The sequence below is a fragment of the Mytilus galloprovincialis genome, chromosome 2 (assembly GCF_965363235.1).
Source record: "Mytilus galloprovincialis chromosome 2, xbMytGall1.hap1.1, whole genome shotgun sequence".
NCBI classification, from domain to species: Eukaryota; Metazoa; Mollusca; class Bivalvia; order Mytilida; family Mytilidae; genus Mytilus; species Mytilus galloprovincialis.
Genome location: NC_134839.1, coordinates 21,266,992 through 21,339,080, shown reverse-complemented (window position 1 = coordinate 21,339,080; position 72,089 = coordinate 21,266,992). Strand labels below are relative to the sequence as shown.

Genomic DNA, 72,089 nt, shown 5'->3' with positions numbered 1-72,089 from the left:
TTTTTTGCTAGGAAATCGGTGAAAGTATGAATGTAATAAAACAGATCACATTTGTGTAAATTACATAAAGGGATAGTTGCTGTTTTCAAACTCATGTTTGGATGATTATACATGATTTTGAATCTTTAATTGGCATCTTTTTTTCATGATAAAAACAATCCTTTATTTTTTAATTGTTTTGGAAGGAAATTCTAATATGCAATGCGTAAGACAAAGACGCTATTATCTTACAACGTTACCAATTGCTTTTTGGGTCTTCAATATACCACTACTACGTCCATGACGGAAGTTTGCGATATTTCGCTTGACTGGAATATCTCTAAATCTTATCTCTATCGCGCACTCTGACCAGGTCATAATGCTTTGTTCTTTTTATCTCTTGAACCGCTGGTGCTTTAAGATTGATTTAAGATATTAACGTGATCTATAATATGTTAACAGTAGTATACCGCTGTTCGAAACCCATAAATCGATAGAGAGTAAAACAAATCCGGGTTACAAACTAAAACTGAGGGAAACGCATCAAATATAAGAGGAGAACAACAACACAACAGAAACACAACATTAAAATTTAACACACACAGAAACGAACTATAATATAACAATGGCCATTTTCCTGATTTGGTACAGAACGAGATATATAAGCATTTTCCAGTTCAATGTCAAGTTCAGATTCTACATTCTTTTCATCAGAACTACTGATTTGGGCTCCTTAAAATGTCATGTTTGACATAGACAATACACAAAATCATGAATATAGACAGTATTTAATTCGAAAAAATCCTCAAACACATTTAAATAAACATATGTAATGACGTGATCAAATATTAAGAATAAAACACACAGACTTTTGTATAATCATCTTCTGATTTGTGTGTTGTTTTTTTTTGTTTTTTTGTTTGGCCTCTAGTCTTCTGTTTTACTAAACAGATATCTTTTGAACGAATTACAACATGCTTCTCTCATTTCATTAGGTTTGAGGATGTTGTTATTCCGTTTTATAGTCGACCACACGGTTGTGTTGATGCACAGAATTGCTAACATCCAATCAATTTGAACTTCGGTAGATAGTTCTTACAAATGCAATCATCACATCTGTGTATTTTTACATTGTCAGGTTTAGGAATTTTTGTCAGATATTAGAATTCTTAGGTTGTTTACGTACGATGCAGGGTACACTTTTTTGCCCAATAACTCCCACTTTTCTTTTCATAGAAGATTTCAATAGTTCTTATGAGGTCATCACAAAATAAAAGCACATTCTTCTCTAGAGATTTGAGTCCATAATAATGTCAATGCTAAATATGAAGTAATTTAAGGAAATAACAAAAGTACGATTCATCCTTTTTCCTCGTCATAAAACAAATCAAGTAAGTCAAATCAGAGTATCATTGTTTTAGCTACTTTTATTTCTTAAAGCCTTGGTCACACCTTACCGGGTAGCACAAATGGACGCTTAATGGATGAAAAAACAAACTTGTCCGTTTATAAAATTGTTATTAGTTTGGACTCCGATGATGTACTGACCATATAAAACGGACGCGTAACGAATGCATAACGGACACACACCGGATATACAACGTAGGAAAAACGGAAACGTACCGGACAGAACGTATGTCGAACGTACATCCAACGGACGAGTATCGCATAAAACGGACACCTAACGGAAGCGTACCGGCTAAAACGGACGAACAAGATATATCGAAAAATTAAAGGCGACAATAATAATACATGTAAATCGCATAAATACTCAAAATGTTTCTGTGTAACTGGTTTTGGTTTGTTCTTCAAAATGCCACCAAAGGGCAGTGTCTGGCCTGAATAAGAGCTACATGATAATGAAGACATGCCATTACTCTAAGTTCGAGTATGAATAACAAGAATTCATGAACCTAAAGAAATCTGACATATAAATATTTGGTATTCCTGACGCGAAATTTTCAATTGGCATTTATCCGTTACAGATCCGTTCATCATCCGTTTTATCCGTTATACGTCCGGTAGAATGTCGTTGATGAAACTGTTTACCAGACTTCCAACGGATGTATAACGGACAAGTAACGGATACAAAACGGAAACGAAACGGATGAGTACCGTATAAAACGGACGCCTAGTGGACGTTCAACAGACACTTCATCCGTTAGACGTTCGTTCAAAGTTTTGAACATGCTCAAATTTTTCAACCGGACAGAAAGGACGGCGACGGATAACACGTAGGCCAAACGGACATGAAACGGATAAGTACGGACGTCTAACGGATAAGAACGGACGTCTTACGGACACGAACTGATTGGAAAAAAGTTATCCGTTAGTCATCCGTTCGAGCTATTCGTAATTTAAGGTGTGACCGAGGCTTAAATGCTCTTTTGATATTTAGTATTAATTTCAAATTTAAGATGCTTACTTTATCTGGCTTCATCCTTAAAGAGTGAAATTTACATCTTGTTTGATAATCTTTCATCTTTCAAAATAACCCAGATACAAAGCACACCATCATTTTAGAACTATTGATTTATTTTTACATTCATACTACGTCATTTACAGTTGAATTATTAAATTTCACAGTTCAAATTACATGTTTATTATATATATTCACCAGTTTATTTACTGTATGGACGATACACAAAGTACACAACGAGACACCCATAGGTATCAGATCTTATGAAAATGTTTCTTATACAGTTGAATACAACCTCGATGATCTTGAATCCGTATTATGTGTTTACTTTGTCTACGAGGAATTGAAATTTAGCGGATGGGAAGCAGACGATTGCAAAAACAAAGATGTGGAGCATCATGTATTGTCGAATGATGCAGTAAATATGATCATAGATAGAGGTAATAGTAATCTATTCCAAAAGCCTTTTTAACATATAGTTATATCCCCTTGACCGGCCTGTCTTGCACATTTGCTTATCAAAAATTCAATATATCCCTGACCTGAGTTTATTGAAATACCGGATTCTTTTAAAGTAGCATGAATTTGTTATACCGATTTTTTAAATACATCAATGCCTGTTGTAAGGTTTTGTCTACGAAACATATTTTTTCAATCCATGTCCACTCTTAAATGAGTAAAACAATGTGTGCATTGCAATACCGCCGAGAAAGAGAAATGACAGTCGGAATCAAACCTTAAGAATATAATTTCAATCCTGGTTTCTATGATGAGTGTATTAACAAACAGGAATATGTGAACCTTCTATTGATAGACAATTTAACGTCAGAAAATACTTCTACCGTCCTTAAAACAAAAATTCAGATGATTGAGAGGTGTTGTTAATGATAAACCATGACCAATTTGAAAGGTTGTCACAACGCCACATCAATATCAATACCATTTGATAACACAACATCATTTCGTATCTTCCCTCGTTGTGATTCGTACTCATGCTATTGGGATATCGTTACAACACCGCCTGCACTATGTCCATCAAAATTATTAGTTTAGGTGGCCTTGTCTTCTAGAGCACTGGACACAGTGCAGGCGCTGTTATCTCGATATCCCAATAGCATGCGTTTGAATCCCGGTGAGTGAAGGAAAAAATTTGCATCCACAAATTTTCAGATAGAACATTGTTGTGCTGATATACATGTAGGGTAGTTATATTCATATGAATCATTTCTGTTTTATTTTTAACAATAACAGTATACAGAGTGACCTTATGTATAACATTGGAACATAGAATTAAAACATACAAAACTCTATTTAAACACAACATCATGACGGTTGTTACAAAGCAACTTGATGAAATCAATTTTATTTTGAACCAGTAGTCCAAAACTTCCACAATTAAGTACGTTATCCTTTGATGGTTACTGACTGTGTTCTTAAACTATTACAATGTCATTACATTGTATCCGACTACAATCTCATGCCAATATGTATTCATAAAGGACAGTTGATTGGATATAAGTGATGGATTGCCACGCCTATATTAAACTGAAGTAATATTAACTTAGCCGCCTGGCGTCCTGACCCAATTCAATACTTCGTGTACTGTCGAGCAGTGGGTTAGGGATCCAAGACATATTTCAGATACATTTAGATATTTATTTAGGAACATCTCGATATATATATATATATATTGATATCTCTAATTGTTTCAGTATCAAAAGTTTGAGTAACGAACATGAATTGTAGATTAATTTTGGGAGTCGTACAAACGCCCTTGATTGGTATTCAGTTCACTGAAATAACAGAATATCTGCAGGTTTTGGGATTTTTAAAATTTTTAAGAATCGCAATTTTTTAACAAATTCAAATTCTCATACAGAATGAGTTTCCTTTTTTTCTCAACATTGCCAGCTGAAGACAGTGAGAAAGGGGTATAAGGGGTGTCAATCCCCCCCAAAAAGCAGAACACCGAAATCCCGAAGATGGAAAAAAGCATGTTCTCGAGTCCCAATACTAAAAAATAAAAAATCACTCCACCCCTAGTCCAATAATATAAAACTCCGTAAATATTTATTGAATTCAACTTATAAATATCATTTAAAAATGTCGATGGTACATACTATTGATCATCGTACGACCTTCATCAATAAGCAAAACTCATACCAAAAATAGGCAAGCCAAAAAAGGCCTAGACATAACGAAACGTAAAGCATGAATGATGCATTAGACAACACACGAGTGACTAATGATACACAGCAATGAACGACAACCACTAATTTACAATCTCCTGATTTGGGACAGGCACAGATTTAATACAAGTCCAACATATTTTTGTGCGTTGTAAGAACAATCTCCTGATTTGGGAGAGGCACAGATATAATGCAAGTGCAACATATTTGTGTGCGTTGTAAATTACAGTACAGACTATCTTTAGTCAAAGTATAAGTTCGAAAGTAGATAGTTATTACCAATTCACCATAATAAAGAAGGTTAATAGAGTAATGTCGTTTGAATTCAAACTTATTAAATATTAATAGCGATGCAAAATTTCAGGTATTAAGCTTGTAAGTTAAAAGCAAATACAGATGAAATTATCGGCCCCTTTTTGCATCTAAAAATATCGGACAAAAAACCGTAACGTTTTTTTTATCACATTTTTTGTTCACAAAAGACATTTATGTAGTGAGTTTTTGTATAAATTGACATTTAAAACTAGTGTGTGAAATGCATTGCCTATTTTACAAAAGCATATTTTAGCCTAAGTCACACCTTACCGGATAGCACGAACGGACGCTAAACGGATGAAAATAAAAGTTGTCCGTTGACAAAATTGTTATCCGTTGGGAGTCCGTCGATTTACTGACCAAATAAAACAGACGCGTAACGAATGCATAAAGGCACACATCGGATAAGCAACGTACGAGAAACGGAAACATACCGGACAGAACGGATGCCTAACGTACAGCCAACGGACGAGTACCGCATATAACAGACACCTAACGAAAGCGTACCGGATAAAACGGATGGACAAGATATACGGAAAAATTAAAAGCGACAATAATTATGTATGTAAATCACAAAAAAATCAAAATATTTCTGTGTAACTGGTTTTAGTTTGTTCTGCAAAATGCCACCAAAGGGCAGTGTCAGGCCTGAATAAGTGCTGCTTGATAGTGAAGACGTGCCTTTACTCAAAGATCGATTATGAATAATAAGAATGTTGGAAACTCAAGAAATCTGACATACCAACAATTGGCATTCTTGATGCGAAATTTTCAATTGACATGTTTCCGTTTCAGATCCGTTCATCATCCGTTTTGTCCGTTATACGTCCGGGAGAAGTCCGTTTCACATTCGTTCAACATCCTTTTTATCCGTTTAACGTCCGGTAGAAGTCTGTTGGTTAATTTGTCTACCAGACCTCCAACGGATGTATAACGGACAAGTAACGGATACAAAACGGAAACGAAACGGACGAGTACCGTACAAAACGCACGCCTACAGGACGTTCAACGGACACTTCATCCGTTGAACGTCCGTTCAAAGTTTTGAACATGCTCAAAAATCCGTACAAAAGGATGTCGAGGGATAAAACGTACACTAAACGGACATGAACGGATATGAACGGACGTCTAACGAATAAGAACGGACATGAACAGATTGAAAAAAAGTTATCCGTTAGGCAGTCGTTCGAGCTATCCGTTAAAGTGTGACCGATGCTCACGCACGTAGCAAAACTGTATCAATTTCAATTGACAAGGAGAGGCACGCTTTTACTGACTGTTATTGTAAATTAGAACTTTTCCTTTATACGCAATATTTTCAAGCAAGTACAGTACAATCTTACATTCGTATACAGTCCTCTGTTTTCATATTTAAATGAAATCAATGGATCTCATAATATTTACGACTTCAGAATATCCTTCACAGTTGATTAGTTTTTGGAACATCGGTACTTAATATATCATGCTGAAATTTTCTTTCTTATGCACCGATTTATATTCCTTTTATGGAAGAGAAAGCATTTAAAAATAAAAATAAAATGATTGACTTAATGTTTTGAAAAATACACAATTTGCTTGTTTTGAAAAGGAATGGAAAAAGTAGTTTCTTTTGATTTTCTACTGATAATTATAGTACATTTAATTGATTCATTTTGAATCCATATAGAGTGTACCGATATATGACGTTCAAAATACGGTTGTCAATGAATTTAAGAAAGCGGGTCAAACGTTTATTGGTATTAATTTCACAAAGTGGTGAAGAGCTGTTATGCTCAAACACATCGAATGACGTGTCATGAATAAATGAAAATGTTGTATAAACAACAAAAATGGGCGACTACATAATCAGATTGTTTCATTTTTATTAGAAATAAAGTTGAAATTGTCCAGCAGGTTTGTAACCGCTGTCAGGGTGTTAAACACAACATAAAAAATATTCAGTGGTATTATTTAATAAAAATGATAAGAGGAAATTAGATTATTGAACAATGTTTAAACTATCGCAAATATTTAATTAAAAAATGTAATGTTTTCTTTAATTATAATGCAATTTGAAACAATAACGGAAGAATACAAGAATGTATACTTGCCATCATTAATTCCTTCATGAAAAACATATAATCTTCTAGGAGTTAATCTTTTTTGCGAAACACATAACACTGATTACTTTTTGTTCCATTATTGAAGCTTTTACGGCGCTGACTTTTTATGACGAAAATGTAGTTTGGACAGAAGTGGGTGTGATCTCATGTGCTCCGTAAGGGTACTCAAATCGTTTTCCACATAAGACATATGTTGTGTACGCATGTATTTGACAATTCGGTGATACGTCTCAATTTGTGATTTTACTTTCGCGAAAACTACCGGGATTGTGGTGACTTCAACAACGTAAAAACAAGAGAAATTAACTAACTATATGATTTCCGATCAAACTCACAAACTATCAATGTCAACCACGAAATGCTTTCGTTTTCTTAGAGTTTAAGCTAACATAATTTTTGCCCGATCTTTATCATTTCAAACTTTATTATTTTTGATATTACGACATGTTTGAGTTTTCTTGATGTTTTACACATGAAAATCGAAAGTTTCTGAACTCGCAAATGAACCCAGTTGCGTTCTTCGATTCTATCCGGTTTTGCTTGCTGCCTTATATGTATCTTCTATATCGATTAAAGAAATTTGCTAATATTTTTTTTCAACACGTCACGTTTAAATATGTGTCATACAGGATATAAGAAAATTTAAAGGGTCTGTTATGAAGTAAATTACGCTAAAAGAAGGTCATTAATACCCAAATCACACTAGGACCACGATCCCGCTTCACCCTCAGAAATTATGCTTACATTTGAAATTCGTAATAAAATTGTAGTGATCGTTGTAATGTCGTTGTAAGGACGTGGCAAGTCTCCATTATGTACCGTGGAGATCCACGACCAACTTTGAACAATCTGAAACCATTGTAGTGCAGTCGTTGCCAAAACTTATCGTGTCTTAGCAGACGCGTAGGAAAGTCGTAGGCAGAACGTATTAAGATTGGGGGGATGGTCGTCGAAGCATCGTATTGGAAATGTATTGAAATCGGAGAAGCCATTGGAAAATATATTGCTTCGACCTTACTGCGACTTTGCTGCAATAATTCCAATTTCACTCTGTTTTTATTACGCTTTTCCTAAAATATTGTTACAATAAAACTCCTCATAGATACCAGGATATAAAAAATATTTACTAATAATACTACGACGAAAAAGATGAGTATACGCTTATTGTATGAACTTGTCATCCTCAATATGAAGGCACTATAATGATACTACGTTTTAGCCACGATTATTGCACGTCCCCGTTCCGATGATATCTTTTGCGGCATGTTTTCTCAAGGAAATTAGTATGTAGAATGGGAAAGTCCGGATAAATATAGGAACGAATAGAGCAGTGACAATATCGTGGAAAAGTAGTCATTTAGTGGTTCGATTGTAGTAGACTCGAATTGAAATCGATATGTGACAGAGAAGGTATCGGTAGAAACGTATAGAGATCGTGGAAGTCGTGGTATAAACGTGAAAATTATGAAATATTTGAATATTCAGGCCGACCATTTTACGATCATATCGCGATTGCTTTTTTTATGGATCATGGTCTTGGTTAAGTTTGATTGAGGCTTCAGGTGTAACGTGATCATCTCAATAATGTTTCAGTAAATACAAATTGTTATCGACACCATCTCATTTCAATGATTTATATCTGAAATATTCTAGTTATATAATGTATAAAAAGTAAAACAACAAAAATATCCGAACTTCAAGGAAATTTCAAAACGGCAAGTACGTAACCAAATGACAAAATCAAAACCTCAAACACACCAAATAAATTATTAACAGATGTCAAACTGTGGATTTATTTATTTTCGTGGGTACCTCGCGGATTAAGGAAAACGTACATGATAGTAGAAATTTAATTTCGTGGTTTTGCTGAAATCTGCATACAAACCTATAGAAAATTTGCTATTCGTTTAACATTTAATTTCGTGGTTTACCTATATTCCCACGAAATCCATGAAAATTGATATCCAACGAATAGTAATGAATACATAGTATTCGTATGTTATTTATATCCAGATACATAGTAAACCCAGAAAAGTGCTTCTGAGTCAAGTTTTTTAGAACGTTCTATTTTCTATATTTTAATTATCATTTTTACAGCTTGATCTCGTATTGGAGTGAACCACTATTCGAACGTAACTGATCATATGGTATTTAATGACTCACTGTGTTAATTTGGCGTTGGAGATCTAATGTCGCATGAATTTGACATTGAACTTGAAACAATATATTCAGATGTATTTGACTGTGCCAATCCTATCCATGCCATTATGTGTGAAAAACGAACAGGTAACTATTTGATTTACAGACAATCTCTTTATTAATTGGTGTATTTTAAATGGCGAAGGAGGTGATCATGGTTGTTCATTGTCAAGGTTTAAATATGTCCCCAAATAGATGTAGGATTGAAGATGTTGTATGAGTAACAATGAGACAACTCTCCATCCAAGTTACAATTTATAAAAGTTAACCATTATAGGTCAAGGTAAGGTCTTCAACACGGAGCCTTGGCTCACACCGAACAGCAAGCTATAAAGGGCCCAAAAACTACAAGTGTAAAACAATTCAAACGGGAAAACCAACGGTTTAATCTATATAAAAAATGTAAAACGAGAAACACTACAGTGTATTTAATTGATATAATTTCAAATAAGCAATCACTTTGAATTGAATTTTGACAAAGTTTTCTTTTACTTTTTAGTGCACTGTGATTCACTGTCTATTTGATCCTGATTCAGGATTTAGCAAAAAGTCATTCCATTTTGTCCCACCATATCAATAGATAAGTCAACGTCTTCTTATATAAAAAGGAAATGAAAATGGCATTCCTTCAAAACGGAAAAGCTATTGAGGGTCTACCTATGAAAATGTAAAACAGTTCAAAGTATATAGCAAATATAAAAAACAAATAAAACAAATATTACAGACAGCAACAATCGAAAACAAGTGGTAACAGGCACAATGCTGTAAGTTAAACTGTTTGGGATCAATAAACTCTACCCTTTTATTTGACAGAACAGCACATGCGTAACTTAAAATTCACACAAAATAAAACCTCCCCTTTCTAGGTATCTCCAAATATTGATATCGATCTGTAGTCATTTAACATATTTTATGTATATCTAGAGATGAATCTCTTTGATGAAATGCAGAATTTTATGATTGTAAAGGAAGTATCACTCAAAAACATCTCAGCAAGCAGTACAGACAAATGTGCAGAACAATATATTATCTTAACAAAGTATGGCATATACTGTGTTGGATTCAACTACAATTGGACACTTCACGGGTGTTCACTTATTGCAAATCTTGAGGAGTGTACATGTTATAATTTTGTACTTTCAAAGACTGCTGGAATGTCAGCTTTCTTATTGAAAGAGTACACAGGTATGTAAGATGTATATGACATGGTTAAATTATTATTTCAATCAGCACCTTTGTTGTATGAAACTCTCCTGAGAGATGGAACATTCATTAATCTAAATATGTTATTCTAGAGGTGGCGTGAATTAGATGTGGATACTTAAAAATTCCAAAGATCTTTTAGAGTACATACAATCTAACTCTCTTTCATCTTGTAGTAGTATTATACATTTGACTGTTCTACTCTTTACACAAGTATTCCACATTCCAAACTAAAAGACAAATTGAAAAAGTTGGTATTGCTTTGCTTCATAAAAAAGAATGGCCAACGTAGATACAAGTATCTTGTCTCAGGGAGGGATACATCCTACTTTGTAAAGGATCACTCTGATTTAAACAAAAAATTCTCTGAAACTGATATTATCAAGATGCTTGATTTCTTGATTGACAACATATTTGTTACGTTCGGAGGACGTGTTTTTCAACAGACTGTCGGCATTCCAATGGGGACAAATTGTGCCCCTCTACTTGCTGACTTGTTTCTTTATTATCATGAGGCTGATTTCATGCAGGAACTTATTAGGAAGAAAGATAACAAGTTAGCGATATCCTTTAACTCTACTTTCCGCTATATAGATGATGTTCTTTCACTAAATAATTCAAAATTTGGTGACTATGTGGAACGCATCTATCCCATCGAACTAGAGATAAAGGATACTACAGATACAGTTAAGTCGGCATCATATCTTGACTTACATCTAGAAATTGACAATGAGGGTCGGTTGAAAACAAAACTTTACGACAAAAGAGATGATTTCAGCTTTCCAATTGTGAACTTTCCATTTCTAAGTAGCAACATTCCAGCAGAACCTGCATACGGGGTATATATCTCCCAAATGATACGATATTCCCGTGCTTGCATTTCCTATCATGATTTTCTTGATAGAGGGTTGCTGCTCACAAGGAAGCTATTAAACCAAGAGTTCAAAATGGTGAAGTTGAAATCATCCCTTCGTAAATTTTACGGACGCCATCACGGGTTGGTTGACTGTTATGGAATAACCGTTTCACAAATGATATCGGATATGTTCCTTACGTCGTAACCTTAACCCCCTTCCCTTTCATGAATGTGACCTACCGAATTAGACTATTTACCGGATTTGTTATCACATAAGCAACACGACGGGTGCCACACGTGGAGCAGGATCTGCTTACCCTTCCGGAGCACCTGAGATCATTCCTAGTTTTTGGTGGGGTTCGTGTTGTTTATTCTTTAGCTTTCTATGTTGTGTCATGTGTACTATTGTTTGTCTGTTTGTCTTTTTCATTTTTAGCCATGGCGTTGTCAGTTTATTTTCGATTTATGAGTTTGAAATCCATCGAAAGTCAACTTTGAAACACTTAAAAATCACTTGATCAGAAATCAAACTAATTTAACAAATTACTTCGCATCAAATAGGACGATTATTGACGATTACCATGGTGTTGGTCAGCGCAGTTTCATGTGTTATCATGATTTACAAAGCCGCATCAATATTTCAACAAGTTATAAATATGGAATTATCACCTGCTGATGTAAGTAAATATATACATGCATAGATATAAGATATGATAATATACTATGGTCGATGATTGACATATTATAGGCTATCATAGTCAGTCTGGCAACACACACTTGTAGGTAGTACACTAATTCAAGTGTTCCTTATGCAAAAAGTACGAGTTTTCCGAAATGTTTAATCCTTTTATTCCCATTTCACCTTAACTACTGCATTTCATTATGATTTTAGTCATTCTGATTTGGCCATCCTAACTTTTTTTGGATTCGAGTCTTTTGTAGACGAAATGCGCGTCTGGCGTAAATACAAAATTTAATCCTTGGTATCTATGATGAGTTTATTCAGAACCACTGGATCAATGCCACTGCTGGTGGAGTTTTAATTCCTCGATGGTATCACCAGCCCACTAGTCAGCACATCTGTGCTGACATGAATTATCATTGATATGTTATTATTTACAAATTAACTGTTTAAAAAACTTTTGAATATTTGAAATACTAAGGCGTTTCTACTTCAGGAATAGAATACCTTAGCTGTATTTGGCAAAACTGTTAGGAATTTTGGTCCTCAATACTCTTAAACCTCGTACTTTATTTGGCCTTTTGAACTTTTTTAGATTCGAGCGTCACTGGTGAGTCTTTTGTAGACAAAACGCGCGTCTGGCGTATACTTAATTTAATCATGTTATCTATGATGAGTTTATTTGAAGCCAGCCTCTTTGGAAAATACTTTATAAGGCAGCTCGGAAAATCTTTTACACAAATTAAAACGTTTGATGTCATATAACCAGTTATATGGGGATTCGGCTGTATTTAAGTTCATTTAATCATTAAGAAAATACTAACATAATCTCTAATATTGTACAAACGACTCCTTTACAATTTTGACGATCTTGATAAAATAGTGGAACCACATTCGTTGGTCTTAAGAGAATCGGAGGCGTTAAGAAACTACAGCGTCAATCAAATTTGAACGTCCGAAGAGAACTAACACAATTTCACTAAATTTTATAGACAAATAAAATAAATAAGAGTATACGTAAGTTACAAAAGACAGCAATACAATAACCAATCAGTATTTAACATTTCAAATACAACACACAATCTTCAGCAATAGGCAAGTAACAATAAAATATTTCAAGCGTCACAGTGAACAAACCACTACACAGAAATAAACGAAACTAACATTGAGAAACAAATTGGAATATAAGCAGTCTTTTTATGAAAGGTAAAGTTTTTTGGCAAAATAGTTGGCAAAATTACTTGAAATAATACATTTTCAAAGATAATAAAATAACTTTTGTAAATAGTTGATACCACAATGTATGTGTCAAGAGAAACGCGAAAAGTTTAATTTGAAGATACAAGAATTGATTTAACAAAAAAATATTAGACTTCATAACAAACAAACTAAAATAGTTTTAATAAGAATTAGCAGAGGATATGCACCCTTATTAATCTGGTTATTATAAAAAAGAAGATGTGGTATGTTACTAATTAGAATTCTTTTCACAAGAGACCTAATGACACAGAAATTAACAACTATTTGTAACAGTACGACATTCAACAATTAGCAACGCCCTAATGTATGTACAAAAAATGAACGGAAACCCATTATGTTACAAACGACTACGACTGAAGTACATGCTCCTGACTTGGGACAGGCACATACATACAGAATATGGCGGGGCTAAACATGTTAGAGTGGTCCTACCCTCACTAACCTTGGACAGTAGTTTATCAGTATAACATAAGAACGAATTTTTAAAAATCAGTTGAAAAAGGCTTAACTCATCAGACGGATACAAATGGAAATACATCTAATAAAAACACAGAGTGGATGTGGCCGGAAACTTGTATATCCCAACACCAAAAAGACACTAAGAGCTGATCTGAGAGTACTCGAAGATACTGGCAACTAGTTTAAAGGCACTGACAACTTATAAAAACAAATCATGAATCTAAGACGAAATTATCAATCAGTACGCATCCAACATCCAATGGATTTAGTGTGAAAACGTCACACACAGTCAGAGAAAACATGACCTTGTGAAATGCCAAGATAACATGTAGATTGTAGATCCAGGAATGTGTTTATGTATATATCAATAATATTTAGTTTGCCATCAATTTAGTCATAACCAAATCGTATGTCTTTTTGAAACAATAAATTTGATAAAAGAAAAAATGATAATCTTGAAACACGTCTTGAATTTAAAGCAATCATAAAATCCAGTAAAATCATTTTGTAATGACTTCAACTACGCTATATGACTTATATATATAACCATCATCAGCGGTCTATGTATTCAATTGATATGAAATTGAATGAATAATATATTTGCTACGACGTATTCCATCATTCATCATTGTTGTCTTTTTTAGACACCATGAAATTATCGTTTAAATTCTTTTGGTTTAGACTATAAAAATCTTTATCCTTTTCTAATTTACCGACAAAAACACTATGTTAGAGTATTATCATGTGAGGAGACGAGATGCAGTTATGTGGAACCATATGTCACATGATGTCAAGTATACAAATACATTCAAGTAAAGCTGATATATTTTTTTCATTTTGATTATTAACTTCTCTGGTCTTAGTAATGGAACTGAACAATTGAGTTTTGTTTCTACTTGGGATCGTTTATCAATTTTACAGGAATGACATGTAAGGTTCACATTACATCTTTTAAAAAAAAAATATAAATTAATTATTTTACAGGTAAAAGTTACACGACAGAAGCAGATATATGATGCATTTACAATTGAAATGTCAGAAGAAGATGGTGAAAAAATACTCACTGAAGGAGTAAGCGCTTCAAACAATTCACCGACTTGCCACATGGATATTATTTCAATAACTGAAAAGCATGGTATTTGACCAGATGTAGTGGTTTTTGTGTCGATGCAGTTATTTATTGTTTATTGACTAAATTACAAAAATCACAAATGTCATTTCAACACGAAAGAAGATACGATGGGGCAATTGAAAACTATTACTGAACGTGACCATTATTTTATTGAAAAACAATTTTTGATAAAGAATGCATGATATTCGTGCAAAAAGATCTGATATCTTGTCCAAGTTTTATATTAGTTGTTGTCGTTTTGTGTTTGATCAGCTCCTTCACATATGTTTTTGTTTGGCCATAGACTTAGACGTCATATGTTATGTTATGTGTTATAATTCGCATATATTGTACAAAATCGTCATCATTGGTAAAACGTGTAAATTAAATTGCACCTGATACACATTTAAAGACATTTTAAACGAACTAACAATAGGTGAAACTGAAAAGGCATATCTATGTAGATACGACACACTATAGAATACAATGCTGTTTGTTAAAAAAAATATACAAAATTTTCCAATGGCAATCAGATTTAGATTTTGCATGAAGTGCCACCTGTTAAAATGGGATAGTGACTTGCTTTCATTTTGTACAAATTTTCAAATACACGGCATCAAATTCATGCTATTCATATTTAGTACATAAAGGTACATGCAATATAATTTCACGTGAAATAAATTTAAATACGATAAAGCTATTAATTTATTTTTTGGCATTGTACAAGTTCATGCGTCTACAAACCTGTTAGTGACTTTGTTACGCTAAATCTGTTAGATGTGCAATGATTGATAATTTAGGCTGGAAGAATATATGTATCCACCCAATGTATAATACTTGTGATAAATGGTAAGTTTTTATATTGTTTCTGTTTTATTTGGGTTTGTTTTCATGCTATTGATTGGAACTAAACAGTTATTAATACGAAAGTTAAAAAGATACCAAGGAGATATTCGCAAAGTAAAATTAAAACTGCAATCTATCTGATCCAAAATAAGCATACAAAATTTTAATGAGCAAATCTGACTGAAGAACAAACATACCATTCATGGATAGCATGCGTTAATTCTTAGTTGGTATAGTATCTTTGACGATTCGTTCTTGTTTATCATTTATAAATCCTTAATAATAGTATTATAGAACTTTACGCTTATACGAATATCAACTGTTCTCAATTAAAAAATCTTACATGTCAGATAATTGGTAGAAGAACATATTATATTTAATGTGTTACCAATGTCTTTTACGTTTCACGAAATGGTAACGTAAAAACAACATTATCATAAAGTTATGTTCACGTTGTGTTTCTGCTTGGTAGCACATTGAACCTATTGAATTTGAAATAAACTCTCAACTTACTCTCCTTACTTGTATTTGGTAATATCATTTCTTTCTGTAAATCAATAGTCTTCTGTCCAAAGATTATGAATTGCTATATGTATTTATACTGAGTTTATTAGTCTATTATTGTTTTATCTGTTGGAAGTGGTTTTACTCTGTTATTTTTTATTTTTGTTTTTATTGCTTCCTTTGTACTTTCATACTTTCAAAAATAAATGCCCTATTCTCAGTAAAACCAGAACTCAATTATAACGTAAAATTGTTTAATAGTCAATCTGTACTTGCTTTGTACATGAAAAAGGGAGGCGAGAGAAACAAAAAGGATATTCAAACTACTAAGTGTATAATTAATTGACAACACCACGGGAAAATTAGAAAAAGCCCACAAACAAACAATAGAACATATGACACAACATAGAAACCTAAGCAACACAATCCCCACGTGAAACCCGAGGGTGGTATCAGGTGCTACGAAAGGGTAAGAAGATCTTGCTCTACATTTGGCACCCGTCGTGTTGCTCATGTTAGTACAAAGGTGTACATATTTTAGAGAAATAAATCAGTATAGATTTTGATATTTTCCGACTCCACTTTTCATTTGCATTTACCGTTTCAATACACATTAATTTCGTACCTTATTTAACTGTTTAACCTTTTTTGTGTCTTTTGTAGACAAAACTCGCATCTGTTGTACGGAACAGAAAGCCTGGTATATTTTATGAGACCACGTTGGATTTAACTTTTTTTTTTATAGCTATCGATAAATTGAATATCTATTTGGCGTTTGTTTTATGTTGCAGCTCAGTTGTTTCGTTGTTTTCCTCTTATAGTTGATGTGTTTTCTTCGGTTTATTTTTTTAACCCAGTTTTGTTTTCTGTTTATCGATTTTTGATTTGGACAGCGATATACTACTGTTGCTTTCGGTTACAACTTTTACCATAGTGAGTCTGCACCAATTGATGAAAATACATTAAAACTGCAAAAAATACACCTTTTTTTCTTTCTTTGCAATTTATACAATTTATAGTACGACTAAAATTGGGATCTGCTATGCAGCATCCTTCTAAAGGACTTAATAATTGCTTTACTACTGAATACAATTGTTTTTATTGGACCTCTATTACCCAAAAGTTAAGTACATATCATCTTACATATATGATCTAATTACTTTTTGGAACTTTTGGATTATATAGCTCTACATCTTTTATATAAGCTTTGGATTTTACATATTTTGGCCACGAGCATCACTGAAGAGACATTATTTGTCGAAATGCGCATCTGGTGCAGAAAAATTGGTACCGTTAATGTTATTACGGGCACCAGAATGTACATAGAAAGCCGCATAAGACACTTACCGAATAATCCTTTACCCTAAGACTTTACAGTATAATTTATATGGTTGATCTAATTATAAAATGTGCCTCAACATAGAACTATGCTAATCACTACATGGTTAAGGGTAAAGTTATATTATACATGTTATACGTAACGTATATAGGTTATGAAAATAGTAAAATTACAAAAACATCGACTCCAAGGAAATATCAAAAAGGAAATTCCGTAAATCAAATGGCAAAATCAAAAGCTCAAACACATCAAACGAATGGATAATTAAAACTGTCATATGAGGTAGGGATATTGCTCATGGTAAAGCAGGTATAAGTTAAGTATGTAGTGGTGTTTGTTTACATAAAGGCTGAATAACAAAAGGTAAATGAACGTTTTAGTATTCTTACATCCTGTTTTCCATAGACTTCACATATTTTGTACACTGTCTAATAATGTTTCGTTGAACTTAAAAGTTTGAACATATAAACATATATATTTTTTGCGATAATTAAAACTTGTTTTCTCAAATGATTTATTATATATTTTTCACGCCGCTGCCTTTTATAGCCTACAATATGGTAAGGATTTTTCTCACTTGGGAAAGCCATACGGTTGCCTATAATTGCTCGGATTTATTTTATTTGAACTTTGGAAAATAGTTGTTGCATTGGCAACTATACTACATCTTCTGATGCTTATAAGTCATCCATTACAAATCAAAAATCGTTCTACAAGGTTTGAAGAACTTTAAACTGCTTCAATATTACAATCCAACGTGCAAGACATATGTTTTTTTTTATACCTTTCTGGACAGGAATCTCTCCATGATTCTTTCTTTAAATCCATTGCGCTTGATTTGTAAGTGATAGAATTACGAATATTACGAAAAAGGTCATTTATGCAAGATTATACAATGCATATACCAAGGATGTGTTTGGACATGGATTCCCAACTTGCACTATCATGTTATATGTATACTGGACAGTGAAATTGTGGTGAAAGCTCTAATTTGATATGTTCATATTTATAAATTAAAAGTTAACAAATCTTTGAATTTTTGAAAAACTAAGGCTTATCTACCTCAGGAATAGATTACCTTAGCTGTATTTGGCAAAACCTTTAGGAATTTTTAGTCCTCAATGCTCTTCAACTTCGTACTCTATTTGGCCTTTTAAACATTTTTTGATTCGAGCGTTACTGATGAGTCTTTTATAGACGAAACGCGCGTCTGTCGTAAATAATGAATTTTAATCATGGTATCTATGATGAGTTTATTTATTGACATTAAAGTCGTTTCGCAAAAAAAAAATATTTTGATATTATGTTACCCTAGATGAATCAGCATATTCCCAAAAACAATATTTGTTTAGATAAGTGAATTAAACGATTTTTTAAAGCGACTATCAATTATGTGCAAGTCGCCATCTTGAAAGCTAGTTATTACCACAAAGTCCTACATTGATTTCAACTTCCCAATTATCAATTTCCCATTTCTCAGCAGTAACATACCATCTGCCCCTTCGTATGGTGTTTACATATCACAATTGATACGTTATTCACGTGCTTGTTCACACTATACGGACTTCATATACAGGAGTGTGCTCCTTACGCAGAAACTTCTCCAACAAAGTTATGAGGAGGACAGATTAAAATTGACACTCCGTAAAGGAGTAGGTTCAGTAAGACCCCTTTTTGGCCTCAAAATATAGCAGTTTTAGAAAATTGTGAAAATGTAACCGTTAAGATATTTATTGCAAAGAAGAATGCTTCTGCTACATAAATATGGGCTGTTTTTGACAAAACAATGCACATTTATCGGGTACTAGCATCATTAAGTCATGCTAAATCACTGAAATCTTCACAATTGTAGAATTTTAGTTAAATTTTAGACAGTTACCGTCTGAAATGAAAGTGGCCGCATTCGTGTTCATTCATGATATTGAAATGTAAGTTGTATTTGATGATAATACATAATATATATAAAGGTTGAGGATGAACACGGATGCGGCCACTTTCATTTTTGACAAAAATCATCTGAAAAGTGACGATTTTTGGCATATTTGATAGATTTTTTATATTTAAGCTTGAAACGGGGCGTTTTAAATGACTAATTAATTTAAAATCTTCCACATTAACTAATTGAATCAATTGCAATAGACACTTAAGTGTTTGGAAAGTGCCTAAAATCTTTTGTTAGATGAACTTGAAAATTGAGGCCGAAATCGGCCCTTACCAGACCTACTCCTTTTATGGACACCATCACGAATTGGTGGATCCATACGATGTGTCTTTAACCAAACTAGCTACGGACATTTTTACCACATGGTAGATTGTGGTTTGTCATTATGTCGTCTAATCTTTTAATCACCAAACGTGACTTATTCCCGATTGTGACTGTTTTGCTGAGTGTGAATTCGCATTACTATAAAACGTGTTACTGTACTTGTCTATCCCAAATTCATGTATTTAGTTTAAATGTTTAATGTTATATTTGTAATTCTCATCGGATTTTGTCAAATGTGTTGACGTCTTTTCTATTATATTTATGTGTTATGGAAAGAAAAATTAATCACTGCCGTCATTTATTAGATTTAATTTTGGTCAACATAGTCTGTACAATAATTTACGTTTGTAGTTGGATTCAAACTGGACATATATATATTAAAATTAATTGCTATTAATAAGTATTGCAATATTCATTGTGTTTAAATGCAATATCAGTATTTAGTTCTATTATAATCTTTAATCAATCCTAATTCTATCTTACTTTTGAGATATAGTTTTTCATGTGTGACGTCATTTTTCTGATGTTTCAGAAATTTCATATACTCAAATGTGACGTAATTTTTAATGCCTTTTCACCATCGTATGTGACGTCATTTTTATAATTTACTGCGTTGAGGCCTGGACTGAGTCGGGTGTGTCTACTCTGAATTGGTCTTTTTGCATTATGTATTTGTGTTTGTTTTATGTAATGAGTTAATACTTCAGTTTCATTATGTATATCTGTTATATTCATTTGATAAAATTTACTGTTTGCAATAGCATTAATTGTTCTAAATAATAAGGTTGTTCTTATCCCAAGCATAAAAAACATAGCCGTATTTGACACAACCTTTTTCAACTTTTGATCTTCATTGCTGTACAACTTTGTACTTTTTTTCGCTTTCGATCTTTTATATCTGGGCGTCACTAGTGAGTCTTGTGTGAACGAGGCGCGTTTTTGGCGTATTAAATTTTAAACCTGATGCTTTTTGTTATTCATTAATCATGTGTTTCTTTGTCTAATACGTTCTCCTATTTATTTGTATTGTAGTCCTGTAATACTATGATGTCATTTCAATGTTATATTTAACATTGCCATTAAAGTGCGAGGTTTGGCATGCCACAAAACCAGGTTCAACCCACCATTGTTCCTTTTAAAAATGTCCTGTACCAAGTCAGGAATATGGCCATTGTTATATTATAGTTCGTTTCTGTGTGTGTTACAATTTAACGTTGCGTCGTTTGTTTTCTCTTATTTTTTTTAGTGTAAATTGACATTGCGATAAGACGTGTCACGGTACTTGTCTATCCCAAATTCTTGTATTTGGTTTTGATGTTATATTTGTTATTCTCTTGGGATTTTGTCTGATGCTTGGTCCGTTTCTATGTGTGTTACATTGTAGTGTGTGTCGTTGTTCTCCTCTTATATTTATGCGTTTCCCTCAGTTTTAGTTTGTTACCCCGAAAATGTTTTTTGTCCATGGATTTATGAGTTTGAACAGCGGTATACTACTGTTGCCTTTATCTAGTACCTAGTATGAAACGACATAATCGTTAGTCAGTATCAAATTGACTTGTAAAGTTTATGGATGTTCTATCTGACCAAGTAATTGACGAAGCCTACATAGTTTTCCGGATCCAGCAAAAAAGAAAGAATTGTACAAGACTAGGATCTATATCAAGTATTATATAGGACTTATGTTATTATAAATTAATAGTACCGCTGTTATAGTAGTCTCAATAAAGGGGGGAACGTCCACAGATACTTATTCTGGAGGAATTGTCCACAGATACTTATTCTGGAGGAATTGTAAACAGAGACTTATTCTGGAGGAATTGTAAAAGATACTTATTCTGGAGAAATTGTCCACAGATACTTATTCTGGAGGAATTGTAAACAGATATACTTATTCTGGAGGAATTGTCCACAGATACTTATTCTGGAGGAATTGTCCACAGATACTTATTCTGGAGGAATTGTAAACAGAGACTTATTCTGGAGGAATTGTCCACAGATGCTTATTCTGGAGGAATTGTAAACAGAGACTTATTCTGGAGGAATTGTAAACAGAGACTTATTCTGGAGGAATTGTCCACAGATACTTATTCTGGAGGAATTGTAAACAGAGATTTATCATTATGATCACATTTACATTTTTAGAAAGTGTTGATTTGAGATCTATTGAAAATATGTTTTTTTAAATGCTTTTTTCTTCCGTTTATTTTTAGTTTATTTTGGGGTTTTCCCCTAACTTGACCAACGTTCAAAAATTTGGCTAGGGTAATCTGAATAAGTTAATTATTTACAGGATAGTGTAAAAGTGACACCTTCGGGTATTATAACGATCGACTTCTTGGCAGGCTTGTTGATTTAATACACAATGGACAAACTACACGAATCACGTGCGTGAGAGAAGAATATCTTTCAGATTATTGTTTATATTGTACGAAATAGAAGCTAGAGTAATTCGGAAATACAAATACATATAAAGTTTAGAGTCGGACCTGAAATCTCACTTGTTACACTCTGGGAACAAAATGTACAGTTACTTAGAAAATGTATAGTCTAGGCATACATTCTAATAGTTGTTAAAAAGAGGTATAGGCATAATCCCCATATTATTTTCAATATAACTATTATTTATATTTCAGCACCTATTCTTCCGTTTTCTATATTTTTTTGTCCCGTTATTTTTAATCAGTACATCCCGTGTATGCCCTCACATATGGTAACAGAAACAATTGTCATTTATCAAGGTCTTTGACGTTTTGTCTTGTGATTATCTGTCAAACATTAGGATGTATTGCGTCATTCAAGATATATGAAAAAGTAAAATTTCACAGCTGCTCACTCTTCCACAACAAATGTTGTTTCCCAATTTTCGGAAGTCAAAGTAAGCTGTGACTTCATTTGCACTCTAGTTGAACAGTTCTATATTTCAAAATGAATGCCGTTTGATTTTTATATAATTTTTCATTCTTTTAACATGTGCAATAAGAATATCAATAAGAAACTTTGGACTTTACAAATGCAGATTATACCGTGCAGGTTTTCTTTCGTCGAAAGAGATATCAAACCTAGAAAAAAATGTCATATAAAAACAAGCACGCTCAAATCAAAAGGAAAATCATATGTGAGCAAAAATTATTAGAAAATTACGATCTCGAGTGTATTAGTAATACACTAATGTATTTTTATAGTAAAGCTCCTCCCATTATCCACATTATATCAGATAATCTCTAGTATTTTAGAAAATTAACGCTCCCGACCTTACCTAGATATAATGCCAAACGCTAGAAGTATTACAGGTACACCTTGCAATTGGTCACGGCTTTCACATTTCTGAATTTAAGTGTTCCCGTACAATTCTTACTAATATGAATAATCAAAATGTTGTTGTAATAGTAGTTCTATTTTTACTTTGTAATGAAATAAATGATAAGAGTGAATATCCTTTCATTCGAACAGACGCACAGGACAAACAACACATTGCCCCTAGCTAGGTCCGGAAATTACGTTTTGCTAAAAAAAAAAAACACCATTTGACATAAAAATGCATACTTATTACGAAATCATGGTACAAAATAAATACCAAACTTCATCAACTAAAGTCATATCAATTTATATAAATTACCAGAAATAGCAACGGTTGAGAAACAATTCTTCCTCACTAATAAACAAATACATTTCTACTTCTAAAAATAAAATAAATGGAGGTATATATGCTGATGGGAATTTCTAATAAATTGTTTGATGAAAATTACAAGTAAACAAATCAAAAGCTGCTGATAAAAGGAAGTACAAAAAGAACTCATACACGTGACCTCGTGCAATTATTATTGACTAATAAGAACGACGTAATTAAAGTATGCACTGCTCATTAGTAAAATATATCTAAGTATGATAAATCTAACCCATATTGACAAATAACAAGACGTCGTAAATTTATAGTATGTTTATCTCTCTATTATATTTTGATTTTGAGTAATAAACAATATATTTAAATATAATAAATCATCCCTGCTTTCATTAATGATTTTGCAATTTTGTAAATCAGGCATACAAATAGTGCTATCAATCTTAATTTAGTTTTAATATTTCCGCTGCAATATTCAAAATTATAAACCAAAAGCATTAATTCTGAGTTAAGTCCGTATTGAAGATTTAATCACATTTCTTGTTAATCAGTGTTAATGAGAGAAAACCATTTATACAATTTGCAGTCATCATTATAATGACCAATGACACATTGACCATCAGTTTGGATATATAGTTTATCAAGGTGTAATACCATCAAATCATAGTACGTCACTTCTGGTTGCATAAACAAGGCTTAAAAAAATATACCCTTGAATTTAAAAATTGTAGGAAATTTAATCTATATTTGATTGCAGTACACAAAAACCTAACGAGGTATATATAGGGCGTTTCAAAGCACCATTATTTTTTTGATTTGTGTTTCTATATAATATCTTAGAAACTGGAGGTAACATGGTTACTAAAGCTAGTACACGAGATAAAAGGGGTCGAAAATTTTATTGGTTAACTTCCAGTGATGGTTATTGTTTTGATATGCAATGAAATGATATGTGAAATTGTGTCTATAGTACTGGGCAACTTAAGTAACAATAGCAACTTTACTCATGCAAAGTATTTCCATATTTGAAATAAAGATAAATTCTGCACAATTTTTTTTAAAAGTGCGAATATAACAAAGATTAATAGGGGTAAACTAATGGTGGTATTACACCAAATAGTAATTAAATATTACTGAAAGCAATTATATATTTATCTTTAATATGTGTGTATCTCATTATGACGTAGCATAAATGAACGAAAATGAAAGGGTATTGATATTTTACTTCTCATCTGTTCATAGGCAGAAAAAATCGTTTCTCACTTTCAATATAAGAATAACAAACCCTTTTGAAAATTTTATTTTCACTATTTACTTATTTCATTTCTTTTATAACTAATCATGCCATATTTTGAAAAATCTATCCTGATTAATTTTTTTTATTGTGATTGAAAATTATGATGCAATTATTTTGCTCATTCTAGGAGCCGTGGTTGGCAAACAAGAATATTTCAAGAAATTTTATTGTTGCATATCCAATTTCTTGAATATGTTTTAAGTGTGTTAGAAAATGGACACGGACTGTAAATTGTCTAAGGTCTGCATTATCAAATTGTGATTTACAAATATGAATATAAGGGGGTCGAATTCCAAGAATTTGAATTATTTATAATAGACACAAAGCTTTTCTTTTCCGGATTGTGCAGTGCAGGTTTGTGGACATTACTGTAAAATTTGATAACATCCTTTATGAAAAGATAAACAATTCAATATTGCATCAAAAGAGGTTCATGTATTACTGATTGGACAATATCGATATTTACTAGTCAGTAACTTTTTTTTACGTAATGTAATATTTATTGAATAGCCTTTCAAGTTACTGGTCTTCTTCTTCAAACATTTGCAACTATTGCCGTCGTTAGATATCTCAGGTGAGTATTTGTGATTTCCAGTTAATAATGTCTTGTATACTATCATAGCTTTTTGCAAATGTTTGTTTTAATGTTTTTTTTTAAACTTAGTGTTTAATGGATCATAACAATTCTTTGTATTCAAGCGCCACTAACGAGACTGATGTAGTTTAAACAAGCGTCATGCAAACCAAATTATTACCCTGGAATTTATGGGGGATGTTTGTCTAATGTAAAAAAAAAACACAACTGTGAAGATTCCGTCTTTTTATTTATTAAAAAAGTGTAAGCGAAAGCTTTGTCAAGAACATAATGATGATAATGTTGTTATATTCATCTTACTTTCAGCATGTTCACTACTTTAAGATGACTCATCATCCTCACATCATCTCTTTTCCCCTTTTTTCAACTTTTATTGAATATCTGGGGTTTTTACTATGCATTCAAATAACAGCAAAAGTCAATGTATTCCTGTTATTAGTCACTGAATTTCCAGGTAAAAAAGCTCAGTAAAATGTTATCAAATATTATAAGTACTAACATATATATTCTTTTAAATACAGTGTATAAATAAAGTATAGAATTCCATGGTATCAATCACTTATTTACCTATTCCTATCCCCTTCGTTCAGGGTGGAGCATAGAGTCTCCAAAAGATTTTGTTTTGTTATTCTTCAATTGTTAGATATCAGGTAGTATTGGCCTTTTCTCTTGGTCTCTTCCCCTTTGGTTTCTATCAAAACTGTATGGCCAGATTTTCCATATATTTATATATATATGAACATAAGAACAAAACAGAAATTAAATAGAATTACGATGTAAATTAAGAGCATTTAAAGGGGAAATATATATCACAATGAATACCATAAAACATATTAAATATAACAGTCAATCAAAAATTAAATAAAATAATGATAAAAAATTATAAGTAATTACATTCCCTGCGGTATATACACAAGTAAAATCTATAAAAATTTGCATTAAAGGATTTATTCACTTGGCTAAGAGAATATATAAGGTAGAAATTTAACCAGTAAAACACAGAGAAAAAATAAATAAAACTGTCTCTTAATCATAGTCTTGTATCTTTAGTACTTATCACAGTTTCAAGATAAGTTAATTTATCATCATATTGGATTTCTGTGCCTTCAGCTTTTAGTCTTAGTCATAAATTTGATGTTTTGTTAAATGTCTCCTGTTTACGGATCATCAATTTGCATTCCAACCAATCTTAGTAAGTTGACAGAATGTACCAATCATGAATGGGAGTATGAAAACATAAATCGGCGAAAGAACACGAAGAAAGCTGTTTTATAAATTTACACCTGTATTTTCATACGTATTTGTTTTGTACATTCAGCGGATGAAGATCATCCGATGTCAGAAAAAAAACGAGATAAAAAAAGAAACAGACCAATGCTATAAGAATGTGTATTTCATGTATTTGGGTACGTAGATTAGACATCAATTGTTTACATCGAATTAAAGTAAGGTTTTATAAGATACCAGAGACACTTTACCAGTTCATATTTTGAGAGGGTATTAACTGCATGTGCATCCTACTATATATTGAAGTAATGGATATATACTATACATATTAAAATAAACTTAAAATATTACATGCGAATCAAAGAAAAACATTAGAAAACAGATTTTTTTTCAAGTGGACCAATAGCATAAAAATCAAAAGGATGATAATTGTCTACATTTAGTATGGATCATAAATAATCTATAAGAAATAATTAAAAGTATAGTATGTATTGGGATACGGATAACAGCTACATTTTACTCAACTTTGTCATTTCCAGTGTTTTATATACAAAATTTAGTCCTGGTATCTATGATGAAATTATTTGATCTGACGCGTCTGATATTTTTTTTATGTGAATGACACATTTTCAGAAGTGTTATTGAAATGTTCGAAATAGACTCAATGTATCTATTTAAAAGACAGACAGGAGATACCAGAAGGATATTCAAATGTATTTTTAGAAGGAGAAATATTTTATACAATATTGTGTTATTGTCGTCAATCATCTTGAAGTTTAACACCCTAAGAGAATTGTAGTTAACTTAGTATGTAAGATAATTTCATTTAAAGTCGCCACACATACAAGTAAGAGATAAACATAAGGCTATGAAAACTCTCATAATTTATGGTGGCTTGAGTGATCGCCCAATTTTCTCCCTTATAACATTAGTATTGATCGTTCTTCTTTAAAGATCAAGTATAACAATAACATAGTTACATAGTATTACAACTGTCATGTGTTAATTTCATGTCAAACATTAACAAATTGTCGTTTCTTGTTATACGATCACTCGACACTGTAAACGAAAAAAAAACGGCTCATGATAATCTCGGGCATTAAATGTCGCCTCGAAAGGACGTTTGTGTCATTCATGTATGAGGGCATTGGCGCATCCAGTTATTATATCTTGATCTCTTTTAAACTTAGCATATTTCTTTACACGATTTTCATGAGTAGAAAAAAATCGCGAACATCACATGTATAATATATAACTATTTTCTATCTCAAATATAAAGTAAGAAATTCTTCAACAGTCGATGCGAGGCAAAGTGTAAACACAAATAAAAAAGTGTTTATGATATAAGGTATCATAAAATTAAGTCCTTCGTATGAACATTTCCTGAAAAACTTCCAAATTACTTCAATTTGTTATGGTTTATTTTTTAAAGAAGAAATAGCCAAATTACCGTAGATAATCATAAACACGCCTGTCTGCGTTATTTGTCATTTATTACAAAAGGCAGGTAAATAAACTCATCTTAGATTCCAGGACTAAATGTTATATATACGCCAGACGCGCGTTTCGTCTACAAAAGACTCATCAGTGACGCTCGAATCCAAAGAAGTTGAAAAAAGCCAAATAAAGTACGAAGTTAAAGAGCATTGAGATCCAAAATTCCTAAAAGTGTTGCCAAATACCTGATTTGTCGTCAATAGCAATTTGTCTAGCCGGCAACATTTATGTCATTGACTACCCTTTTATCCGTCGTAGTCACCATCAATATTAACGTTCTATCTGTGGTGATTTTTGTTTAGTTTCTAATAACTTTGCTTTAGCTTCATAGAATTTTATGTAATGTGAGACAGCTATAACCAAACGATAGAGAAAACTTTTCAATTTTTTATTTATATTTCTTCGTAGTTTAACTTATAAATGGACTTTTTACAATTAGAATTAAAATACAGATTAAGTCTTAAACTTTGCAGTCATTAAAATTTTGTCAAATGTTAATAGATTTTTTTTTTAATTTTCCTGTCTTTCTCTGTGTACAGCATTTAACATCATTATTTCAGAATTTAACATCTTTTGGTAGTATTTAATATCATGTTACTAGTATTCAACAGACTTTACACCTATTTTGTCTCAAACAACACAAGACAATTTGTGTCTTTGTGAATTCGATGTGACTATTGTAACATGGAGACAACCGAGACGATTACCATTGAATAACAATCAATTAACACATTTAAAATATTTCAAAAAAAGTTATAAAACAGGTGTTAAAAGTTCATAATAGCAATGTCATAATTTTATTTGTTTGTACTTTATAATATATGTTTTAAGTATATAACACTTTTTCATGGATCTTGTTCCAAAGTTTAATGAAAGGTAATTGCATATTCTTTAAGACTTTGTTTTAAATTTTTGACTTCCCAAGCGCTAGGACACCCTTGACAATTTTTATGTCAGAATTGATGGACAGTAACAATAAACAGGAAATTGAAATTTCCTCAAAATTGTGTATAAATTTCGATTTCCCGTTTATTTTTACTGTACACAAGTTTTGAAAAAGAATCAAATATGCATGTTTGAGAGATTAAAAATTGAAAACTTAATAATTAGAAAAAAAGATTTGTTTCATTTGTTTTCTTACGTTTCATACACTTTCAATTTTTAACTCAAACCAACATATAATTAAATAAAAGCTACACTTTTGATCCTTAATTTATTTTAAGGAATGAACATTCAAAATTCGAATTGATGGTGAAAACAACATTATCTCAATACACATGTCAGATGTGATTTATTCTGATTGCATTGTACATTCTCTTAAAGAAGGGCTGAGAGCTTTCTTTCTTGTTGTCCAATACTTACACAAAGCCTTCCAATTACTCTATTGATTTTATATTTGCGAATAAAAACAAACACCACAAGGTAATCCCCCATTCTTCAACTTCACTGTTGACATACTAATAATAACGGTGTATCAAAATAGTTTGACATACTTCTTTCAATATTTTCGGTTTAAGGGTTTTAATATCTACCATACGAAACATCTTATTTCAATCCAGCATGATTAATCTACTTCAAATATCGGAATTTATTTTTATCTTAATTTACATGTCTGCTCTCTAGGATATTGATATTTTACGTGGATTTTCTTTGCAAGGGCATATGAATAGTTTATTGCCCTTATTAAAATTGCTAAGATTTATGTATTTAAATAGAACTTTTTAATGTTTGGTTAACTGATATTGCTGGTCAACTATCCCGTGACGTGCAATTTAAATCTTATGTTCAGGGTAAAACAATGCGTGTATCAGATTTTTGAATTTGATAAGTTTGGTCTCTGGCTTCGTTTGAAATTACTTCAATTGTCAAAATGTGCACGTGTTACATTATATTTGGTACCGTTAATTTGATCTTATGATCTATACTTACATCGCAACACTATCTTATGATCTATACTTACATCGCAACACTATCTTATGATCTATACTTACATCGCAAGACTATCTTATGATCTATACTTACATCGCAACACGCAACACTATCTTATGATCTATACTTACATCGCAACACTATCTTATGATCTATACTTACATCTCAACACTGTCTTATGATCTATACTTACATCGCAACACTATCTTATGATCTATACTTACATCTCAACACTGTCTTATGATCTATACTTACATCGCAACACTATCTTATGATCTATACTTACATCTCAACACTGTCTTATGATCTATACTTACATCTCAACACTATCTTATGATCTATACTTACATCGCAACACTGTCTTATGATCTATACTTGCATCTCAACACTGTCTTATGATCTATACTTACATCTCAAGACTGTCTTATGATCTATACTTACATCTCAACACTGTCTTATGATCTATACTTACATCTCAACACTGTCTTATGATCTATACTTACATCTCAACACTGTCTTATGATCTATACTTACATCTCAACACTGTCTTATGATCTATACTTACATCTCAACACTGTCTTATGATCTATACTTACATTTCAACATCTTTATTCTACTTTGTCGTTTTGATAGGGCAAGAAGGATTTTATTTTCCAATGTTTAAAGCGACATGGATCGACGCTTATGACCTCTGTGTAGTACAAGGTCGAAGGCTGGTGTATTCAACAACTTCAATGCACAGTCATATGGAAACTGACTATGATGATAGGTACGATTTTATTCATTTTAAATTATATATATTTTATATAAATGATATGAATATTCGCAATAATTCTATATCGTTTTCATTGAGCCCAAAAGACCTTTTCGAATAATATATATATTCCGATTTGTTCTATATTTAATTGAAATTAAACGTCATTTTCTTATCGTCAATGAGCAAAAAGTATTTGCCCGATATATTAGAATATACGTTAATAATTGGCATTACATTCCAATAACATTAAAAATTTCCCCTCATAAAGGGTATTATTGACACCTGAATTATTCCAGTAATCCAAATTGTGAATGGACCTATCTTAACAGAACATTTCCTTATGAAGCTTTTTTATGAGCAGCAACCGTCTATTTATGAAATCATGGTAGAATATACAAGCCTGGGAATCTCCTATCAGTTGGGAGATATATATTCCGAATGCAGGCGCTGCTGGAATGTTGATACTTGGAAATGGAAAGTTCACAATCATGTCTTTTGTCGCTAAGTTTTGTTTTCATCGACCCTCATTTTCAATTTTTGGATGTCAGTCAAGATATATGCCAGACATTTTGTTTTTGGGATGTACAAGTACCGTGCCATGTCCATTCTGTGTAGTATTTGTATCCCTCTGATGTGTTAAGCATTTTTCAACTGATTTTTATAACTCGTTCTTATGTTGTACTGTTTCAGCACTGTCAAAGGTTAGGGGCTGGTTTGGATCCCGCTCATATGTTTAACCCCGCCACATTCCACATTCTGTATATATGTGCCTGTCCAAAGTCAGGAGCCTGTAATTCAGCGGTTGTCGTTTGTTTATGTGTTAGACATTTGGTTTTCGTTCATTTTTTGTACATATGTTATGCTGTTAGTTTTCTCGTTTGAATTGTTTTACATTATTATTTCTGAGCCTTTTTAGCTGACAATGCGGTATGCACTTTGCTCATTGTTGAAGGTCGTATGGTGACCTATAGTTGTTAATTTCTGTGTCAGTTGGTCTCTTGTGGAGAGTTGTTTCCTTGGCAATCGTAATAAATCTTTTTTTTAATATTAACTCAATGGTGAAATAAACTTTCTAATGATTTGTTATATAAACATGTATTTGGTAGTATAGAAATATACGCTCAATTGAAGACCCATTAGTGGCCTTTGTTTGTTGTCTGCCCTTTGGTCGGGTTGTTGTCTCTTTGACACATTCTCCATTTCCATTTTTAATTTTATTATTTGATAGTCGTTTTTAAAAATATCAATGTATAATAATACAAATTGTGGTATCGTTGGAAACAAAATAAACATCAACCAGATACCGAAACACGCAAGATAGCAATTATATGTCACCATACAGCCTTCAACACAGGATTAAAAAAAGTTATCAAATGTACCAGGAACATGTTTTAGACGACCGACGCGAGTTTCGTCTATATAAGACTCATCAATGACGCTCCGATCAAAATAGTTATAAAGCCAAACAAGTATAAAGTTGAAGAGCATCGGGACCCAAAATTCCAAAAAATGTGCCAAATACGGCTAAGGTAATCTATTCCTGGGATAAGAAAATCCTTAGTTTTTCGAAAAATTCAAAGTTTTGTCAACAGGAAATTTATAAAAATGACCATATACTTGATATTCATATCTACACCGAAGTGCTGACTACTGGGCTGGTGATACCCTCGGGGACGAAACGTCCACCAGCAGTGACATCGAATCAGTGGTGTAAAAAGTTATCAAAGGTACCAGGATATAGAAGACTGACTCATCAGTGACGCTCAGATCAAAATAGTTGTAAACCCATATCACACAGTAAGTGGTAAAAGGCACCGAAAGATCTCATGCATAAGAAACTCAAACAAGAAAACTATCGGCCGGGTTTAAGATATGTTTCCCTTGGTTTTAATTTTGTTACCCGGACTTTGTTGTTGTTGCAATTACATTATGACTATTGAACATATATACTTCTGTTGACGTTACTCTTGTACAAAGCAATAACGCAAAACGGTCATATTTCAGTATGTGTATGAATTAAAAGCCCCTCCTTATCTTGCACTATGAGTAAAAAAGTAAAAATGTTCTAAACCAACGATTTCTGAATGAATTCTAGCTATCTTCTCTCCTTTTGTTAAGTTTTAGTATCCAATATAACGGATAAAGTCTTGTGTTAGATTGATGATTTTTGTCAGATGTTAGGACTCTTTGGGTTTTTACCTACCATACAGGATATTTTGCCTCATTGTACCCACTTTTCTTTTCATAAATATTTCATAGCTAATTTTTTACCAAAACTTAAGCAGATTCTAAATTATTTACTCGTTCATGTCCAAAATAAAGTCAATACAAATATAAGATAAAAGTAAGACACAGCTTTTTCTCCGCTACCTTAAAAAAAATCAAATGTCTCGAAAAGAAGTTTCATAACCTATTAGTATTGTCAAATGCTTTTTGTTTTTGAAATAATGCCCTTCACACATACTCACACACACACATATATATATATAAGAGCCTAGTTGGTCGAGTGGTTATCGAATTGGGCACAGTGCAGGCGGTTTGGTGCCACGATATCTCAGTAGTGTGAGTTCGAATCCCGACGAGGGAATACAAAAAAAAAATCGAAAGCAAAATTTACAGATCAGTCTTGTATCACCATCACTGCTGGTCATTCGATGGAAAAATCTGTTGTAGAGTCGTTACTGGTTCAGACGTACTTATATATATATATTATATATAGTATTAGTTCCTAATTCTAGATTTTTTAATATTCAACCTAACTTAACCCTGAGTGAGATTAACATCTTTTTTGTTCATGTAAATACCGAAGGATAGAAGGGTAGATTTGTGATTTTCTATAATTTTATCTTTTTATGGCTTCATAACTAAAACACATTCCAGATTTGTCGTGAACTCCATGGTTTTGTTGGGTTATTCATATAAACCAGCCACAAAACATAACATTGGTTTAACACTATTGATTACTTTTTACATTCTTTACACGTTCCTTACACGTAGTTTTCAATGAATTATTCTATTTTATAGTTTGTTCAGTTTAATTTGGTGACGTTTTGGAACTGCAGATATTTGCCTATTATATGTTTTTCTATATGTATTCACCAGTTTAATGACTGTATGGACGATACATAAAGTTAACAATGAAACACCCAAAGGTACCAGATCTTATGAAAATCTTCCGTATACAATTGAATACAACCTTGATGATCATGAATCCGTATTGTGTGTTTACTTTGTCTATGAGGGACTAAAGTTTAGCGGGTGGGTAGCAGACGATTGCAAAAACGAAACAGTGGTACATCTTGTACTGTGTACGGACAAATCATATGGTATTACAGGTAATATTACTAGTAATCAATTCTATTTTTATAAGTGCATTATACAAATAGTTACTGTTTACTGCTATTGTTTAATAGTATCAAAAGTAACAGGATTATAATTTAATACGCCAGACGCGCGTTTCGTCTTCAGAAGGTTGCACTCCAGAGTTATGTGTGCAGTTCGAATTTTGGCCCCTGTGGATTTTGCAAATATGAGAGCTTGTGTGCAATGAAATTCATTTTTGGATAGCTGAAAATAAAAATAGCCTTCCTGTTGGTTTATATGACCATGAATATTATGTTATGTATGTAATATAGGCTGTTTTCTGTATAAAAGTCCCTATTTTAATATCCATACCATACATTGGTCCGGCAATTATTGTTATGTTTTTTTCCAATATTTTGTCGAACGAACTTTGTGATTAAATTTTACGAAAAATTGAGGCGAAAGACACCCATTTTTTATTTTATCATTAGGAAGATTAATGTCAACAGTTTCTAAAAAGGTATCACTAATAGGCATTGAAATTCTAGTTTGATCAAAATTTTGGGGGATATGTGACAGTTTCACACCCCTTTTTGATGTAAATAAATGCAGAATGTTGCCATGAATACACATCAAAGGAATTATATTTCACCTTTTTAACTTTTGAAAATCAAATGTATGGAACATACTGATTACAAACATATGCACATGTACAGCACAAACAGTTTGGTTAATGTATGAGAAATCCAGGAATAGGAGATGATAAAACATTTTGTGCTTCATTTTCAATTTTTTTTTCTAACAGTGGAGTGCTAGCTAAGACTCATCAGTGACGCTCAGGTCAATATAGTTATAAAGCCAAACAAGTTCAGAGTTTAAGAGCATTAAAGACCCAGCATTCCAAAAAGTTGTGTCAAATACGGCTAATTTTAATTCTATTCCTGGGATAAGAAAATCCTTAGATTTACGAAAAATTCAAAGTTTTGAAAGATGAAATTTATAAAAAGGATCATAAAAGTTATATTCATGTCAACACCGAAGTGCTGACTACTGGGCTGGTGATAGCCTCGGGGACGAAACGTCCACCAACACTGGCATCGACCCAGTAGTGTAAATAGTTATCAAAGTTACCAAATAGCCAGGAATGATTCACAAATGAAAAAGAAATATTTGAAAATGAGATTTGGCGTATGGGACAAGACACCTATTAGCAGCAACCTAAACAAAAATGAATAAATGAATAATATTTAAAGTATCGTAGAGTATTTATATATAAGAAATGCAAGGTATTCGTTAATGATATTCATTAATAATTGGAAATAAAATTTCAAGAATGATAAAAATATATAAATGTCTTCAATTTTTTCCTCTTAAGGAATGACTGTAATATTTTTTCTGTCTATGTAGTAATACGTTAAAAAATGTCATGCACACTGAATAACACGCGTAGCGTGTTATTTTAAAGTGTGCTTCACATTTTTGATGTTATTTCGAATTGACAGTCTTTTCTGATAATTTAATCCTATCTTCCTTTTAAGCCGGCGTAAATCATAAAAAAAAACGTTGATGATGTCACGGTCACATGAGCTGATACACAAAATCCAGCCGATCAGAAGACGCGTTCAATCGAAAAAATGAATTATATACATATATACATAATCTGTAAATAAATCTCTAAATGATAAATTTATATATTTTCAAAATGCATTACACTAACAGCTTTTTCTTTATTGAAGCTTTTCCAAAACTGACTTTCCTTTACGAGGAAGTGGATTGGACATATTCGGAGAAGTATTGTGATTATACATACTATAGTGACCTGATTGAGCTGTTCGAACAAGTATACTTTGTCACCCTTTTCCAAGATTCGCGGAAACTGACGATAACTAGGTACACATAATAGTATTAACACTTTTCACAAGAAAGATTGACGATACTAAAGGAACACTCAAACTAAGAAGTTAAAGACAGGTTTGCTATCTGGTGCTCCGGAAGAGGTAGTTAAATCGGGATGTGATATATGTCTTGTTGAACTTGTAATGAACAAAACAGTGATAAGTATAATACGGTGATATCTTTCATAAAACAGTTATTGTCCATTCGTTCATTTTAAAAAGAAAAAAAGGCGTATGCTTTCAAGAAAGAAAAGTGTTGACTCACTAGATTTTTTGTTTATTCAATCAACATTCAAGCTAGATATGGATATATTTATGCATTCCATTTCCTACTCATTACGGCATTGAAAAAATTATCTAAAACAAAACGTGTATTAAAGTTGGTTCGATTTACCTTAGTGACGATAGCAAAATTGTCGTGAACGTGATTGTGTAGGTGGATGTGACTTCGAAGACCTTTAACGTCACATAATACTTCTCAGAGATAATTCCAACCATTTAGACGTTACGCACGTTATTGCGTCAATACCATGTAATCAACCAGGCCACACTTATAAACAAACAGCTTTTCTATAAAATCATAACAGTTAAGTTACATAAAACTTATATCCATAGACTAGACAGGTAAATACTATTCCGAAAAAAGTACAAATTGTTTTATCATATTTTACTTTAGTCTAAAATAAGGACAACATATTGACTAAACGTCAAAAATATGCGTGTCAGACGTAACAGACTATGCGCATAATCACTTTACGGGGTGTTTGTGTTCTTCAAAATAGTGTTATATCCACGAAAATTCGAATGAATGATATGCTTTATATATAAAGTATAACAATATTACTGGGTATGTGTTTCTGATACGACCAACGCTATTTTTTGGCAAAAACAAATAGTGTTCATTATGGTCAGATTTTGGAAGGTGTTAAGTTATCAAATTTATAGGTTTTGAAATATAAGATTATATGATATTTCGTTTGTGTAAATTCGGCTAACATAAGTACATACATAGACCATATCAAAATCGAATTTTTGCAGCACTCACACAACATATAAAAATGCAACGGCTTCTGGCAAATGTCTTGCAAGATGTCCAATGTCGGATTTCGCCGTTTTTTTACAAAAATTGTCATTTGCGACGTTATTTATTGAAAATTTAGATTAGTTGCATGCTAAATAGTGCTTTTTCGTAATTGTGCTTTAACTTTACAAAACATCTACATACTTTTTGATAACTTGCGTAGTCAAAACGACTTCGTTTTCAAAGAAATGAAATGTCTTGCAAGTTTGTCCACTGAACGATTTTCGTACGTTTTCAACGTTGTCGATTCGCGGTACGCTATTTATGGTGGATCATCTGTATAAAGTTCCTCAGATAGAATTTTCTTGATAGTCAGATACTATCAACAAGACCACAAAGTATTAAAAAAAATCCGTTGACTGGGTTTGTTCGTTTAGATGAGGTTCTTAAGTTGTGAAAAAAGTGTTGTATTTCCATATTGGCTTATCTCATCCAGAGATTCCAGTATAGGCCCGAGGATTTAGCCGAGGACCGATATGGGCCGAGGGATGATACCAGGGTCAACATGAAAAAGACATTTTATAATCTATTTATCACATATTTAAGTTCTGCAGAAAAGAGAAAAAAAGTTTAATTATAACAATTTAATGAAACATAACGGGTATTTTAATTTTTTTCCTCACATGTCGTTAAGGACGTAGTGACGTCACGTCATTTTGAATCAGGGCACACTAATTTTAAAATAACATCTTTTTGCCCCGTGCGAAAAGGTTATTACATATGTAAAACCCAACGTATTCGTAACAAATATGTGTTTATGTAGTGAATCCAAAGCGCTTTTGACGAATGACATTTATAACATGTTGTTTTCATTATTCTGATCAATGGAAATTCCATTTTTATAGCGATATCTCGTTTTGGAGTGAGCCAAACAGCGAAGAGTATAGAAAATATACATCTGTTGTGGTATTTGATGAATCAGTGTGTCAATCTTGCCATGGAGAAATATCTTATTTTCTCCCTAGCTCTGAATTCCTACTACCGGATGGATTGTTGTTCATAGACTGTACTAAAATTATCGATGCCATGATGTGTGAACATCAAACAGGTAGTACCTTGACCTTTAATGGTTTACTTTAATGAATTGCTATTTGAATGGAGAGTTGTCTCATTGTCACTCATACCACATCTTCCTATATCTAGTTATTTGATTTACTGAAAATCTCTTTATGAATATATTTTTGCACTTGAACTTTGTCATATGGTGAAAAAAAGGGGAAATGATAGCAGATTTCTATTGCCTACTTTACATATTTTTCAAACATGTGTTAATTGTTATAATTTCAAATAAGCAATCACATCCAATAGACTTTTTAATAAAGTTTCCCTTTAAGATAGTGTCTTTTGATTGGTGTCCATACTATCAATACTAAAAACAAATTAAATTCATCATGGAAACCAAACTTCACAATATGCAAGACAGATTCACATTTAGTTCACACAAAACTCATTAGTCGCACTCGAATCTAAAAATAAATAAATGAAAATTTTATCTTTGCCAAATACTGGCAATCATTGTTCTTTGGCATTGTGTATATGATCTTTGTTCTCCCTGAATTGAATGTATATATTCCACAATAAAAGCTGATAATCGTGATTAATAAGTAAAAAGATAAGATAGATATTTAATTTCATATCCAATAAAACAGATGAAAAGATGTTGTGATTTGCAAAATGTTATATTTAAAGTTGCCTTTTTATTAGCTTGAACCGGCACGACCTTTGACGAACAATAGTTATCAAAGGTACCAGGATTAGTATGTAATACACTAGCCGTGCGTTTCGACTACATAAGACTCATCAATGACGTTTATATCAAAATAATTAAATAGACAAACAAGTACAAAGTTGAAGAGCATTGAGTACGCAAAATTCCAAACAGTTGTGCCACATACGGCTAAGGTAATATACTCCTGTGATGAAAAAATCCTTAGGTTTTCGAAAAATCAAAGTTTTGTAAACAAGAAAATTATGAAAATGACCATATAATTGATATTCATGTTTACACCGAAGTGCTGACTACTGGGCTGGTGATACCCTCGAGGAAGAAAAGTCCACAAGCAGTGGCATCGACCCAGTAAAATAGTTATTTAGGTACCAGGATTATAATTTAATACGCCAGACGCTCGTTTCGTCTACAAAAGACTCATCAATGACGCTCGAATTCAAAAAATAAATAAAAAAAGGCCAAATAAAGCACGAAGTTGAAGAGCATTGAGGACCAAAATTTCTAAACATTTTGCCAAATACAGCTAAGGTAATCTATGCCTGAAGTAGAAAAGCCTTAGTATTTCAAAAAATTCAATATTTTGTAAACAGTAAATCTATAAATATAACCATATCAATGACAATTCATGTCATTACTAAAAGTGCTGACCACTGGGCTTGTGATACCCTCGGGGAAATAAATCTCCACCAGCAGTGGCATCGACCCAGTGGTTGTAAATAGACTCATCATAGATACCAGGACTACATTTAATATATACACCAGACGCGCGTTTCCTCTACAAAAGACTCACGAGTTACGCTCGAATCCAAAAAAGTTAAAAAGGCCAAATAAAGAACGAAGTTGAAGAGCATTGAAGACCAAAATTCCTAAAAAAATTGCCAAATACAGCTAAGGTATTCTATGCCTGCTAAGGTAATCTATGCCATAAGTTACTCTTATGGTTATGGTCTGTTATCTATTTATTGCATTACTAGATATTCCTCGTATCACACTGCTGGGAGTATCATACGAACATTTGAAACAAAAATGTGCGTTAATCTGATTGGCTTATCCAGCATCATATGACGATATTACATCATTTCTCATAAGAATTCATTAGTGTATGACGATGTACATTTCTTCCATGGCATTGGACGTATGTGATTTCCATAATATCATACATACAACTCATGCTATCTACCAGACAATCTTCGTTTTGTAGACTTTTATTACATTCTGAAGCGTACAAAAATCTTTAAATGTCTGATGTTAAAGATTGATACCGGAAAACGACATATGAAATCATACTGGATTTTTAATTTATCACAATAAGAGTGTTGACCAGAAGAGAATTAGTTTGAACAATTTGTAGGAATAAGATTTCGCTTTTCGTTATATAATTGAAATAGTATTGATAGACTTAACGAATGCTCGTTTACTAAAAAAAAGTAAAATCACAAAAATACTGAACTCAGAGGAAAATCTAATTGAAAAGTCCATAATCACATGGCAAAATCAAATGACAAAACACATCAAAAACGAATGGACAAGAACTGTCATATTCCTGAGTTGGTACAGGCATTTTCAAATGTAGAAAATTGTGGATTAAACCTGGTTTTAAAGCGTTAAACCTCTCACTTTGATGACAGTCTCGTCAAATTCCGTTATATTTACAATGATGCGTGAACTAAACAGAAATAATAAATAAAATAGTCAAAATATGGGTACAGCAGTCATCATCGTGTAAAATGTTTAAAAGGACAATTTAACAGAACACAAAATCATCTATCTACAAACACATTAGTTGATTCGTATGTTTGACATCAGCAAATTTATCCGTCACATATATTTGTCGTTCAATAAATATACAAACAATTTAAAAATTTTACATGGGCAATCTTAGCCTACAGGGTTTAAAAATCAAAACTATGTAAGAATTAATTTCAGAAATAAACCGATATTTAAAATATTCCAAAAGTTATATAGAATTTAGAAGAATCCACAAATAGTTCGTTCCACTACCCGATTGAATAATTTTGACGTTTGTGGTTTAATGTATTTTCTAATTCATAATAGAAATACAATAGAACAATAACATATTGACAGGATCTTTTAAAGTACAGAGTCACGTTATAAGAACCAAAGAAACACAAAAAGTAGCATATACAAAACATAACAGCAAAAATATGAAAGATAATACAAACACATTGACGGGATGTTTAAGAACTGAGCCACGTCAAATGGATTTCACATAAAGCAATCCGACAGTAAAAGTAATATTAATAATAGAACAAAGACAAATAAAAGAACAATATAACACGTTGTTAAGATGATAAACAACATCAGTACCCAGAATCTATACATCAAGACCATCATGTAATATTTGTGAAGTTGATACGGAATATTTATCAACAAGGTATTGGTAACTTCCGTTGAAGCTCTTGTATATCGACTAAGTTGGGAAATATATATCCATATGCAGGTGAAGTTGGTTTCTTGCTACTTAGGTGGGGGAAATTGATAATTTCAAAATTAAAATTGTCTCGTTTGTCATAGATTCTGGTACTGAGATGACTGTGTAAGTCAAATTCGAGATATAAGTCTAAAAATGAGGCGGAAAGAGTCGTGTCTGTTGTTTCTTTAATTTCTAGTTCTGGATCAGAAAATTTCGGATTGTTTATGGAAAGAACATCATCAATATATCTGAAAGTGAAATATATAATCTGGCTTCTTTGATCCTTTTGTTTTTGACACGTGTCTGAAGGAACTCCGATCCATATGAAAATAAGAAGAGGTCGACAAGAAGAGGCGCACAGTTTGCTCCCATAGGAATGCCGACAATTTGTTGGAAAAGTCTACCTCCAAACTCAACAAATTTGTTGTCGAAAAATAACTCCAGCATACTGAACACTTGTTCTTCTGTGTAGCATGTTTTACCTTTTTGTTTATCACTATTAACGAAATATGCCTTATGATATCCCAAAGTAATAAATTTATAGCGTATGCTACCATTTTATGTTGAAAGGTATGGTGGATTATTTCTTTTAGGCGATTTTTCAATTTCACATGGTTGAAGAAATCAAAAGTTTTGATAGAACTAATTTCAGAAGAAGGCCGAGATTTAAAATCGTCTAGAAGTTCTTTAGAGTTTTTAAAAATCCTCATATGGTTAATACCATTTCGCGAGTAATTAGTTTCAGTATTTCTGAAGACCCTCTTTCACTGCAGACATAATTTTAGTCATTTTAATGGACAATTCTTTAGTGGAACATGAAGACAAACAAGGTAAGTCCTCCGATTTGGTGTTTAATGTAATGTTTATTGAAGCCATGAAGGACTTATGGCTTGCTAAAATCTCATCCTTGTCAAATGATATGTGTTTGTATGTGGGATTACCTGAGTCCTCATTTATACCTAATTATTTTACATGACATTTGTAGTAATACGATTTACATACAAAGACAATATTATTTGAAGTTGAAGCTTTGTCCGCAGGAACAACAACATGCTTATCATGAAGATATTATAGACATTTCTAGGCCTCTTTGTCGCTGAAAACTGACTTTGGTCGATCGTCCACACAGTTTTTCAACTTGTGAATGCGACATTTTATCAGAGACCTGATAGTTTTAAACCATTCTGACAAAGTGTCCAGTTCAATTTCTTCTCGCTTAGTCCATGCTCTGGCGTAGTCCTCAATGGAATCCATAATTATTTTGAAGTTATGGTTCCAATTGATGTCTTGAGGTTCTCGAAACTTAGGACCATGAGAAATTTGCCTTTCGGAGATTTTCCTGTTGAATTATGTTTAGATCCTCAGTTATAACATGCCCAGAGGGGCTGTAATTATAAGGCGAGTGGGAACAGTCACATGTCGGAGGGTTTTGTAGGTATTGTTTTAAGTCAAGGTCCTGCAATGCTTGTTTATAGCTAAATATTTTATATGCAATGGTTTTTCGTGTAACTGTAGGATACAATAGGAACAGACTGATTTTGAAAATAAGTAGGAATTTTAGATGGTACCTCCTTGTGATGCAGAACGTTGCAGATGTTGATTGCATCAATTCCTCTATTGACAAAGTCAACAGGAAGAAATTGTTTTCTCTTTTCCTTATGTAAAGGTTCCGATCTTACTGGTTTGAAAAGACGGAAAAGAGCTACATCACAAATAATGCTGACTAGTCTGTATATTAAAGAAAATGTATTGGTGCCACCTTTGTCAAGTGCATACTCTCTTCTACATAGATAAAGTCAGACGTAGTTTACCGCTATTAAAAGACGTCAATCGATTACGACAAAACCCGATTACAAACTAAAACAGAGCAAAATTCTTCAATTATAAGAGAAAAACAACGGAACAACAGAAACACTGATCCACAACAAAACAAACGCCAAAATACATAGAAACAGACTATCTGACAACAACTGCCGTATTCGTAATTTAATACATGTATTAAGCATTAAAAATTAAACATTCCGCAAAGGTGTACCAAAATGTCCAACAAATCTATTTTAAAAAATCCGGGTTACAAAGTAAAATCGAGGGAAACATATCAACTTTAAGAGAGGAACAACATAAACATGATAAACACTGAACAGAACACCGAACAGCAACATTAACTTGTTTTGAAGAAACAAGTTGACATTTTGAGTCTTACGTTTATTTTTTTAGTCCCTGTGGACTTCGCTCTCTTTATTTTGTTCTTAAAAAAAGTGAAGTTAACATTTTTGTGATCTCTCAACCCTACCCTAATCTTGAATAGCACACCACAAAAATAAACTCTAAAACTCACAAAAGAAACCACCTCCCCTTTCTTGAATATTTTCCAAATGTTGAAAATGATATCGGACCCTAATCAGTGGGGTTCATCATGCCTTTGCAACTTTAATTGAACATTTTTGTATGTTTTTCCAGATTTGAAACTCTTTGTTGAAATGAGTAGTGTTATAATTGTAAACAAAGTATCGCTGAAAAACATCTCAGTAAGCAGTACAGTCGAATGTGAGGAACAATGTATTGCCCTAACAACTTATGGCATAAACTGTGCTGGATTCAACTACAATTGGAAACTCCAAGAGTGTTCACTTCTTGCATATCTAGAGGATTGTAAATGTTCTAGTTTTATATTGTCTGAGACTGAAGGAATGTCAGCCTTCTTAGTGCAACCGTACTCAAGTATGTTACAATTGTATGTTTATATGATATGGTCAAAATAACGCAATATATTTTTTCTTTTCAATCGTCGGATAATATAAACTTTTCTCCTACAACTATGTATAAAAATAGTTATCAAAGATACAAGGATATACAAACAAGCTTAATTTTATGATAAACGATACAAGAGAGCTTCCTAATTTAATCAAGTAATGCTTTCTATTGGCACCCTTTTCCCGATTTTGACTTAGCGAATTATTCTTATCACTGGGTTTGTACTTACATGAGAAATACGACAAATGGCAACTTCAAAAACTCGACCACATTTAAAGAATGGATAACGAGTGTGATATTCCTGACTTAGTACAGTCATTTTCTTATGTAGAAAATGGTGGATAAAACCTGGTTTTATATCTAGCTTAACATTAACCTTAACCTTTCACAGCTGTCAATATTGTTTTGTAACCTTAATTACTATCACAAAAAACAAATATGTATTAAAGAAGGACGAAAAAGGCATATAGACAAAGCATATTGGCAAGAATGGAAGACAATAATACAAACACTATCAAAGAACATTAAACACAATGACGAGAGGTACAGAGTCACGTCAATTATATATCACCAAACACAGACTTCACAATGAAAGTAATATTCAAAGACAAACAAAAGAATATTACAACACGTGATAAGATGATAAACAACGTCAGTACTCAGAATCTGTATTCCAAGACTATCGTGTAGTGAAGTTTATACGGAATATAAAGCACATTTGAAGTGCAAAACGAATGGCGAAAGAAATATAAAAACCGAGCTAAATGAACCCCGACAATGAAAGCGAAAGTAAGCAGATTCATAACAACAATCGACTACTGATAATTTCTTAAAAAATTGTTTTATTATCGATTTCTAAATTGAATAGTGATGATATGCCATTCAAATCCGAAAAAAAGGATCGAGATTGATCATTATGTAAATGATAATACAATTAAGAATAATTAGCATCAAATAGATAATATTTTAAGATAACGGTGTCAGTATCATACTTTACCCAACGGTGTTATTTTTGAAATCTTATTGTCTGTACACATACATCTTATACAAGCAACCAGTCAAGCGTTTTCCATTTTTAGTTACAGTGAGAGAGTCCAATCCTATAACTATAGATATACCTAGGGTCTCACCAGAGCTTCGAATTCAGGATAATGACGACAATGATTCTACGGTCACTGATTCACAAGGTATGTGACTGTTGTTTTCTGTACAGTAGTAACGGTGTTCAAAAATAAATTATAATTATCAATTGATTAACGTTTGTATGTTCATCACGTATCCATTCTTATCTTAGATTGGTTAGTATCAAACGTGTATTTACTGGGTTGGCTAAATATTTCTATACAATCATACAATCGACAATGTAAAACTATAGGTTTTCATGGAAATCTTGTCATATGCCTTCAGCAATGATTCAAAAATCAGACAAAAACCTCACTTTTCATTTTAGTGCATTTTACGGTTGTCAATTTGGGTTGTGAATCAGCTAAATTTGCCTAAAAACATGTGGATGAAGATAATAGGAAAATAAATGTTAGCTTTCTAAAAAGCTGAGGACTGCTTCGCTTTATCCTAATTTAATGTAATATTAGTTCATATGGTTGTTGATTAAGTATTGGAAATGTGGTATTTTAGATGTTGATTGATAAAAAAAACTAAATTCACGTCTGCGTAATACACCAATGCTTTAAAAAAAATGTTCACTTTACTTGTTGAAACGTGAAAAAAAAGACATGCCCATCTGTATCTTCTTTACCTGTTAGTTTCATCTGCAACAAGAGAGGTAATGTCTGATAGTTATAAAACCACAGGGGATTTAATTTTCTCCAAATCTCTTTATATCTCAAACATTTATTCATAATCATATGTAATGAAAAATATTATAGGATTGTATCCCTTTTTAAGAAAATTATTGGTGTATACACTAGACCAATTCACTTCCAAAGATAAAAAGTCCAAGAAAACTTTTATAACATGTTTGTAACTGATAATTCTTAAAATTGGAATGTAATGTCGCCAATCGTATTTTAACTTCTGTCGGGCATTTTTTTATTTGTGTTAATGACTTGGCTTTGCGCATAAATATAATTTTGGTTAACGCAAATTAAAAAAAAATGCTCTCCATTAATTTTGCTATCTGATAAAAACAATTACATCTTATTATCATTCAAATGTGCGTATTATCCTATTTAATGATTAACGCGAATTATAAATCTTTTAAATATTGAACAGGATTGTGTTATTATCGTCGCCATCTTGTTTACATTGGTAACAAAAACAAATTTGTTAATATCGTCTAGCGAACAATAAATAACGTCACGAGCAACTACAAGATTCCCTCTCGACCAGTCATATAAACATATTTCCTAATATGCAAATAATTTCAGAATTATATTCTTTTTTAAAACATTTATAGCTTCAACACTTGTAGAAACAGCTACAACAACCAAACCCTCTAGTACAGTTGGAGACAATGTTGCAGGTACGAATTTGTTTTGTTATTTGAGACACCGGCAGTTCGTGTCGATGTACCAATTTGTCTTGTCCTCTTACTTATGAAGTAACAATTTTAGTCGTTCTTACTCTGTTGGGGCATTTTTTTGTGTAATGGACGTACATCTATTTATAAAGTCTGTATTGTGTGATTAAAGATAAAACAGGTGGTTTGTTGCTGTTATGTACGAATTTGTTTTGTTATTTGAGACACCGGCAGTTCGTGTCGATGTATCAATTTGTCTTGATCTCTTACTTATGAAGTGACGATTTTAGTCGTTCTTACTCTGTTGGGGCATTTTTTTTTGTGTAATGGGCGTACACCTATGTATAAAGTCTGTATTGTGTGATTGAAGATAAAACAGGAGGTTTGTTGCTGTTGTAAAACAGTATTAAACATAAAGTTTTAGTGTTTCTTTGTAAGTTATTGTTGGTGGCAGAGACTCAGCCCATTTCATCGTCTTTGTTTTCCATAACAAATGTTTTATTTTCAACAAATACAGACATTTTCAAGCCTACTAATAAATCTGAGTCAACAGAAATCCGAATTCAGGATAATGACAATACATATCAAATGGTCATTAATAAACAACGTAAGTTTCAGTTTTTCTTTGAAACTATTCATAACAATGTCTCAATTTTGATGTTTATTCATGTTTTACCTTTGTAAGCTTACATTTCACACACAATCTTAAAACACTTCTTGTATGACTGAGTTCATAGTTGCAGAATTGTGTGTTGGTATTTTGTTTACTTTCTTTATAATTTGACGTTTATTAAATGGCAACATCAGGCTATCAAATCTCTAATCTCATATATCAATTGAACAGATAATTAAAGGTTAAAAAGGGAGAGAGCATCACGTACTGCAATAGAAAGAGACTGGAAGCGTCGCCAGAGTAAGCTACTCCTACCAAGGCTGTTTCAATCATCATGCAAATTCATTATCTTTACAAAATTTTTATTTTTAAAATCTTGGGATCTCATAAAATGTTTGAATAAAAATACAAAAATAATTTTTCTTTTATTATCACTGTTAATTGCATTAAATTGTAATTTAAAGAACATGTATTTCACTTGAAAACAATACACTGTATATATTACATGGATATCTTTTATACATCGAGCAGGATTGTGTAGTTATCGCCGCCATCTTGTTTACATTGGTAACAACAATGATTCGTCTAGCTAACAATAAATAACGTCACGAGCCCCTACAAGATTCCCTCTCGACCAATCTAATAAACATATTTCCTAATATGCAAATCATTTCAGAATTATATTCTTTTTTAAAACATTTTTAGCTTCAACACTTGTAGAAAGAGCTACAACAACCAAACCCTCTAGTACAGCTGAAGACAATGCTGCAGGTACGAAATTGTTTTGTTTGTGATTTCAGACACCGGCAGTTCGTGTCGATGTACCAATTTGTCTTGACCTTGTACTTATCTACTGGCGATTTAAGTCGTTCTTACTGTCTTTGAGCAGTTTTTGTGTAATGGGCGTACACCTATTTTTAAAGTCTTGTATTGTGTGATAAAAGATAAAACAGGTGGTTTGTTGTTGTTGTAAAATAGTATTAAAATAAAGTTTTAGTATTTCTTTGTTAGTTGTTATTGTCGGTATAGACTCAACCGATTTCATCGTCGTTGTACATCAAAAAAATTTAATTTGCAGAAAAAACAGGAACTTTCAAACCTATTCACCAATCTGGGTCAACAGAAATCCGAATTCAGGATAAGGACAACACAGATCCAATGGTCACTAATCAACAACGTAAGTTTTAGTTTTTCTTTAAAATATTAATAACAATGTCTCAATATTGATGTTTATTCATGTTTTACCTTTGTAAGCTTACATTTCACACAATCTTATATCACTTCTGGGTTCATTGTGTGCTGGTATTTCGTTTACTTTCATTATAATTTGACTTTATTAAATAGCAACATCAGGCTATCAAATCTCTAATCTCAAATATCAATTTAGAAAATGATTAAAGGTTAAAAAAGGAAAAAGCATCACGTACTGCAAAATAAAGAGACCGGAAGCGTCGTCAAGGTAAGCTACTTCTGTGAAGACTGTTTCAATCATCATGCAAATTCGTTACCGTTACAATAAAAAATTGTGCAGTTTTCGCCTCCATCTTGTTTAAATTGATTACCAACAAGATTCGTCTAGCGAACAACAAATAACGCCACGAGCCAATACAAGATTCCCTCTCGACCAAACATATTTCCTAATATGGAAATAATTTCAGAATTTAATACTTTTAACATTTTTAGCTTCAACACTTGCAGAAAGAGCTACAACTAAACCCTCTAGTACGGTTGGAGACAGTGCTGCAGGTAAGAATTTTGTTTTGTGATTAGAGACACAGGCTGTTCGTGTAGATGTGCAAATTTGTCTTGACCTCTTACATATGAAGTGACGAATTTAGTCGTTCTTACTCTGTTGGAGCATTTGTTTTCTGTAATGAGAGTACAACGATTCTTAAAGTCTGTATTGTGTGATTGAAGATAAAACAGGAGGTTTGTTGCTGTTTTAAAACAGTACAAAAAAAGAGTTTTAGTGTTTCTTTGTAAGTTGTTATTATCGGCATAGACTTAACCAATTTCATCATTGTTATACATCTAGAATTGTTAATTTGCAGCAACAACAGGAAGTTTCAAACCTATTCATAAACATGGGTCAACAGAAATCCGAATTCAAGATAATGAAAACAAAGATCTAATGGTCACTAGTCAACAATGTATGTTTCAGTTTTTCTTTTAAATTATCAATACCAATGTCTCAATATTGATGATTATTCATGTTTTACCTTTGTAAGCTTACATTTCACACAATCTTACACAACTTCTCGTATGAATTGGTTCATAGTTGCAGATTTGTGTGTTAGCATCTCGTAAACTTTATTTATAGTTCGACATTTAAAAAAAAAGGCAACATCTGGCTATCAAATCTCTAATATCATATATCAATTGAATAGATAATTAAATTTTAAAAACGGAGAAAGCAACGCGTTCTGCAACAGAAAGAGACCAGTAACGTCGTCAGGGAGAGCTATAAGAGACCAGTAGCGTCGTCAGGGAGAGCTATTCCTACTAAGAATGTTTCATTTATCATGCAAACTCCTTACCTTTACACTTTTTTTTTAAAAGCTTGGAATTTCATAAAATATTTGAAATGAAATTAAAAAACAAAAATACATTTTGTAAAACAGTATTTAAAATACAATTTTTATGTTTTTCTGTAAGTTGTTGTTGGTGGCATTTACACAACCAAGTTTATAGTCGTTATACATCAATAATTTAAAATTTTCAGCAATAACAGGAGGTTACAAAACTATAAATAAACCTGGATCAACAGAACTCGGAATTGAGGATAATGACAACACAGATCCAATGGTCACCGATCAACAACGTATGTTTCAGTTTTTCTTTGGCATTTCATTTACTTTCTGTATAGTTTGACGTTATTTAAATGGCAACATCAGGCTATCAAATCTCTAATATCATACATCAATTGAAAAGATAACTAAAGGTTAAAAACGGACAAAGCAACACGTACTGCAACAGAAAAAGATCCGAAAACGTCATAAGGGTAAGCTACTCTTGCCAAGAATGTTTCATTCATCATCCAAATTCATAACCGCTACACTAATCTTTATTTTATAAAAGCTGGGGATCTCATTAAATATTTGAATTGAGATTGAAAAACAAAAATACATAAAGTATCACTATTAATTGTATCAAATTGTAATTTAAAGAATTAACTTGTATCTAAATTGAATGCTAGCGGTTGAGGTGTTGGTAATTGTTCCATTTATGTTGTCATGGCCTTGTCAGATCGATTTTCGATACATCAAGTTCCGCTTCATGTTTTGATTGCCTCCAATTTGTGTGTTACATAGATTTGTTTGTCTTATCGATTTATAAGATTTGAACATCGGATATTTACTGTTACCTTATTTTAACTATAATATAAAAAATGATCAGGTATGATTGCCAATGAGACATTTCTCCACAAGACACCAAAATGACACAGAAATTAACAACTATAGGTCACCGTACGGCCCTCAACAATATGAAAAACCCGTACCGCATAGTAAGCTATAAAAGGCTCAAAAATGACAATGTAAAACAATGCAAACGAGAAAACTAATAGTGGGAGATATTATGGAATAATTGTGCAAATTGTGATACAAGCATGAAATTTGGTATGAAGGTCGAATTTTTCAAGATGGCCACCGCTCATTTTGCAAATGGCGTCATTTTGAATTAGCTACATTTCGTAAATCCTTTGAAAGTTTTGTTATAGGTATTATCCAATGTAATGTTTGATAAAACTTAAATTAGAGTTCCTAAAGTACGATGAAACAATATATAAATGACGAAAAGGTGACTTCCTGTTCCAAAATGGCGGCAATTTCCTGATCAACAAGCGATATCACTTACTTTGTTAAATTCAAATACCTTGTTTGGTTAAAAAGACAAGTTGCGTATCTTATAATTATCTGAACGTTGCCAATACACAAACCCGTACAAGGATGGCCATAACGATAGCTTTTAAAGTCACCAATTGAACACAGTTTGATGTTTTGCATCCGTATTTCAAAAGTTCGTGACACAAGGATGTAACGCGACAACAGAAGCCAATTTTGGTTTCCAAATATAATTGATTTTCTTTTCTTTCATCCCAACCAAGTATTCATTACTTGGTACGTGTACCTGTCGAATGCGTAAATCCTGAAGAGCCCACCTTGATATGCTTCTCTTTTTATGTGCTCCAAAAGAAAACCACTGGTAGGCGGAATAGCATCATAAGACCGCTGCTTCCTGGCAAATGATTCAAATCGTGCCTCGTAAACATCAAATGTTGATGTTGTCAAACATTATGCAAACAGGTGCTTATATGATGTCCATGTCTGTGTCTTCATACTAATTTAAAGCGGTCAAAAACGTCCGTTACATCTGGAAATACTTCCCATGCAAGTCGACGACCTTCACTCTCACACACAGTTTCACATCACAGAACGCATGGAATGAAGGAATAGTAACTACACGAGGACCAAACCATTTGATATGCCATGTACAGGAAGCCATCGAAAGTCTTTATTCCTTCAAAAACCTATCCACAATTTTTCCACACCTAACTTTGCGAGTTCTGCTACATCTGTATCATTACTACTTAAAATTACTTTTTTCAACCATATTTACCAGCAGGCTTAACGTGGACAGACATTCGTGTACTAGTATCTGCTTTTTCATGGTTACAAGGGGATAACTGCGAAGTATCCATATTGAAATTGCAAAAGAATATTTTTTTTTATTTTCATCTTGAGTAACATAAGCATTTGTTTTAGTCTCTAAAGATTCAATTCTGTCAGCAAGAAACTTGAACTACTCCGTTTTGTTGTCATCTTAGAAAAAAACTACTCCAAACACCTGACGTTCTAACAGAACCAAAAACTTTCCATCAAGCACCAGCACGTTGCATTTTTCTCGATCAAGTACTTAAATAATTCATTTAGTAAACATCAAATACAATACTTATCGGTGCAAGATTGCTGCCCTATCAATGATAGATGCGTCAAAATTTGATTCATTTGATGGCAAGTCGCAAAATGTTTCAAGTATACCCATTTGTGTGCGATTTAGTACCACTGTTTAAAGTGACTACTTAAACAAAGTCAGAGGGGCAATTTGGTTTTCATGGATAAAGAAATCTTAAAACTGTCTTCTTTGACAAGAAATGATCAGTCTAGAAAATGGATCGCAATCACTTTGTGTGTTCTCCAGCTTTGTCAAAGACATTTTGAGTTTCATGGTACGGCTATAACTTGGAAATGTTCTTTGTTATCTGGTAATAAAAAGCAGATTCTTCTTTGTTTTGCTTTTGCTTTAACAGATCTTCGTATTGTTTGGACCCAATATCTTGGAATTTATATACCATGTTTACATACATATCTTATTTGTTCCGAGTCAACAATTTCATTAAAAAAGTCAATTTTGTACAAATCTGACGACCCACTTTAGAAAGCCTTTGACACTTTTCGAAGAAATTCTTTTATGTTTTCGTAGAGTCCTCATGATGTCGTGCATCTGTTGTAGAATGACTCAAACCATCATTCTTTTTCAAATTCAGCTACCAGTCTACTGACTTCTGGTTCAGATACCATCCATCGTCTCAAGGGGATCTTCGATTCAACCTATGGCACCAACATCGCCTTTCACAAATGCTTTATTCTTATTTTGTCCTGATCAACTGAAATATTAGAAAACAACTTGCTGGTCTTACGTTCAGTGAAATTATTCTTTGCAAATTCCATTGCCTCCTGTGGGTGATGTTCGTTTAGGGGAGGCATATCTCGGAGATGGATCAGTAACCATCGAGCATAATATACACTTTCAATAAAATTGAGAATGGAAATGGGGAATGTGTCAAAGAGGCAACAACCCGACAATAGAGCAGACACCAGCAGAAGGTCGTCAACAGGTCTTCAATGCAGCAAGAAATTCGCGCACACGGAGGCGTCCTTCAACTGGCTCCTAAACAAATATATATACAAGTTCAGTGATAATGAACGCCATACTAAAATTAAAAATTAATACAAGACTAGCAAAGACCAGAGGCTCCTGACTTGGGACAGGCGCAAAAATGCGGCGGGGTTAAACGTGTTTATGATATCTGAACCCTCCCCCTGTACCTCTAGCCAATGCAGAAAAGTAAACGCATAACAATACGCACATTGAAATTCAGTTCAAGAGAAGTCCGAGTCTGATGTCAGAAGATGTAACCAAAGAAAATGACAATAATACATAAATAACAACATACTACTAGCAGGTAACTGACATGCCAGCTCTAGACTTCAATTAAAATGATTGTAAGATAATGTCTTCATCATATGAATATCAGGCACAATACTTCCCGTTAGGGGTTTAGTATCATACCATCATAACATATATGAGAAGAATATAACCCGTGTCATGGCAACAACTGGTTTTTTAATAAATGTGTTTAGTTCCGATGCAAAGACCCTATAAGTAAACCAATATTAACGCCAAAATATGCAATCTTTAATGACCTGACAACAGTATCGTAACTATATCCCTTCTTTATAAGTCTATTTAAAGGTTTTGTTAGCTTCTGAGGTGAATACTGACATTTTTGTGCTTCATAAAGAATATTTCCATAAAGTATTGGGTGTGAATACTTTCAAGACCAAAATATACGGTATCATGCTTGTTATGGACTCTTTCGTGTCTTTGTAAAGTACGATATCTGACTTATAAAATGAGCGTACTACCTACATAACAAGGTCGACGTTCTTAATTCATAATTAAACGTAAGAAATTAAACTGTGGTCGATATGACTCTCTTTCCTTACACTGATGCACGTGTCTAGTCCTAGGTTCATTTGAACATACATGATAAAAAATGCTGTTCTATATGTTGCAATATTGGCTTCAGTGAGACCACATGTTCATCAACGATCGCGCAATATATTACACCAAATTTTAAGACAAGCCATTTCAATGTACAATCCACCAAACATGACGATAAACTTTTCTTCTCCGTACAAACCGGCCATTCCCACTGATTTTGCTTAGCCAATATTAAAAATGGTTGATCTGCAACTATGATTGCTGTTTGCTCAGGATTAAGAAAATTTATCACTTTGTTCACCTTATCCATCGGATGCTTGATCATTGCAACTGAATGGACTTGTTTTCAATCAGTGGCGTCATAGAAGTTACACTTATATGAACAAAAGAGCCTAAATTTTTTAAAGGAAATCCAAATCATCATCTCAGTGTTAGATTAACTACGATTTACATTAGTGTGGTCTGTTAGTGCGTGAAAATCGCTCTTTATGTCTATAAATAGTTTGCGCATGGACAAAATTAATTGGTCAACGCATGTGTTTAATAACCTTTAACAAAGTTATCAAACCATCATTCAACTTCCAAAAACACAAAGTATATAGTCAATAGTTCAAATGTTTATGTGCGAATTTTATTACGTTTTTGCGCATGCGCAAGCACTAAAGAGTCAAATATTTATTCCTAGTATATACGTCACATGTAAGGAATGTAACCACCAAACCTGATAATATTTGTTTTACTGAAAGAAAGTCAAAGAAAAAATTTCCAGAAAAATAAGTATTTTCAAACTGAAAAAACAGCCATTTTTGAAAAAGGTCGTGGCCATTTTGAAAAAAATGATTTTCTTAATGGCCAGCAGTTTTTTTTCTAAAAACGTATATAATGATGATGCTTTGTGCTAATTTTCATGCTTGTATCATCATTTGCACTACTCTCTCGATTTTGCTTGCTAATATCTTCCACTATAACGGCTTTATCTATGTATAAAATAATAAACGAACAACAAATATGTAACTCATAAACAATCGACAACCACTGAATTACAGAAACCTGACTTGGGACAGGCACATACATAATGAAGCGGGGTGGAACATGTTAGTGGGATCCCAAACCTTCCCCTAACATGGGTCAGTGGTATTATAGTACAACATAAGAATGCACTATTAAAATCAGTTGAAACAGTCTTTACTTATCAGATGGTCAAAAATACAAGTGCACATGGCCGGGTACTTGTATATCCCAACAACAAAAAGACACTTGGTACAGATCTGAGAGTACTCGCAGTTAACTGCCATCTAGTTCAAACCTCTAACAACTAATAAAAAAATCATGCATCTAAGACTAAATATTATCAATCCGTACACATCCAACATCCAATGGATTTAGTACAAAGACGTCATAAACAGTCAGGGAAAAAAATGACCCTGTGTTTGATTTTCCATGTTAATTTTCTCTACCTAGTTAGTTTCATTAATAAACATCCGTCATAAAATAACTGGGACAATGTCTGATAGTTATAAAATTACATTTGTTTTAACTTGATTCTTATATTACAGCTTTATTCATAGTCATATGTATTGCAAATCACATACTTTTTACATTTAAAGCTTCAACACTGGTAAATACAGCTACAACAACTAAATCAACTAGTACGTTTGGAGAGAATGATGCAGGTATGAATTTGCTCTCGTGTATCTTATACACGAACCGAGTGACATGTATCTAGTACAAACATTTCTATTTGTTAAACAGTTCCACATCTTTTACCGATGTTGAAATTCTTAGAAAAAAAATCGTAAAAAAGGAAAATGGCAGATCGGAGGACTTAACTTGTATCTTAAAATCTGAGACAACGAAACTTGTCGTGATTTGAGACACCGGTCATTCGTATCGGTCAATCAATTTATGATGACCATAAGCTTATGCATCATTATTTAATTCGTTCTTTATCAGTTGGAGCAGTTGTTATGTAATGAGTGCAGCTTTGTGTCTTAATCCGTATATTATGAACACACAAGAACGTAAAGTATTTCTTGCTTTATATTGGCATAGAATTCTTTTTATTCTTGAAATATCCTCAAATGACTGTCTGCTATTTATTCAAAATCTGTTCATTAGTTATTTTTTTCGGGTAACTATTTTTACCGTCTCTTCTTTTCTAACGTTTTGTTTTTGTATCACTCATGCTTTGAAACGCTTTTCATAAATGTCCACTGTACAGGTAATCAATACACAGCTTGTACTTTACAGTGTTTTAGACAGGTACACATGAAAAACGATGTTATGGAACATTTCGAAAGTTTTCTTTGGAAAGAACTTGATACCATCAGTCTTTTCAATTACATATTAATAAGTAATAAGATTGAACAATCACTGGTGGTAAGCGGATGGTCGTAACTAAAAGTTACGACCATCCGGAGATGGGAGACAACTCTAGGGATAAGTTTTTCTTTTCCGCTTTTCGTGCAGTAAAAGGTTCATTTGAGCCAAACCGCTTGTCTCGTATACACGTATCGTGCGTGCGTTGATATTGAAACCAAATTTGATAGATAAAATCATTCCAATTTTCTTAAAATAGTCATTCAAAAATTCGAGCATGATGGTCGTAACTTTAAATGTGTGATGGTCGTAAATTCAACTATAGTATTTTGAATAATGGTCGTAACCGACACGAGATGGTTGTTACTTTGAAAGATGACTGTAACTCAAGTATTTAGACAAACTTTTATTAATGTAAGTAAAAGTAATAAACTTAGATGTCATATATGATTTGCTACTGTTACGGCCAGAAATTACCTTTAAATTGTAGCCAACAAAAGACACAAATCAATAAGAAAATTTAACAATATTTATTATACAAAAGTTTACAGGAAGTATTACACAAATATTACTGTCAACTTAACTGTCAAAATATGAGTCCAATCTTTTATCTTTATCTGTATCCGGATATCTTTCGGAATCCAAACTGAATATTACGGTCACAATCCAGTATGATGTTGTTTGTAGAATAAAAGTGTCAATCCAAATGCTATGAATATTAATGTCTATCGATGTCTAAGTCTAAGTCCAAGAGTAAGAGTGAGTCTTTTACTTTAGTGTCTGTATATATATATATATATAGTTGTCACGGAAATCTCTAGAACATTCTATAAATGGAAAGTTCTAGAGAACTATAACGGAAGTTTCTGGAATAACGTAGAAGTTTAAATTACGCATCTTTTATAAGGATCATTCTGGAAAGTTCCAATCATTCTGTAAGTATCTGTGATTGTTCCAGTGATTTCTAAACTGCACAGTTATAAGATTATTTTGTAAACAACTATCAGGCCATACAACACAAATTAGGCCAACATAAATAAATATAATAATTACAATATCATAACACCTCCCCCTTAAAAGAAATTTAAGTGTTACTAAAACTTATCATGAATAATATGAACAAAAATACATAATATATACAAAATGATTTAATAAGCTCTAGATAAAGCATCTGCTATTACATTATCTTTACCCTTAATATGTTTTACAATTACATCATATTCCCGTAACAATAAACTCCATCTAGTCAACCTCTGATTTTTATTTCTCATTTTATGTATGAAGGTGAGAGGATTATGATCAGTATAAACAAGAATAGGATATACAGTGGGATTCAAATATACATCAAAATGTTGAAGTGCTGACAACATTGCAAAACACTCTTTTTCAATAGTTGAATAATTTTTCTGATGTTTATCTAATTTCTTAGAAAAATATGATATAGGTTTCTCAACATTATCGTCTGTCTCTTGATATAAAACAGCTCCAATTCCTACATCACTTGCATCAACGGCAAGTTTAAATTGTTTTTCAATTTCTGGAGTAATCAGAACTGGGCTATTAATTAGAAGTGATTTGCTATTTTCAAAAGCATTTTGACAATATTGACTTCAGATAAATTTAGAATCTTTCCGTATAAGATGAGTCAATGGTTGAACAACAGTTGCAAAATTTGAACAGAATTTCCTGTAAAATCCAATCATGCCTAAATATCTCATAAGTTGTTTTCTATTTGTAGGAGGAGGAAATTTGGAAATAGCTTCCACTTTAACCATAATAGGTTTCACTTGACCTTGGTCAACTGTATGCCCTAAATAATCAACAGTGGCCTGACAAAATTCACTTTTACCAAGATTAACAGTCAAATTTGATTGTGACAATCTATCAAAAGTATCATACAAATGTGTTAAATGCTATTCCCAGCTATTACTACATACAATTAGATCATCAATATAAGCATAACAACAGTTTAAATCTTTTATAACATTATTGATCATTCTTTGAAATGTAGCACTTTTCATGCCAAACGGCATTACAGTATATTAAAATAAGCCATCTGGTTTAACAAAAGCTGATATTTCACGAGCTCTCTGTGTCAGTGGAACTTGCCAATAACCTTTCAACAAATAAAATTTGCTCACAAATTTTGCTTGACCAATGTTATCAATACAATCGTCTATCCTTGGAATCGGATAGGAATCAGATTTTGAGACTGAATTTACTTTTCTGAAATCAGTCACGAAACAAATGGTTTTATCTGGTTTTGGCACAAGGAGACAAGGAGAGCTCCATTCACTCTTACTCGGCTCAATAATATCATTGTCAAGCATATCTTTAATTTCTTTTCTCATAGCTTCAAGTTTGAGTGGATTGAGCCGGTAAGGATGTTGCTGAATTGGAGAAGCATCTCCTACATCAACATCATGACAAACAGTAATGGTTTTGTTTGGCACATCTGGAAAAAGATTTTTAAAAGAAAATACAAAGCTTTTATTTCTTCTCTACGATCAAAAGACAGATGTGCAAGTTTTTAATCTAAATTTGACAAAATTTCTGAATTTTTCAATCTAACTAACCATAGTTTTTCAACTAAAAGGTGGTTCAATTACATCTGGTATGCATTAAGATACATCGATGTTGTTTTGCTTGAGTGATTTACCTGTTAAAAGCTCGGGTCTCAACACGGTTTAAAACGAATTAATACCAGTTTGAAATAGTTTAACGGGGGCGTGGCCTATTTGTTTGACGTAACTTACCGCCAACTTGAATTAAATTGAACGACTGCAAGCGAATCTATTTGACTGGCATTAAAATGATTTGATATGCATCGAAATAAATTAAAAATGATTTTTAATTTTTGTCAATCTTTATCAAATGACGATTAATCTCATTTAAACAGCGTTAATGCGTTTTTGTCCGATCAAGTTACATTCGGGTTACTAGAAATGTCATGATTGTTCTTAAATTTAACCATGCCTTAAGTGGCAACTGGTTTACTCTCACATTCATTAGTACGCTCAAAATATGGTTTTAACATATTAATATGACACACTCTATTTTGTTTGCGCCGACCTGGAGTTTTTACAATATAATTTAAATCATTAATTTTACTCTCTATTGTATAAGGACCACAATATTTAGCCTGTAAAGGATGTCCAGGGACTGGCAAACATACAAGTACCTTATCACCAGGCTCAAAAACTCTATCCCTGGCATCTTTATCATACCATATTTTTATCTTGTTCTGTACATTTTAAAAGTTTTTCTGAGCAATTTGACAAGCAGTATACAATTTTTCTTTAAATCTAGATACATAGTCTAAAAGATTCAAGTCAGTATGTTCAGTAAGCCACTTTTCCTTAATCAATTTTAACGGTCCCCTTACAGTATGGCCAAATACCAACTCAAAAGGACTTAATCCAAGGGAATCTTGAACAGCCTCTCGGACTGCAAAAAGTAGAAAGTGAACTCCATCATCCCAGTCTCTGTCAAATTGAAGACAAAAAGTTCTAATCATGTTCTTAAATGTTTGATGAAAACGTTCTAAGGCACCTTGAGATTCTGGATGGTACGCACTTGATCTATACTGAGCAATCCCTAACTGGTACACGACTTGCTGAAATAAACCTGACATGAAATTTGATTCCTGGTCGGACTGTATAGACTAAGGAAGTCCTAATATGTGAAAAATTTGATCAGAGCTTTGACGATAGTAGGTGTCTTGATATTTCTGAGCAGAATAGCCTCAGGAAAGCGAGTAGATGTACACATAATTGTCAATAAATACGCATTTCCAGTCTTGGTCTTTGGTAAAGGTCCAACGCAGTCAATTAGAACTCTGCTAAAAGGTTCGTAAAAAGCTGGAATAGGCAGAAGTGGTGCTGGTGGTATTGTCTAGTTAGGCTTACCAACAACCTGGCATATATGGCATGATTTGCAGTATTCTGCGACATCATTTCGAAGTCTGGGCCAGTAGAAATGCTGCAATGTCTTAAGGCAAGTCTTTCTTATACCTAAGTGTCCAGCCAAGGGGTAGTCATGGGCAAGACCAATAATTTCTTGTCTAAAAACTTTAGGCACCACCACTTGGTATACCACTCTCCATTCCTCCTCTGGGGTAGCATCATGAGGCCTCCACTTCCTCATTAAAATGCCGTCTTGATGGTAATAGCATTCGGCCACTTTGTCTGCTTCCTCCTGTGGTTGAGCCCTCTGGCTGAGCTGAAGAACCTCAAGGTCTTTATGTTGTTCTTTGACTAAATTCTTTCGGTCTAATGAATGGCTGTTTACGTCTGGCCATGGCATAATAACATTCTTGTTAACACTAGGTGGTCTTATTATGGCCTTTTCTGAGCTACCAGGACCTTTAATGTCGGCTAGGAAAGTGTCAGAGAGGTCCATATAATCAAACTGGTTTTCTTGCAAATCCTCATCTTGTTGTTTTCTAGCCATCGCCCTAGTGACAGCACAAGCTGGATACAATTCAGCATCATCTTCAGGTAATTTAACATCCACCACCGGTTCACTGGTAACAATTGGTTCAGCAACCACTTTGTTCCTAGCTAGACCATTTCCTAGCAATAACGTAACACCCTCAATGGGGAGATTAGGACGAACACCCACAATAACTGGTCCAGTTATCAAATCTGACTTCAGATAAATACGATGGAGAGGAACATCTATACAACCTAACTCTACACCTTGTAACAAAACGGAGGCACCAACAGAAGTCTTCTCGGACAAAGGTAACACACCTTCTAACAATAAAGACTGAGAAGCTCCAGTGTCCCGTAAAATCTTAATAGGCTGAAGAGTGGTATCATCAACAATAGAAATGAACCCATCAGACATAAGGGGTTTATATTCCTCCATGTAATCACAAAAACTGGACTTAAAAGCCTGACTCGCAGGACATTCCAACGTACTGGTAATATAAGGTGTCGTACAAGCACTGGACTTCAGCTTGTTATCTCGTTCATTCTTCTTCTGGAGTCTAAAAACAATCAGCCATCAGGTGACCATTTTCCTTACAATAAGCACAAATCAGTGACTTCTTCTCAAAAGTATCAAATTTTGGACTAGACATATTATAACTGAACTGACTCTTATTCTGTGCAACAGGCTTACTATCAGTACGCTCAGTGCTTTGATTTTTGTAATTTCCACTTGAAGTATTAACATTTTGACCCTTAAAACTTCTTTTATGTGAAAGGGTATAATTATCTGAAATAACAGCTGCATCATGTATTGTCCCAACAGTTTTGTCGTCTAAATGTGTTTTTAAGTCTAAATTAACACATTGTTTGAACTCTTCTAATAATATCAATTGTCTTAGGTTATCAAAATTGTTATCTGTTTTCTTTGAAGTAAGCCATTTATCAAATAGATCTTCTTTTTCCCGAACAAATTCCACATAGGTTTGCGAATCAAACTTTTTATCAGATCTAAATTTCTGTCTATATGCTTCTGGTACTAGCTCATAAGCTTTCAAAACTTCTTGTTTCACAGTGTCATAATCGTAATTTTTTTCTGATGGAAGTGTGGAGTATATTTCAGCGGCCTTTCCCTCAAAAACATTTTGTAGCATTGTAGTCCAATATGGCTTTGGCCAATTCAAATTATGAGCAATTTTCTCAAACTGTTGAAAATATTTATCGACTGTTTTTTCACAACATCTGGGAACCAAACGTATATTTTTTGCTGCATCAGAATAGTCTGATTTCTGGTGGACTTTAGTGTTGTTTTCTTCTTTGACCATTTCAATTTTCATTTTCTCCATTTCTAGCCTTTCCCTCATTTCAAGTTCTTTTAATTTCTCCTTCTCCTTTATTTCCAGTTCTTTTAATTTAAATTCATCTTCTTTTTCTTTTTTATCCATTTCCAATCTTTCCTTCATTTCAAGTTCTTTTATTTTAAGTTTATGTTCTAATTCAAGCTGTTTTAATTTAAAAGCGTCAACAGTTTCGACCTTAAGTTCAAGAGCCTCTTCTCCTAAAATTTCTGCGTCAACTTATTTGTCTATTACCAAATTTTTTATAATTTGTTTTCTCATGGATACTTTAAAATCTAATTTCAGATGTTTAGCAAGCAACACTAATTCCTCTTTCTTTAAATTATCAAACCCCTCCAGGTCAGGCGTTTTCAAAAAATTACCGGCATCAAATGCCATTTTGTAGAATTTTGTTGGCTAGTTATAATAAAAATACTGATTAAATTTTGAATAAGATATTTTCAGTCTCCCGGACGAGCCCCCAATTTCTGTTACGGCCAGAAATTACCTTTAAATTGTAGCCAACAAAAGACACAAATCAATAAGAAAATTTAACAATATTTATTATACAAAAGTTTACAAGAAGTATTACACAAATATTACTGTCAACTTAACTGTCAAAATATGAGTCCAATCTTTTATCTTTATCTGTATCCGGATATCTTTCGGAATCCAAACTGAATATTACGGTCACAATCCAGTATGATGTTGTTTGTAGAATAAAAGTGTCAATCCAAATGCTATGAATATTAATGTCTATCGATGTCTAAGTCTAAGTCCAAGAGTAAGAGTTAGTCTTTTACTTTAGTGTCTGTATATATATATATATATATATATAAGTACGTCTGATTCAGTGACAACCCTAGACGAGTTGTATATATTTATATATATATATATATATATATATATATATATATATATATATATATATATATATATATATATATATATATATATATATATATATATATATATATATATATATATATATATATATACAACTCGTCTAAACATCAACCTAACAATGTTAGATCTGTAAATTTGCTTTCGCAAATTTTTGGTTCTTTCCTCGCCGGGATTCGAATATAGTTGTCACGGAAATCTCTATAAATGGAAAGTTCTAGAGAACTATAACGGAAGTTTCTGGAATAACGTAGAAGTTTAAATTACGCATCTTTTATAAGGATCATTCTGGAAAGTTCCAATCATTCTGTAAGTATCTGTGATTGTTCCAGTGATTCCTAAACTGCACTGTTATAAGATTATTTTGTAAACAACTATCAGGCCATACAACACAAATTAGGCCAACATAAATGAATATAATAATTACAATATCATAACACTACAAACAATGTTATTTGTTACTCTGATAATGGTATGCAGAAATTACGCTAGAGAATTATTAAACTACACAGTTCTGATGTATTCCAAACGCTCATCATATAGGAGTACAGTTAAAACTTATCAACTCGCGTTAAGCCAAAAAGTATGTTAGGGTCGAGTATTAATATATATTTTTTATTGTATGTTAATGAATAAAATTATTAAATGCACGTGTATGCCCTCATATTTTTTTTAATTTTTTTTTTATATTTACGACTTTTTTTTTTATCTGCAATCATGTCGGCAGATGAAATTATTAAACGTACAATTCTGAACCATTATCTTTAACTTTTAATCAGCTATTGCAGTTCTTATAAACTATTGGTCTTTAAATATTCGGCTTTTTGTCGTTCATGAGGAAATTAAATCCACAAATGCACTTCGGAGTCCTAGGTTGAGTTCAATATCGTAGCAGCTACGTAGTGCTACGTATATTTTGACTATTGGATGTGTAGCTATAGACTATTGTTGCTACATAAATATTGATATTGGTCCGTTTCTGTGTGTGTTACATTTTAGTGTTGTGTCGTTGTTTTCCTCTTGTGTTTGGTGTTTTCCTCGGCTTTGGTTTGTTACCCCGATTTTGTTTTTTGTCCATGAATTTATGAGTTTTGAACAGCGGTATACTACTGTTGCCTTATATTGTTGATATATATATATTTTACACTGCTACACACGCCTAATAGTTACACATATAATAGGGATGAGACACAAGTTAATCAAACTTATATAGTATTCTCCCATAACAATTTATAACAATAGAATATTTACAAAACATGCATACAAACAATACATTATATATATAAAAAAAATATTGGAACTGTGAAGAGATGGTGTGTGATGATGTGAATGGTTATACACCAAATGTATGTACTTGCACTTTTACACAATTAGAAACCTCTTCCATTTTCAACATTAGTTAAAGACGTATCGCCGGAGGTTAAGATGTTCAAATTTAGTAGAGAGTTATCTGGTAACCAATGTAGATTATTAAATAATTTGGTTCTTATATTCGCATAATTAGGACAATAAAAAAAGTGACGTGAATCTTCGCACTTAGCACCATAACTACAAGACGGATCTGAAATAATGTTGACTCTGTTAAGATCATAATTCAAAAAAATAGCTGAGCACCTAAGTTGTGTCAAAATGATGTTGAGTTTTTGCCAAAGTCATAATGTTTTGGTACTTGGGCTTTTGAATTCAACTTATAATTTTTTAGTTCGGTTTTTAATTTACCTAAAGAGTCAACAATGCGTGTCACCACATTAAGGTCACACACAAGCGCTGAATTTAAGAGTAAAACAAAATACTAGTTTGTAACCAGGCTTAAGCTTGTAGCCAGGATAATATTACAAGGAATTAGGTAGAACTAAATGTACTGCTGCAACTATCACATACAAACCCCGGTATGCAGGTTGAAAATTATGTGTAGGTTATATGTTTATATTGTATGAATTGCTACAATCTACTCATGGACATTGGACATAACTGTGAACCTTATTATCAGCTTGATTTCACTAAACAACAATATGACTTCGAAACATCCAGTCTAAAAATAAAGTGAATGTTCTTTAACTCGGATACGGACCTGCGTGGGTATGGTCTAGTCTCGATAACGACCTTCATAACCTATCAATATTTTTAGCTTATTTTGACTCCATACTAATGCTCTTTCGACTTAATGAATCTTAATTAATCTTAAATTGTACATTTAAATAAAATCAAAGAGTAGGTACATCATCTAAAAGTTTTTAAAAAAGTTTATCTTTTCAAAATATGCAACATCTAAAGAAGAAAAAAACCAGGATACTGTTATTTCATGTGATGTCCAATTTATTAAAAATGCCTTTCCTTAAAATCATTTTTTTTGTAATTAAAAATGATTTGATACATTTCGTGCTTTTTATTTCTAACTAAGAATTATCATAACCATAGCTGTGTTTCTTGTTTTAAAATGAATTCTCCACTTTTGAGAAATTAACATTGTTAATGAATTTAACCGCTTACATTAATTCAATTATTTGCCTTTAAATTTGGTTAATTTCACACATTATATTTTCAGTATATATGACTGTTCATTTCATTTTGTATCGTTTCTGTCGATACGTTCCAATTTTCTTCCGTTTCGCACTTTACAGGTACTCCTCTCTTCATCCCTTTTAGTTTTTTATAATTTGGTGAAAACATTCAACTTCACAAATATATAATATAATATATTCATATATCAGAGACACGTTTAAAACTCTTGACTTGCTTTGTTCGGTCCAAAACATTTAAAAAATTTTGAATATTAAATCAAACTTTAATCAAAATTCCCCCAAAACTAATATTAAAAACTTTTTAAAAAATTTGGAATTCATAAGTGTTACACGGATTCAAATTGCTTTATTTTACATTGTATGTAAAAATTCAAAATAAAATCTTCAGAAATACATCATATTATATATGTATATGATAAAAGACACGTTTAAAACTCTTGATTTGTCTTATTCGGTCTCATTTAAAACAGAGTTACGACCATCACAAATTTACGTTACGACCATCCTCGACATTTTTGTTTTTTTTTTAGTAACAAACATCATGCACGAATTTTTGAATGACTATTTAACGAAAATTGGAATGTTTAAATGCATCAAATTTGGTTTCAATATCACCAAACTGCCGAATAGTATGTATAAGCATGCGGTTTGGCTCAAATGAACCTTTTACTGCACGAAAATCGGAAATTAAAAACTTATCCCTAGAGTTGTCTCCCATCTCCGGATGGTCGTAATTTTCAGTTAAGACCATCTGCTTACCACCAGTGACAATAGAAAGAAGATTGGGTGGTTCATTGGAACCAATATTGGAATTCTCCTTCATTTTTACTTGATACTCAAATTCTATAACATTCTTTGCCAATTATGTTATTTGGCTGAATCTGTCAAATAATGTCTTCTGCATTATCCAAATTATTTCCACGAAAAAAATACATTAATGACATGCGTCGGAAGCAAATTTCTGGATAGAATTTCATTAGGAACTCTTTAAGCCGAATATGTAAAAGCCAATAATGTATGAGGACCTACTAATTTGGAAAGATGTATTATCAAAAATGATCTTAGATAAATATATAAATCTATCTAGCATGTCTCAGGTCAAGATTGATACACCAAACATTTATTTTACCAGCAATCAAAACTTAAATAATACCCTACTTTGTATCATATAGGACGAGTATTGACCATTACCATGGGGTTGATTGGCGCAGTCGCATGTGGTATTCTGATTTACAAAGCCCCACCAATGTTACACCAAGTAGAAAATATGAAATTAAGACTTGCTGACGTAAGTAAATGTATACATGACAAGATATATTGAATATAATAGTTCATGGTTGATATATATTATAATCTATAAATGTCAGTTTGTCAATCTATGGGTTAAAAATGTACATAATTAGTACACGATGCTTAATTCCACATCCTTTCATTTACATCTTTCCATTAGACAAGTAATGTATATATTTGGCTATTATATTTTAGTCTAATTCATTCATTAATAAAAATCTTTACGTGTCTCTTGTTTTATTCGACACCTACGTTGGTATTGACTGTTTATTTTTTTTTAAATTTGATGCCAAATTATTGTGCTTCAATAAAAGGTGAAAAGCTGCTTAAACGTAAATCAAACCTAAAAGTCAGAGGAGAACTAACAAAATAATGGTAATAAAGGTCCAAATGGTGAAGTTGAAATCATCTCTTTGTAAATTTTACGGACGCCATTTCACAAATGATATCGGATATGTTCCGTACGTCGTATTTACAATCCCCTTCCCTTCCATAAATGTGACCTACCATATAAGACTAAGATTTGTTATCTCATAAGCAACACGACGGGTGCCACATGTGGAGCAGGATCTGCTTACCCTTCCGGAACACTTGAGATCACTCCTAGTTTTTGGTGGGGTTCGTGTTGTTTATTCTTTAGTTTTCTATGTTGTGTCGTGTGTGCTGTTGTTTGTCTGTTTGTCTTTTTCATTTTTATCCATGACGTTGTAAGTTTATTTTCGATTTATGATCTTGACTGTCCCTCTGGTATCTTTCGTCCCCCCTTCAAAGACAAACAAAAATGAATTTAATTACATGTACAATATAGAAGAAAGAGACATCAATACAGTTACAAAACATTATAGACATTTCTAACACAACACACTATATTCGGCAGTAGACATGTGTTTATATGATATGTCAAGCTAAGAGTTAACAAAACACTCTATAGAAAGAAACAAAACTAGCACAGAAATATCCGGGCAAAAATTTTGAATTGTAAGAAGTAGTGTTTGAAACAATAAAAGTTCTTGTTCAAATATTTCACACAATTGCTTCAAATAGTATAATGTTCATACATGCACATGATTAAATATTGTCTCGTAAAGACATAGGTCATATTCGAAGATAAAGGCTTTATGTTGGTAACGACAATAAGAAAATATTTGTTGTATTCTGCGAAACAGATATTCCGTGAAGGTCAACCTACTAGTAATGGCGTCTTTAAGATTTGTAGGTAAGTCGTTCTGTCCACACTGTAAAAACCCTATCGTTCCTGATATTGAAAAATCAGGTAAAAATACTGAATGAAAAACAGAGCAAAAATTGAGGCTACAAAAAAAAACCCAAAACGGTTATGATTATTTGTGAACAAATTCATAGGTTTCACTTTTGGTTAAAAATATGAATAACTAAAAAATTTACCAAATAAAATCAGTGCGAACTTCGTAAAACCTACTAATGATTTAATTCAACATTACCTACTAGAACTTGTGGTGCAATAGTTTCATCCAAAAAAAAAAACTTCTACGATGAAAATAATAAAAGACTGGAATATCGTTTCAAATGGAAAATAATTTATTAGACTGATAAAAAAGTTAAGAAAGTGATTATATCGAGAGTAAAGAACACATGTCTATAATCCCATTTTAACAGGAGTTACATTTTTGATAGCATTTGTAAGTTTTACCATATTTATTTATAATGTATTGCGAAACAAGTTATAACAACTTATATTAATCCATTTCCACTTTGCTGGTGCGAGTGCATTGATTATTACCGCGGTCCTTTTATGTACATGTAGGTATAATACTATTATATATATACAAAGCATTAATCACGGTCATGGAAAATAAGATAAAAAATCAGTGTATTACTTTTTTTATAAATGTCTATCTGAAACTATAAAATTTAATATCAGAATTCCATATTATTGAAACAAGCTTTCGATGAAAGAACACATTCTTAGATATTTTGATAATACTGAGCTCCCTCTTATTTGTTATATTTACAAGAAATCTACTCGGAAATTTGTATTTAATTATAACCAATTGTGTAAAGATGTTAATATCAGTAAAAATACACCTACTTCGTGTAATTGCAGTAATTCCGAATACATTTATGGACCCATTTCCCATGTTATAACAGGAGATCTAAACATAATTCAAGACCGAGAGTTGAAATCATTCCTCAGTAAAGGACCTAAATACCGTCCCCCGTCAATTATTAATTGGAATGAGTGTCGTAATATCATCCACGACTCACTCAGTACTTACTGTTTGAAATGGATAAAACAGGAAAAAGCTGACAAAAAATCTTTGGACTCTTTTTTTAATTCAGTAATGAACATAGTTGATATACGTATTCAACATTTTAAAGAACATTTTACTCTTAACGATAACCACAATAAACCTATTTCGCGTATCAAACATAAACTAAAAGAACTAGCCAAGAAATTTGTTTTTGCCCCGGCCGATAAAGCTGCTAATAATATTATAATTGTTTGACGTAAATTTTACATTGAGGTTCTACAAACAGAAATCACCAATTCACCAACATTCCAACTGACTCCATTTTCAGAAAACGACATCTGTAACAAACATAAACTTTTAGCTACCACTTTACAATCAGAACCAAAAACAATGAAAGTCCCAACTATATATTGGCTTCCGAAGCTACACAAAACACCTTACAAAATAGATTTATTTCGTCTTCAAGTAATTGTTCAACTACTAAATTATCTATTCTTCTTACCAGTGCACTTGGTACGATCAAAAACATGATAATAAATTGTTCAATTAAGGCCTTCGAAAACAGTGGAATCAATTTCTTTTGGAGTGTCAAAAACTCGTTGGAAGTACTTTATAAATTACATGCTTATATTGGTGATTTTGAATCTGTTCAAAGTTTTGATTTTTCTACCCTATATACCACATTGCCTCACGTTCTCAATAAGAAAAAATTCACACACCTAATTAGATGGGCATTTAAAAAGTCAGAATGTGAATATATATGTTCAAACTCTTTTAGGTCATTTTTTAGTAGCAATAAACAAAAAACTATGTCAATTGGACATGCTTTGATACTATATCTGCCCTTGAATTTTTACTAGATAACATTTTTGTTCGCTTTGGAGATTCCGTATATCGCCAGGTTATCGGAATTGCAATGAGGACTAACTGTGCATCACTAATTGCGGACCTGTTTTTGTATTGCTATGAGTTACAATTTATAACAAAATTCAGCAAAGACCAATCGAAACAACATCTGATACACAAATTTTATAATACTTTTAGATATTTGGATGATATTTTGGCTCTCAATAATGACGACTTCAGTATGTATACTAAAGAAATTTATCCTGTTGAACTTACATTAAATAAAGCTTACACTAACAATGACCACTGCGCTTTGCTCGATCTTGATATCTATATCATTAACGGAAAGCTTTATACTAAAATTTATGATAAAAGAGATGATTTCTCATTTCCTATCGTTAATTATCCATTTTTAGATGGTGACGTTCCCTTGTCACCATCTTAGGGTGTTTATATATCTCGACTTGTACGATTCGCTCATGTATGTAACAATGTTTTAGATTTTAACGAGAGAAATTTATGTATAACTGAAAAATTATTACACCACGGTTTTCGATATCACAAACTAGTCAAAACATTTACTAAATTTTATCATCAGTATAAGGACATCATTCGTAAATATAGCTCAAAATGCAGACTTCTGATACGTTCAGGTATTTCACATCCGATATTTTATGGAAATATTCTTTATGAAGCACAAAAATGTCAGTATTCACCTCAGAAGCTAACAAAACCTTTACATAGACTTATTAAGAAGGGATATAGTAACTATACTATTGTCAGGTCATTAAAGATTGCATATTTTGGCGTTAATATTGATTCACTTATAGGGTCTTTGCATCGGACCTAAACACATTTATTCAAAAACCAGTTGTTGGCATGACACAGGTAATGTTCTTCTCATATATGTTATCATGGTATGATACTAAACCCCTCACGTGAAGGATTGTGCCTGATATTCATATGATGAAGACATAATCTTTCAATCAGTTTAATTGAAGTCTGGAGCTGGCATGTTAGTTAACTGCTAGTAGTCTGATGTTATTTATGTATTATTGTCATTTTGTTTATTTTATTTGGTTACATCTTCTGACATCAGACTCAGACTTCTCTTGAACTGAATTTTAATGTGCGTATTGTTATGCGTTTACTTTTCTGCATTGGCTAAAGGTATTGGGGGAGGGTTGAGATCTCATAAACATGTTTAACCCCGCCGCATTTTTCGCCTGTCCCAAGTCGGGAGCCTCTGGCCTTTGTTAGTCTTGTATTATTTTTAATTTTAGTTTCTTGTGTACAATTTGGAGTTTAGTATGGCGTTCATTATCACTGAACTAGTATGTATATTTGTTTAGGGGCCAGCTGAAGGACGCTCCGGGTGCGGAAATTTCTCGCTGCATTGAAGACATGTTGGTGCCCTTCTGCTGTTGTCTTCTCTATAGTCGGGTTGTTGTCTCTTTGACACATTCCCCATTTCCATTCTCAATTTTAATAATAAACCAGTACAATCATCTGTTTGGTCATAGCTTTAAATATGATTGATATAGATATATATATATATATACAACCACCAACAGTGGACGTATCGGGTATACCTTCAATTAAGGCATGTAGAAAAAACACATTAACAAAAAAACGGAAGACAAGAATATTAAAAGTTACCAAAGCACAACACAGTGACGGAATTTACAGGTACCGAGCCACGTCAAATGAATACTGCCAAAATTAAGCTAAACATTAAAAGTAATGATTTTCAAAGACACAAAAAGGGAAACTATAACACGTTATATAGATGATAAACAACATCACCTCATAGAATATATACTTCAAGACCATCAGTTTTTATTTGTAATGTTTAACCGGAATATTCAATAACAATGTCTTGGTATCTTCCGATGAATTTTAAAAAAAGGACGATATGCACTTTGTCTGCTCAGACAATTGTAAGACACAATAAATCTTTAAAAAAAGTGTATTATTATTTTACAGGGAAGAATAACAAAAAAGGAAGTTGAAGAACAGATATATGATGCATTTACAATTGAAACGTCAGTGGAAGACGGTGAAGGAATAAGCTTTTTAAACATTCCTCCCAATTGTCACCTTAATATAATGTTTGAATAAATGAATACCGTTGTATTTGACAAGATGTTGTTTTTTTTCGTTACAATGGGTTTTTGTTTTTTTTATTAAATAGTGGATAAAGTTTAAAATTCATAATTTTCATTTCAATACATAGGAAGATACGTTAGGGCAATACAAAAATAACTTGATGTTAATAGTGTTTTATTGAAAATTGCTTAAAATAATTTTGAACAAAAAATGTATTTTATTTGTGTCACTCTAATATCTTGTCCAAGTAAAATATTAGTTGTGTAAATTTTATTTGTTTTATCGGCTTATCACGTTTGTTTTTGTATTTTCATTGCCACAATAAGTACATACGAGAAGTTATGTTTGTTATGTGAATACATTGTAATGGAATTT

The 72,089-nt window shown here is 32.5% G+C and overlaps 1 protein-coding gene across 1 annotated transcript; it reads left to right on the top strand.

Annotated features, from left to right (window-relative positions):
• The first annotated feature begins 45,579 nt into the window (after positions 1-45,579).
• On the top strand, positions 45,580-71,754 carry LOC143061999 (uncharacterized). Its single transcript, XM_076233852.1, has 11 exons — positions 45,580-45,604; positions 46,263-46,328; positions 46,843-46,932; positions 47,644-47,709; positions 48,017-48,115; positions 48,622-48,684; positions 48,990-49,088; positions 49,661-49,759; positions 55,332-55,397; positions 66,411-66,526; positions 71,592-71,754. Exons 1-11 carry the CDS (start codon positions 45,580-45,582, stop codon positions 71,724-71,726), a joined length of 924 nt encoding a protein of 307 aa, XP_076089967.1. The 3' UTR covers positions 71,727-71,754.
• Positions 71,755-72,089: the final 335 nt, after the last annotated feature.

What these genes read in the sequence shown, in the direction of transcription:
- LOC143061999 (XM_076233852.1), top strand. Translation starts at nt 45,580, where the DNA reads ATGCCCATCTGTATCTTCTTTACCT. An exon ending in GGTTGGAGACAGTGCTGCAG is followed by an intron (nt 48,685 to 48,989) that starts GTAAGAATTTTG and finishes GTTAATTTGCAG; the next exon opens with CAACAACAGGAAGTTTCAAA. An exon ending in AATGGTCACTAGTCAACAAT is followed by an intron (nt 49,089 to 49,660) that starts GTATGTTTCAGT and finishes TAAAATTTTCAG; the next exon opens with CAATAACAGGAGGTTACAAA.